Source organism: Phaseolus vulgaris, chromosome 8 (assembly GCF_000499845.2).
Source record: "Phaseolus vulgaris cultivar G19833 chromosome 8, P. vulgaris v2.0, whole genome shotgun sequence".
NCBI lineage: Eukaryota > Viridiplantae > Streptophyta > Magnoliopsida > Fabales > Fabaceae > Phaseolus > Phaseolus vulgaris.
The window spans coordinates 37,120,652-37,192,740 of NC_023752.2; the positions used below are offsets into that span (position 1 = coordinate 37,120,652).

General features: G+C 37.6%; 4 protein-coding genes across 4 annotated transcripts; 3 read left to right on the top strand and 1 right to left on the bottom strand.

Annotated features, from left to right (window-relative positions):
• The first annotated feature begins 19,073 nt into the window (after positions 1-19,073).
• On the top strand, positions 19,074-19,676 carry LOC137825045 (uncharacterized). The gene has a single exon (XM_068630719.1). It carries the CDS (start codon positions 19,074-19,076, stop codon positions 19,674-19,676), a length of 603 nt encoding a protein of 200 aa, XP_068486820.1.
• A 3,045-nt stretch (positions 19,677-22,721) lies between these two features.
• On the bottom strand, positions 22,722-23,413 carry LOC137825046 (uncharacterized). Its single transcript, XM_068630720.1, has 2 exons — positions 22,926-23,413; positions 22,722-22,776 (listed from the first exon to the last, which is right to left on the bottom strand). Exons 1-2 carry the CDS (start codon positions 23,411-23,413, stop codon positions 22,722-22,724), a joined length of 543 nt encoding a protein of 180 aa, XP_068486821.1.
• A 7,778-nt stretch (positions 23,414-31,191) lies between these two features.
• On the top strand, positions 31,192-32,954 carry LOC137825048 (uncharacterized). The gene is made up of 2 exons (XM_068630721.1): positions 31,192-32,827; positions 32,947-32,954. Exons 1-2 carry the CDS (start codon positions 31,192-31,194, stop codon positions 32,952-32,954), a joined length of 1,644 nt encoding a protein of 547 aa, XP_068486822.1.
• A 17,820-nt stretch (positions 32,955-50,774) lies between these two features.
• Positions 50,775-56,230, top strand: LOC137824297 (transcription factor UNE10). The gene is made up of 6 exons (XM_068629871.1): positions 50,775-51,212; positions 51,508-52,132; positions 53,173-53,274; positions 53,375-53,440; positions 54,847-55,227; positions 55,869-56,230. The coding sequence occupies exons 1-6, from the start codon at positions 51,034-51,036 to the stop codon at positions 55,950-55,952; spliced, it is 1,437 nt and encodes a 478-aa protein (XP_068485972.1). The 5' UTR covers positions 50,775-51,033; the 3' UTR covers positions 55,953-56,230.
• The last annotated feature ends 15,859 nt before the right edge of the window (positions 56,231-72,089 follow it).

The window sequence follows — 72,089 nt, forward strand, 5'->3', positions numbered from 1 at the left end:
AAACTGGAAGAAAACAGCAAGATAACCAAAATTAACACAATGGAAATGTGAGAATGGAAATTGTGTATGAACTAAGACACAATTATGAACTCAAACTAAAATAAAAAGCACCAAAGGATCAAAATAACAGCAGATTAAAGCAATATAAAGAGACCCAAAACAAGAAACAATCAAGCCAAAAAAAATAGGACTACTAAGAATTGATGACAATATGGATGAACATGACTTGACAAAACATGTATAGATTCAGAAAATTAAAGACTCAAAGCATAATATGAAGCAAAATAATGAAAGCAATAAAGACTCAAAGCCTAAAACAAAAATAGCAACACAAAGGTGTATGGAATCCTATCACAAATTGCACAAGAACTTGTTCAAGATCAAATGAACAAGAGTGCTTGGGTTGGATCTTCCACAAAGCACACCAAGAACAAATTAAAATATAAAAACAGCAAGACAAGTAAGGAATTGAAATGACAAAGATGAAATAAAGAAGAACTGAAATTAAAAAGACAAGCTACTCATCTTGAAGAACCAAAAGCTCTTGATACCAAATGATGGCATTTCATGTGTTCTTCTTGAATCAAAGTAGTAAAATGGATGCGGAAGCAATGGGTGAGTGAAACAAAGCCCTCCTAGGAGTTGTGATGGCTTTGAAGGTGCATGATGAGTATGAATTAGAGAGGTTCGGCCAGCTCTATGAAGAAAGGTGAAGGGAGTGAAGTTTATAGCCTAGATTTCTAGGAGAAGTATAGCTAGTGCACAAAATGGGCAGCATAACAATACTCAAATAAACTTGTCCAATACAAAGAGATAGCCTTCCTATTTATAGGCTATTTGGGCTTAAATGTTAAGCTACATTTCTAAGGAAAAGAAAACCAAAATGAAATCTAAATTCTAAGCCATGTGCCATGCAATGACCGGCCACACAACCCTAGGTTCTAGAAGGTTTCCTTCACAAAGTTCTTTCTACACTACCTATTTTACTAAGTACCCCTAATGGGCCTTTTATGCAACAAAGCCTCTTCTCTCCCAAACCGTAGCTTTGGCCCTTGTGTGTGTGAAGCTAGACGGTCTAGGACTCTTCATAGATGCTCCTCATGTAGCCTTGGCCTAGACGCTCCCTTGTGAGCTAGACGCTCCATTTGGAAGACTAGACGCTCCTTTGAGAGACTAGACGCTCCTTTGTGAAGCTAGTCTTAGTCTTTTGGCTTTCATAGTGTGGTGAGCTTGGGCCCTCTTCCATCAAGATGACTCAGTCCTTCACACTTTTTTAGATTTCCTGCACAAACATGAGTTCAAGCAACAATGATGTGATTCCGATAGCACAATATGAATGATTCTTGACATTCTTAGGAATCAACATGAGTTGGATATGAGATAGGCACTTTTTGATAGAATTGGATCAAGGTTCTATGTTCAAGAACTCACCAAGACTAGTACCAAAACCCAAACTCACATGGAAGATCCATGTATTGTCAATTGAATCAAAACAACAACTAGAAATGAAGAAGAAGCAAAGGTAAACAGCAAAAATAAAAGGAACCGAAGCAAAACACAAAGGAACTAGAATACCGAAACTGAAAAAGAAAAGAACACAAGCGAAGACATGAACATAAAAAGAGAAGGAAGGAAGGAGAAGAGAAAGCTCATGAAGATGGAAGGATTGGTTGGATGAAAACGCCACTTAGAGGATGGAGACTCCAAGATGAGTGTGCTATGCCGCCACTTGAGGTAACCAAGAACACTCAAGATAAGACTAAGTGAGGAAGGCACAAAGCTCTCCAATTCTCTCTCAAATTGAGTAGAGTTTCTCTAATTCAAAATTCAAATCTGAATTGTACAAGCTAAGCACCTTTATTTATATCCTAGAGGTGTTGAAATGCAAAGCTAATTAAATTCAAAATTTCCCCCCAAATGACATGAAAGTGGCGCCATTCCTAGAACATGAGGAATGTGTGACTTCCTCTCTTACTTTGGCACCTCCCTATTATGTCTACACCTCTCTACTAAACGCACACCCCCCTAAGTTTCCTAAACAAAAGACCTAAAGATGCTTTTACAAAAGAGGTTTCTTATGTTTCCCTCTAAGCACCTTCAAACAAAGAAATTACAAAAAGAGAAAACAAACGTCCATTAGCTCCTAAAGCCTTGAACATGCTCCTTGTAAGCCTTTGAGGTTGGTTATTAACTCCATGAGCGTCCTCCATTTGAGCCTCAACCTCTTCTTGCTCTTGATGATTGGCCTCCATGTCCACTTGAGCTTGATCTCCATCATACTCCCCGAGTTGGAGAGAATTCGACCACGAATTCTGGAGACCTACAGAAAAAGGAGTTAGATCACTGATATTAAAAGTATGACTACCTAAGAATGTATCAGGCATATCTAACTCATAAGCATTGTCATTAATCCTCTTTAGGACTTGGAAAGGTCCATCCCCACGAGGCATTAGTTTGGACTTCCTTTGAGTAGGAAAACGATCCTTCCTCAAATGAAGCCAAACCCAATCACCCTCCTCAAACAACAATGCTTTTCTCCTTTTATTGGCAAGTTTAGCATACTTGCCAACCTTCTTCTCAATTCTCTTCTTGATGTCTTTATGCAAAGTTTTCACAAAAGAAGCCTTTTCATCCCCATCTTTGCACAAGACATCATCAAGAATGGGAATAGGGAGAAGATCAAGAGGTGTTAAGGGATTAAACCCATAGACAACCTCAAAAGGAGAGTGAGAGGTGGTAGAATTTACTACACAATTATAAGCAAACTCAACATGGGGTAGTAAATTCTACCACACTCTAGGATTCCCCGAAATGAAACATCTCAATAGTTGTCCCAAAGTTCTATTCACCACCTCGGTTTGACCATCAATTTGTGGGTGGCAAGTGGTAGAAAATAAAAGTTTAGTTCCAAGCTTGCCCCACAAGGTCTTCCAAAAGTTCCTTAAGAACTTGGGACCTCTATCGGACACAATAGATCTAGGGATCCCATGCAAGCGAACCACTTCTTGAAAGAAGAGGTTTGCAATATGACATGCATCATCCACTTTGTGGCAAGGAATAAAGTGAGCCATCTTTGAAAAACGATCCACTACCACAAAAATGGAGTCCTTTCCCTTTGATGTCTTGGGTAATCCTAAGATGAAATCCATAGATATGTCAACCCAAGGCATTGAAGGGATAGGAAGAGGAGTATATAAACCATGGGGATGCATCTTAGATTTAGCTTTGTGACAAGCTATGCATTTATCACCCAAACTATGAACATGTTGTTGGGTTTAATAGTGCCAAAGTTCAAGAGGGGGGGTGAATTGACCTTTTAAAACTTCTTCGCATAAACAGTGTTTAACCCAGTTTTACAGAAAATAAATCGATTTATGTAAAAATGACCAGATTTATTTCAGCACTGTTTTTGTTTGAAAAGCTTTTAATTCAGCAAGATTAATCACAAGATTATGCAGTGAAAATTTTCAGCAGCACACACACAAATATCATATTTGAAAAACAGTGAAACACAAAACTGCAAGCTTCAATTTCAAGCAAGTGATTAAGGTTCAATTGATAACATGCTAATTAATTGAGTGATCTTTGCACACAAGCTGTTCCAGTGGCTTTTAACAGACTATGAATGTTCTTCTTGATGTTAAGCAATTTTCCAGAAATTAAGAACACTTAATCACAGAACAGCAAGCTTCAATTTTAAGCAATTGTTTAAGGTTCAATTAATGACGTTGACAGTTTTCTTGAGCAACCTATCACAGTCAATCTGTTCCAGTGGCTTTTAGCAGATTTTATATGTTCTTATCAGATTAAAACAGCTTTTTCAGAAATCAAGAACAGTATGCACTGTGCCCAGAAAGAACAGATTTATTTTCAATTGAACAGATTTATTTCTTTGCTGTTTTATCAATTATGCAGAAACGAAATTGCAGAGAGAGAGAGAGAATGAACACAAGCAATTATACTGGTTCACTCAACCTGAGCTACATCCAGTCTTCACCAACAACAGGTGGAATTCACTAACACACAGTACAATCAAGTACACTTCCCACTGTTCTTGAAACCTACAAGAACTTAGGTACTCTTGCTGAAAAAACCTATTTCAGCACTCATACACACACATCCACTCTCCAAGAACACCTATCAAGAAGAGGATTCAACCAAACTATTACAAGATAGAGATGTGAAACGACTACACCTGATGGAGGATACCCAGATCTGCCTTAAACCAGTAGGCAAGATTGCTAGAACAGTAGCTGCACCTCACACCAAGCTTTTGGAACCAAACCAAGAACAAGCACTTTGTGATTTTTGAAATCTTTGAAGAACAAATGCTAATCCTTGAAAACACTTAACTCTCTGCTGTCAAAACTTGTTTTTTGCAAATGTATAAACTGTTTGAATCGTTGTTAAACTCAGAAAACAAGTTTGCATTTTATAGAAAGTAAGCTTATAACCGATTTTTGAAAAACAGTTAAAGCTGTTATAAAATGAATAGATTGAAAATAAAATGAACAGATTTATTTTCAAAAAGCAGTTAGAGAATCTGTTAAGTGAGGAGACTTAGTCAACCATTCTGGTGCAGAGATAAAACTGAAAATGTTTAAGCTTGTCATGGCACCAGAGAGAAAAAGAATCTATTCATTTACAGATGAACAGATTTATTTTTCAAAACGAAAACAGAGAAAGTTTAACTATTTGAAACTCAGTCGTTTTGAAAAGAAGAAGACTTAGTCAAAATACCTGATGCACAAAATCAAATTTTTACAAGACTTTAGCCAAGGCATCAGTGAAGAAAATGAATCTGTTTATTTAGAAAAGAACAGATTTATTTTTATGCAGTAAAATGTGTTTTTGTGTAAAACATGTGCAAAACAGTTTTAGAAAACTTATGCTTGTTCTTAACACATGGCCAGTGGTTATGAGGTGAGATACTCAGCAAAAAGCTACTCTTAGAAAACCTCTAAGCACTAACTAAGACACACTTAAAGCAAAGCACAAAAACATGGAAAGTACATAAATGTCTTCATCAAACACTACATATAAGTCTTCATCAAACACAATCTTGAAGGGGCAGCAACCATCTTCAACACATGTTTATGCATATGAGGCCAAAAGAAATGTTCATGCAACACATCCAAAGTTTTAGCAACCCCAAAGTGACCCATTTAACCCCCCTCATGGGCTTCTCTAACAAGAGATAATCTAATAGAGCTTTGAGGCACACAAAGACATTTTCCTTTAAAAAGAAAGCCATCTTGTATAAAAAAATCTTTGTGTCCTCCCTTAAGACACTCTTGATAGATGAGAGAAAAATCAAGGTCATCATGATAAAGTTCCTTAATGTGATGAAAGCCAAGATATTGAGAACTCAAAAGATTTAGCAAAGCATATCTTCTAGAAAGTGCATCCGCCACAATGTTTACTTTGCCTTGCTTATGTTTGATCACATAAGGAAATTGCTCAATGAATTCCACCCACTTAGCATGCCTCTTGTTAAGCTTGTTTTGGCTTTTCAAATACTTAAGAGATTCATGATCACTATGTATCACAAACTCTTTGGGAAAAAGATAGTGTTGCCAAGTAAACAAAGCCCTAACAAGTGCATATAATTCTTTATCATAAGTGGAATAATTGAGATGACTTTCCTTCAATTTCTCACTAAAATAAGCTATGGGGTGGCCCTCTTGTAGGAGGACAGCCCCAATGCCTATACTTGAAGCATCACACTCAATCTCAAATGTTTTAGTGAAATTAGGAAGGGCTAAGATGGGAGCATTAGTCAATTTTTCTTTTAAAATCTCAAAAGCTTTTTGTTGTGCTTCTCCCCATTGAAAAACCACATCCTTTTTCACTATATCATTGAGAGGTGCAGCAATGGTACCAAAGTTTGGTACAAATCTTCTATAGAAAGAAGCAAGTCCATGGAAACTTCGGACTTCATTCAAAGTTTTCGGTGTAGGCCAATTTTGAATGGCCATCACCTTTGTTTTGTCCACATGGACCCCTTTGCTACTCACAACAAACCCTAGGAATTCTATATGATCAAGTGCAAACATACATTTAGCAAGATTAGCATACAAATGTTCCTTCCTAAGGGTTTATAAAACTTGCCTAACATGCATTCTATGATCATTCAAAGATAAGCTATAAATGAGAATATCATCAAAGTAAACAACAACAAACTTACCAATGAAAGGTCTTAAAACATGATGCATGAGGTGCATGAAAGTACTTGGTGCATTAGTTAAACCAAAGGGCATAACTAACCACTCATACAAACCAAAGTTGGTCTTAAAAGCCGTCTTCCATTCATCACCCGGTTGATACGGATTTGATTGTAGCCGCTTTTAAGATCAATCTTTGTAAAGATTTTTGAACCATGCAATTCATCCAACAAATCATCAAGCCTAGGTATGGGATGCATGTACTTAATTGTAATGTTATTGATGGCCCTACAATCCGAACACATTCACCATGTGCCATCTTTTTTAGGTACTAAGATGATAGGCATAGTACAAGGACTCATGCTATCTTGAACCCACCCTTTCTCAATCAAAGCCTCAACTTGTTGGCGAATTTCCTTGGTTTCACTTGGATTGGTCCTATAGGCTGGACGATTTGGTAAGGAAGAGCGCGGTATCAAATCAATTTGGTGCTCAATCCCTCTCAAAGGTGGAAGTCTTTTGGAGGATCTTGAAACACATCTTGAAACTCTTCTACCAAATTTTCCAAACAATGAGGACTATCAACAAGTGGTTCTAACTTAAGAGTTCTAGGGATGGCTAAGAAAAGAGGATGATGAGCCACTATTTCCCTTTGAATCTCATGCCTAGACACAAGAAGTGTAGGCTTAGAACTCTTATCTTTTTTATCTTTTTCACTCTCCCTCTTTTTTTTCATTATGATTTGGTCCTCATGGACTTCTCTAGGAGAGAGAGATTTTAAAGTAACCTTGTGTCCATGGAAATCAAAAGAAAGTTTGTTGGTAAAGCCATCATGAAAAACTTTTCTATCAAATTGCCAAGGCCTTCCCAAAAGAACATGTGTAGCTTCCATGGGCACAACATCACATAATACCTCATCTTTGTATTTTCCAATAGAGAAATGGATGAGGACTTGTTTATTCACAACAATTTCTCCTACTTCACTAAGTTATTGCAATTTGTAGGGCTTTGTATGAGAGATAGTAGGCAATCCAAGTTTATCTACTACTCTTGTACTAGCCACATTAGCACAACTACCCCCATCCACTATTAAAGAACAAATGTTGTTTTGAATAAAACATCTTGTATGGAAAATATTTTCCCTTTGACTTTCATCAAAAGGTTGTGAAACTTGTCCAAAAAGTCTTCTCACAACTAACAAATCTCCTTCAAGTGGACTCTCACTCTCATTCTCACTAGACGCCCTAGAAGGTGAAGAATGCCTAGGTGAATCTGAATCATGCTCACTCATGACAATGCCATTATGCACAAACATATTCCTTTTAGAAGGACAATTAGCCGCAATGTGACCATAACCCATACACTTAAAGCATTTCTTACTAGACGATTTAATTGGGGATTTAGGCCTAGAAGTAGATGGCTTAGATTCCTTTAGTTTGAAAGAAGAATCTTTGGAAGGAAATTTAGAAAAAGACTTTTTGTTCCTCCAAGAATTGTTGTAGTAACCATCATTGGGAGCATTTTTGAAAGAATTTTTCTTAGCAAGTTGGGCTTCCACCTTCATTGCAAGATGAACTAAAGAACCCAATGATGAATACTCTTGTAACTCAACAACATCTTGAATATCCTTCCTAAGACCACTCAAAAACCTAGCAATCATAGCTTCCTCACTTTCTTCTAATTCAACTTTAAGCAAAAGCATTTCTAATTCTTTGTAATATTCATCCACACTTAGCGTGCCTTGTTGAAACCGTTGGAGTCTCAACATGAGGTCTTTCCTAAAGTGTGGTGGCACAAACCTAAAGCGCATTTGATCCTTTAAAGAGTTCCAAGAGTCCACGGGAGGACCCTTGTGATAGATAATGTCCTTTACAACACCATGCCACCATTTCATGGCATAATCAGTAAACTCTAAGGTGGCTAGCTTAAGCTTGTGCTCATCTTGGATCTCATGGATCTCAAATATTTGTTCACACTTAGCCTCCCAATCTAAATACATATTAGGATCACTAGAACCATTGAAACTAGGAAGCTTGACCGAAGGTAGCCTAGCCTTTTCATCTTGGTTGTATCCATCTCCACGGTGATGTCTCTCCCCTTGGTTGTGATATCTATGTCCATGGAATTGGGGTAGAGTTCGCCTTCTCCTATGGTCTTCTGCACGGCTAAAGTCATTTGAAGAACCTCTTGATGAAGGTCTATGTGAATGATGTCCACCATTGATAGAGTGAGATGGCCTAGCTTGTTGCACCTCCATCTTTTGCAATTTTTCTTCCAAACGCCGAATGGTGCGTTGAGCTTCATGCAATTCACCAAGGACTGAAGCTTTGGAAGGAGAGTGCTGCTTGTAAGATTCACCACTTGAATAGGCAGCCATTTGCAAATGAAAACAGCAAACACAAAAAAACAGCAAACAAGTTAAGAAACAAAGTTAGCAAAAATTAATTTGGCAACCAAATTGCCGAAGTGAAATTGGCCTGAAAAAGTCACTCTCAAAGAAATAATGTCCCTGCACCAAGCTGATCTTGAGGCCTTAGGAATCCTCAAATGAAAGATGTCAAAGCAAGGCACACCAATCTCAAAGCCAAACACCACAAAACCAATGTAGCAATAAAGACAAACAAGAAAAGGTATAAGCAATAAAAGGCTATAATAAAAGGAATACTAGATGTATGACAAACTCAAAGAATAATGAATAAAAGACAAGCAAGAAAATAAGGAACTCAATGAAAAAGTAGGCACACAAAAGAATACTTAAAGAAAAGCACTAGAGTAGATGAAGAAAACAAAAACAGAGCTACTGGAAAATATTTTTTATGCAAACTGTGCTTGATGTTCACTGATTTAACTGGAATGATATAAAGCGAATTGGATTATGAAATTTTAACCACAGAAACTTCAAGATCTTAGCTCAAAAATGGCACTGGAATTACTCAAAAACAGTAAGCCAATTAATTGAAATAAATTTTTCAAAATCGCTGCCAGATTACCGTATTTTTTTTTCGGCAGAATTGTACACTTTTTGTATTTTATTTATCATTTTTTGTGTACTTTGAATTTTTGAGTACTTATTTTTTCCTACTCTTTTCTAACACTTTGAAGAACACAAATCCAGAATTTCAGAATTTTCCAGTGAGTAAATCAATTGCAATAAGGAAAAACAGTAAGCACGTTTTCAGAAAACAGAGGAATCCTAACAGGAATGAAAAACAGAATTAAGAACTAGCAAAGACATAATGGAAAATGATGTATAGGAACTTGTATAGGTCTAAAATACAAGTATGAACTCAATTCTAAAACAGAAAATGCACAGAGGATCAAATATCAAACTCAGAAAAATTATATGACACTAAAGCAAGAAACAAAAAATTCAATAAAAGTACTACAAGAAGTGATGACAATTATGGAAAAACATGACTAAGACAAAACTTGTATGGATTCAAAAAGGAAAATACTCAAACACATGATAGGCAAAATAAAGAAAACAGCAATAAAACTCAAAATAAGCCTAAAAACAGAAAGGTAAATTGCAAGAATTAAAGAGCTCTTGAATTAAAGTGCAACACAACTCAAAAATTAAACAAGAACACACCTAAACTCTAGATACCACATGATGTGATTCCAATAGCACAATATGAATGATTCTTGACATTCTTAGGAATCAACTTGAGTTGGATATGAGATAGGCACTTTTTGATAGAATTGGATCAAGGTTCTATGTTCAAGAACTCACCAAGACTAGTACCAAAACCCAAACTCACATAGAAGATCCATGTATTGTCAATTGAATCAAAACAACAACTAGAAATGAAGAAGAAGCAAAGATGAACAGCAAAAATAAAAGGAACCGAAGCAAAACACAAAGGAACTAGAATACCGAAACTGAAAAAGCAAAGAACACAAGCTAAGACATGAACATAAAAAGAGAATGAAGGAAGGAAAAGAGAAAGCTCATGAAGATGGAAGGATTGGTTGGATGAACACACCACTTAGAGGATGGAGACTCTAAGATGAGTGTGCTATGCCGCCACTTGAGGTAACCAAGAACGCTCAAGATAAGACTAAGTGAGGAAGGCACAAAGCTCTCCAATTCTCTCTCAAATTGAGTAGAGTTTCTCTAATTCAAAATTCAAATCTGAATTGTACAAGCTAAGCACCTTTATTTATAGCCTAGAGGTGCTAAAATGCAAAGCTAATTAAATTCAAAATTCCCCCCCAAATGACATGAAAGTGGCGCCAATCCTAGAACATGAGGAAGGTGTGACTTCCTCTCTTACTTTGGCACCTCCCTATTATGTCTACACCTCTCTACTAAACGCACACCCCCCTAAGTTTCCTAAACAAAAGACCTAAAGATGCTTTTACAAAAGAGGTTTCTTATGTTTCCCTCTAAGCACCTTCAAACAAAGAAATTACAAAAAGAGAAAACAAACGTCCATTAGCTCCTAAAGCCTTGAACATGCTCCTTGTAAGCCTTTGAGGTTGGTTATTAACTCCATGAGCGTCCTCCATTTGAGCCTCAACCTCTTCTTGCTCTTGATGATTGGCCTCCATGTCCACTTGAGCTTGATCTCCATCAAACAAGATTTGGCCCTTTCACAAATGCGGGTCCAATTGATTTCTTTTTCTCATTTGGAACCTCACATCCTTTAGGAATCCATTTCATGTAGCCCCTGGGAACAGAAAAGTTTCTTATTTTGCAGAATCTAACCGAATGGCCCTTTTTCATGCAATAAAAGCATGTAACAACCGGTTGTTTCGACTTAACAATCGGTTGTTTTACTGGCATTCTTAAAAAAAATTGAAAACTTATCTTGTTTGTTTTGTGGATTAAAGCCTAAACCAACCTTTCCAAAAACACAGTTTTGAGATGCCAAGACATTCTCAAAGTTAGATTTTCCTTTTGAAAACTTGTCCACAGTGTTAACAAGATAATGCACCTTTTTCTCAAGATTTTCACAATTTTCACAAATGAGAGTGTCACACTTGCAAGAAGAATTTTTGAAATGTGTTTCCAGATTTTTGAAATCATTTTTTGATTTTTCAATCTCATCTTCAAGTGATTTCACGCACTTTTCCAGCCAGCTGTTAAGTTCTTTCAATCAGTTGTTTGAAAGCACCAATCGATTAGCTTCATCGTGAGTTTCTTGAAAAGCTTCAAGCAATTCACTATAATTTAGTTCATTTAAAGAAGCACAAGAACTTACTTCACTTGAGCTGCAAGATTCATCATCATCTTCAGCAATCAAACAAATGTTTGCTTTCTCATCTTCACTTGATGAAGAGCTTGATGATGATACTTCATTTTCATCCCAAGCTCTGTAGGCTCTCTTTGTCTTGTTCTTCTTTTCCTTGTTGCTAGACTTCTTCTCCTTGTTTTTGTTTGGGCAATCTGCCTTTATGTGACCTTGCTCACCACAACCAAAACAAGTATAGTTATTTGAATTAAAATCATTAGATTTCTTGTTTCCATACCTATCTTTGTTGTTGTCCTTGTTGCGGTTCCTCTTCAAGAATTTGCTAAACTTTTTTGACAGCAAGCTAAGGTTTTCCTCATCACTATCATCGTTGGATTCTTGTTTGCCTTTGTGCTTGGAAGCTTTTAAGGCTATGCTCCTTACGTGCTTGTCTTCGCTTTCTTGAACATTGAGTCGATTCATCTCTAACTCATGTTCCCTAAGCTTGCCAAACAAAGAAGCCATACTCAAGGATGTTAGATCTTTAGATTCAGATATAGCAGTTACCTTAGGTTGCCATGCTCTATCAAGACATTTCAAGATCTTGATGTTTAGCTTTTCCTTTTCAAAGGTCTTGTCAAGGCTCATGAGATGATTGATTATGTGCGTGAATCTTTTCTGCACTTCAGCAATTGTTTCACCTTTGAGCATTCTGAACATCCCATACTCCTGGATTAGAGTATGCTTACTAGCTCTCTTTACCTCATTTGTACCTTCATGAGTTACCTCCAAGGTGTCCCACATTTCTTTTGTTGATTTGCATTGAGAGACCCTGAAAAACTCATCTGAATTTAAAGCAGAGGTTATAATGTTTTTAGCAATGCAATCGAATTTGGCCTTCTTGCTTTCTGAATCATTCCATTTGAATCAGTCCATTGAGACCAAGGTTTTTCAATGGAAGATCCATCTTTTTCAAACTTTGGAACAAAAGGACCATTTTCAATTGCATCCCAAATTCCTTTGTCAAGTGATTCCATAAAGATTTTCATTCTCACTTTCCAAAATTGGTAGTTCAAACCACAAAACAGAGGTGGTCTGTTGATTGAAGCACCTTCCCCAAAAGGTAGTCTATCAGCCATCAAAAAACAGTTTTAGGATCACACTTGAATAAATTTCAAGAACCAAGCTCTTGATGCCAATTGTTAGAATGGATGGCTTTAAACTAGAGGGGGGTGAATTGTTTAAAGAGGGTTTTCGCAAACTTTTAATTCAAGAATGAAATTTCTTCAAGAAACAAATGATAAGAAATTCAGTTTGCCAAAACACAAAGCAAAAAACAACAGCACCAGAAAAACAATCGGTTGTTTCGCAGAAACAATCGGTTGTTTATACCAGTTTGCAAATATTAAAACTGAATTTAAAGAGATTAAGGAGAGAGAGAATGCACACAGATGTTTATACTGATTCACTTTAAACCCAGAGCTACATCCAGTCTTCTCAGAAACCACTGAGGAATTCCACTAAGCAATCAAACCTAGATCACTTACAACACAACCAAGAAAGTGACCTTGATCCCCTCAAGACACACACTACTCTTGGTCAACACACCAACACTAAGAATGCTGATCTTGATCCCCTCAAGAACACACAACACTTCTCAGCAAACACACAAGGTTTCTTTCAAGAGATACAAGGATTACACTTGTTACATAAGCAAATCTGAAATCAATACAAGAGAAAATCCTATCTCACACTCTTTGATCAAACTCAATCTCTAAGCAATCTCAACACTTTCAAAATCTCAAAACTTGTGTTCTTGTAAAACCAAAATCTGTTTTACTGTTTTATATTCAAAGATGTTGTTTGTTATCAAATCTTAACAAACTATTAATTTCCTTTAAAAATTGGTCAAAGCATTAAAAACTGGAGCGTAAACAGTTAGAAAATCATTTAATGCTCAGTCAAAGCACAAAACAGTTTTTCTGTTATGCTACCAAAACAAACAATCGGTTGTTTCCACGAATCAATCGGTTGTTTTGTTTTAACAACTCAACCATTTGAAAAATAGTTTTCAACCTTTTCTAAAAACACCTAAGTATAAAACAATCGGTTGTTTCGACAAAACAATCGGTTGTTTTTCACTTAGTTTGAAAAACACTTTTCTTTTAAAAAGATTGAGAATGTCTGTGCTTTGGATTCAATCAAGAGTGGATTACAATACTCAATCTACCCCAGATCCTATCTAAGACAACTCAGTAACAACAAGCACAGTCTAGCCTTAAACATCCTTCAAAGGGTTTGGATTCTTCAAAGCTTGAACACCACTTGGTTCAACAAGCCCAAGAGTCGAGTTGACTTGTTTATGACAGGTGCTGAGGTCCAACCACCGAGTGCTGAGCTCTGAGCGCTCTGGTCTAGTACAACAGCTCTCGCGAAGAAGCAAAGGAAGCTTGGGTGGTGGTGTTCTAGACGTGTAAGAGGAGGAGAGGCGCAGAGTTAGCTGTAGGGAGCGGAACAATCTTTTCCTATAAATATGTAATGGAGAAAGGGAGTTAGCTGTAGAGGGTTTGGAAGCAATGAAGATGGGCCAATGGAGAAATGGAGAAATGGAGAAAGGGAGCAAAGGAAAGCAATGTACGTACCAACAGAAGCACAAATGAACAAGGAATGGAGAATACTGTAGAGAAAGAAGAGAGAGCTCGAGAGAGATGAACACAAAAGTAAGGCGTGAAAAGGTTTTGGGTTTCTAAAAAGCAATATAGGTGACGGTTTTTAATAAATAATCGTCATCTATCTGAAATACTAACATTTTAGACAACGTTTGAGAAAGGACCGGAGTCTATTGCAACATTTTAGGTGGCAGTTCTCCTAATTAATGATCGTCGCCTATACTTTCTTACATTCCATAGTCAATGTTTTTTCTAATAATTGACGTCTACAAGTTCACATTAATATAAAAAATGTCACTGCACTTAATTAGACAACTCACATTCTTTGATCGTCATTTATTAAGTGTCGTTATTAAGTTATTTTATACTAGTAATTATGAGTTAGGATAGACACTTGGCTGCTTTGTGAAAATGCATGAGAAGTAATGATTTTAATGTTTGTGATTTAAAGTTACATTTATATTAGAAGTTTTAAAAATTGCTAGCTTATTATATTATTTGTGTTGTGTTTTTTTCCTTTATTCATAATGATTGTATATTACATGGAAGCAGGTGATAAAGCTTCACAGAGAACATATATAAATATTAAATTTCATGTGAAAAGGGATGGATTTTAAAATAATGCATGAAAGATATGTATATACTATATATTTTAATTAATTACATAGATAATATAATATTTAAGAGATATAATTAGGATTTTACAAGAAACACGTGTTTTGGAAAAGAATAAAATTGACAATTTGTAGTAATTGATTCTCTTTTTATATAAATTCTTTAGCAACTTTAACATCTAAAGAAAAAAGTTTCAACAAGCAAAAATTAAAAGAGTATTTCGAATAATATATAACGCGGAAAGATTTTGACAAATCACATGCCACACGGTTATATAACTTTGTAAAAGAAAATGAAAGAAATAAAGAATAATCTATTTTTTATATTATTTTTTAAAGAATATGATTTTTACAATAAAAGTTATGTATTTCATTAAAAAATTGTGAACGAACGTCTTGTTCACATAACCTTATGTATTTGTTGATCTACTTTATGTATTTTCATTATTTATATTATATTATATTATATTATATTATATTATATTATATTATATTATATTATATTATATTATATTATATTATATTATATTATATTATATTGTATTATATTATATTATATTATATTATATTATATTATATTATATTATATTATATTATATTATATTATATTATATATATATATATATATAGTAGTGATAAAGTCTAGCCTGCAACATAGAAAGATGACCTAATAATACTTTTAAAATTGATTACTGGCAGTTTTCAAATAATCTTTGATTAACATAAGTTATATTCAAACACATTAATAATTGATTATAAGGATTTGTATAAATAAACTCGTTCATAGTATATGAAATCAAAAGCTGTTACTTTGTTCACTAAATTCCAACTATTTTTTTCATGCTTATTGTTCATGCCGGTTGACCTAGCGTAAAAGCGTTGTCTCGTCACGTTCTCCCTCACCAACTTGACACCACGTGCCTTTCAAGTCCACTCCATAGATGACCTCTCTCAGAACCTGAAAAACACAAGGTGGCGCCTCTGCGGCCGGTGGCGCTCCGACGCTCAAGTCAGTCACAAGAACACCCAAAAACTCAGAGAAATATACTCTGCAGAATCGTACTAAAGTGCACTCAACCCAAAGCAATAAGCTGTAATGAAAAACGTACCTCTGCAAATTATGTTAAGTTTACCTTTATAGCTAGGTTTTTTCTCTCTCCAGGCAGTTACGCTTTGGACGCGTGGCTCGCATCCAACCCTGCACGTGTCACCATCTGGGCTGGGGTAGCAGGTAGTACCCAGCCCTACACGTGTCATCATCTGAGCTAGGATAACTCGAGCGTCATTTCTATATTGCATCCAACCCTACACGTGTCATCATCTGGATTGGGGTAACAGGTAGCATCCAACCCTACACGTGTCGTCATCTGGGTTGGGGTAACTTGAGCGTTATTTCTGTGTAATAACCAGTCGTGCGGCTAAGTCTCCTACTCAAGGAGTAATCTAGCACGTGATATGCTCTAGAGCACCACCTGACAAGGCGAGTCTCGGATGCAGCAAAGTGCACCATCTTTATGATATCGCTTGTCGCAAGTGGCACCTTCCTTATTGCTACGCATGCATGTTCTAGCTGAGGAAACCTTGCCACCAACGAATGTCCACTCTGGGAATCTTGTCGCTGGTGGGCAAGCTGTTCCCTTCAACCCACACGACCTTCACGCCCTATGCTGGCGCAACAATCATCTTACTGAACTTATACGCTTGAACTTACTCTTCTGAGCCTCCACCAGCTCCAACTAAGCTTATTGGGAGATTTGGCGATGTGCTCCTTGTTGCGATGTCAGACCACCTGACCTTCCATTACCTACTACGTCGATCACACAGAAATCCGGTGACAACCGACCATGTTCACTATAGAACGCCAGTTCCACGAATCGGCGACTATGCTCACTTCTGAACTATTCATCTTTCTCTTGTCAACGTGTTCTGCTGAGCACGCCCCACATAGTCACGTGCTAGACACGTCATCATACCCGATGACCTGGTCGGTACACAAGCCCTCGAGTCTTGAGCTGCGACTTGTTCAGCGAAAAGACTAAAGGGTTGAATTTTCGGCGACCTACGTGGTCGTGCGCGCTGGCGCTCATACTGTTCACTGATTTGACATTTCACCAACCCCTTCGATCGCTCGACACGTGGACCTATCAACGACCATAATTCCGTGTCGCTTGCACTTCTCGCAACGTTCGAGACTCTTCAAAACTTTTAAACACTTCGCGCCACTTCACTGTTTCATTATCTTCTTCCTTACTCCAAACTCTCGAAACACCTCAGCAAACGCTTCGACTCCCTCAATCTCCATCTTACTGAACACTTTTCTGATCATCAAAAGGTAACTTTTTTATCACTCCCACTGATATTTGTTGCATTTTAATCGGTTTGCATCATCCATTAACTGTCTGGAGTATACATTGTGGGATGTTTTCTCTGCTTTGCTTTTTCTTTTCTGCGTTTAGGGTTTCTAAACCTTTTCTTTACGAGCCCCCCTTGTTCTTCTATCTCCCTCTATTCTGTTGAGTCTCTCTGCTTACAAACTCTCATCTCTTCCCCTTTTCGTCTTCTTGCAATTTCTCCGATGGCTCGCTCCAAAGTTACATCAAACCCTCCTCCATCTCCTCGCAACCCTCCGACGAACACCCGTAGGGAAAACCCTTCCTCCTCCCGCGACCCCCCAAGGGATCCTAACATCCCTTCGAGCCAGGTCGTGAGACCCGTGCCTTCTCGACCCAGCCAACCGCAGCCAAACCCACCTCACACCAGCGCAGCCGTGAGGTCCCTTCCAAACTACAAGCAACTATACCCTTGGGCCTCTTCAGCCCTGCTGGGTGAGACTTCATCCATCAACACCGACCGCGACATTCTCCGCCTTAAGAAAGGTGACCAAACTCACCTTTCTTTCAGCAAGGAACACGATGACAAGGTATCTGTGCATCCTTGTCCTCCTGGAGAGCCTATTTCCACCGATAACCAGGGGAGCGACGGCGGCCCCTTCTGCTTCATCTACGCCAAAATGTTCAAGAAAGTCAAGCTCTGATTCCCCTTCACCCGCTTCGAGAGGGAGCTCCTGACCGAGCTTGACATAACCCCCGCCCAGCTTCATCCCAACAGCTGGGCCTTCGTCCGGGCCTACCAAATCATTTGTTCACACTTGGGACATCCAGCTTCAGTGGACGTGTTCCTCTACCTGTTCGAGGCCAAGAACCCGGGTGATCGTCTATGGGTTAGCCTCAACGGGGTCGCTGGGAGGTCCATCCTTTCCATCTTGCAGCAGTCTTATAAGGACTAGAAGGGGAAATTTGTGCGCGTTCGCTGCAACGACCGAGACCCTTCCCTCCTCGACGGGTTTCCCTTGTATTGGGTGAACAAGGGAAAGAAGGAGTCGAGCTTCAGGAAGGCCAGGGGGCCAGAAAAAATGGGGGAGCTCGACAAAGACTTATGCAACTTCTGGAAAGGAGTTGCCTCTTCCAACGTGACTCTGCCCACTTCCCGAAGGCCAACTGGATGTTCACATAGGTTTGTCCTTAAGTCTTTGAGTCCCCCTAGTTCAAACTTGCATCACCTTGTCCTTAATTTGATGTTGTTGTTCTGATTTGCGTATGGTTTTAACTTTTTCCACGCATTGACTTACACTGCTTATCTTCATGTGCATTATTAACTGTCGAATCTTTGTGCTGGTTGGTAACTGTTGGCCCCTTCATGCAGATATGATGCTGGGGAAGGATAGGATGGCTGAGTTATGCTCCATAGCCAAGCTCCACAATCTTGCGGCGGGCTCCCAAACTGTCCCAAACTCAGTCGCGGGATCGCCGCTGCCCAAGGTCAGTCTCCGCCAGTTGGCCCGTCCAACGATGTTGCTCTTCCCGCCCCTGAGCGGAAAAAACTACCACCCAAAAGGGCTAAGAGGAAAGCCCCCAGGGTTGTATCAGACGAGGAAGCGGACGAGAGCACCGAGGACGGGCTGATTTGCAAAAGGAGAAGGGGAGTTGCAACTGAGCCACCAGCAGCTGAGGTCGCCCCTCCTGACTACGCCGAGAATCCCCCCAGTGCCTCCACACCCTTTGAGTCCGTTGGGGACATTCTCGCCTCCAACACTTCGGTTGCTGAAGTTGCGCCTGAACAGCTTGCTGATACACAAGCTTCCTCCTAGGCTGCAACGGAACTACCAGCCTCACCACCATGCCTCGAGGCTCCCTTCGTCATCCAACTTTGCGAGGGTGGTGGTGAGCACTAACCCCTACCTCCTCCTCCAACACCGGGCCTTCCAACTCCCCTCCAAGAAGCCTTGAAATCTTTCAACGTGCGCCTACACGCCATGGCCGACGAATGCCTTCCTCAAATCGTCGGCGAAGGGCTAAAAGGCTCCTTGGACAAACTTGAGCTCGATTGCCGCATCCACCAGGAGGTGGCAAGCACCGCGAGAGCCGAAGCCGAGAAGGTCAAATGCGAATGATGATGCAAGGCTTAGAGTTCTCGCGGATTGAAAACGCTCTCAACGAAGAGCTCCGGAGCTTGCGTGAGGACAAGAAAGAACTGCACAAGAAACTGCATGACAAACTTCAGGACGCCGTTGAGCTGGAGAGCAAAATCGTTCCTATGAGGAAGCGGATCGCAGAGCTGGAGGAGGCCCGAAGGACCGACGCAGATCAAATGTCCAAACTGGAGAAAAGGTCGACCGAACGGGAAACTCTTCTGGGCAAAGTTGAACAAGATCAGGATAAGGCAAACAAAGAATTGAGTGAAATGGCTACCGAACTTGCCCGAGTTCGTGAAGAGAACAACGGGTTCAAGCAGAAAGTCGACGAGCTTGAGCTTGAAATCACCCGGGTTCGCGGAGAGAACAACGAGCTTCAACTTGAAATCACCCAGGTTCGTGAAGCGAACAACGGGTTCAAGGCGAAGATCGACGAGCTTCAGCTTGAGGCTGCCCAAGTTCTTACTTCCGGCTTCGGAGCAGCTTTGGAGCAGTTCGCCTGTAAATTTCCCGATCTTGACCTTTCCGAGTTTTCGGTGTACAATGAAGTGGTAGATGGCAAAATCATGGCTCCGACTTAACTGTTGCTCCCATCTGCCGCTTCAACTTTACTGCTTTTGAAACTCTTGTATTTAATTTTGACTTATATGTAATAATTTTCATTCCGCTCAAACTGCTTGGATACACATAAATACGCACATGGTTTCGCCTTTATCTGTTGTGTAATCATCTGATATAACTGACTAACTTTTGTCTTGAAGAAATCAACTTAGCACCAACTGGTGCTTAATTCTGTGAAAATCAACTGAACTGAACAAACTATTAGCTCGTAACAATAACACTTAATGCAAGATCACTTACTGGGCAGTAGGCTTAGGTCAATCTTAATATCTGAAACATCGTTCGCCCGAACTGCCAAGTGTCATGCACATTTCTGTGTCATCACCTAGAACTCTGCTAGCTTAGTTCTCGCCATGTACCTCTTCTTTCAAGCTTCAACCACAAAGCCATAGGCTTCCACGGAATTTATTTTCCTTTTAACTGCCAAGGCATCCTCTGCGGAGCTGCCTCATATCTTGAGCTATCAAGTTTGCTCATTCTGGGGGGAGGGCTACCTTCAACGGATTCCCCTCTACCTTCCCTGAGCCTTTGCTCTGAAACAACTTGACCTTGATCATTGTTCCCACATCTGGGGGCAGAGCTGCCTTTTAGATCCCTCTCTGCCTCCCTGAGTTTTAGAACGATGATCCAGGTAGCGAGGTGTCCTTTACGATCCTACCTCAGCCAGCCTGTAACCTCTTCCACCCTCTACGCCACACCTGAACTCGTTCAAGACTAGAAGGATTTTAACTACCTTCACAACGCCCGCAAGCGTGGAGGCTTTAACTGGCCTTACTAGGTCAATATTGATGTTTCACTCAAGGGAAAAGGCGTCTTCTACCCCTTCCTTTCCTGCACTTAAGGTCATTAACACCCCTGACCTTTCAGTTTCATCTTGCCTGAACTCACTCGAGGGTGAGAAGGACTTTTCCTGATGCCTCAACTTGCCCAGGGGTTACATCTCCTCACCCCCTAGATGCACTGTGGACTTTCAACTTGCCTCAATTTGCTTACGCAAAGAGGTCTTATGATCTGCTCTTGCCTGTACTCGCTTAGGGCGAGAAGGACTTTAATCTTTTCTCGCCTACACTCGCTCGAGGCGAGGAGGTCTTTTCAATCTCTTTCTCGCCTACACTCGCTCGAGGCGAGGAGGACTTTTTAATCTCTTTCTCGCCTACACTCGGTCGAGGCGAGGACGTCTTTTTAATCTCTTTTTCGCCTACACTCGCTCGAGGCGAGGAGGTCTTTTTAATCTCTTTCTCGCCAGATAGCGGTCAGAAAGTTTTATACTTGTGCCTCCGATCGCCGGGTGGCGGTGAGGGCTTAAAAACTTTATTCTTGTGCCTCCGATCGCCATGTGGCGATGAGGGCTTAAAACTTTTAACTTGCACCTCCGATCGCTAGGTGGCGATGAGGGTTTAAAACTTCATACTTTGAAAACTTTGTACTGGATGCATGCGATTTGGATTCACCATTGTTTAAAACTACACAAGGGCGATAAAGTCTCTTTCTGAAAGCTTAAAAAACGATGAGCATGCAAACTTAATAACTGGGAAACTTTGATAAACTTTGAAAACTTCTTTATTTGGTGGCCTCGTTAAAAACCCTCCTTAGGGAAAAAGAGTGCCCCCTTGAAAAACTGTTCAAACTGAAACATTCTTAACTGTTCAAAGTAATCGCTACTTACAATGCTTTCAACTGTAATAAAACTTGAGATGGGTGGCGTTCCAAGTGCGAGGAATCGCCCCTCCTTCCAACGTCTCCAAGCGGTAGGCGCCGTTCCCGAGTGCTTCGGTTATTTTGAACGGTCCTGTCCACTTGGGCGATAATTTGTTCTGCATCTCATACTGGTGGGCCTTCCTCATTACCAGGTCGCCACCTCTGAATTGCCTCGGCCTTATTCTGGAGTTGTATTTACGCTCAACTCTTCTCTTTACTGCCTCAGCCTTCACCCGTGCTTCTTCCCCGACCTCATCCAGCAAATCCAAGTTCATTCTTCTTTCTTCGTTCGAGTCTTCCGCCACGAAGTTCTGGAACCTCAGCGAGCTTTCCTGGGTTTCGATTCGACTGGAATCATCGCATCGCATCCATACACTAAACTAAACGGGGTTTCATGGGTTCCCGATTGCTCAGTGGTGTGATATGCCCACACTATGCGGGGAACTTCTTCAGCCCAAGACCCCTTGGCCTTTTCCAACCTTCTCTTCAGACCTCTCAACAGAACCCGATTGGCCGACTCCACTTGCCCATTCGTTTGTGGGTGCTCCACAGAAGCAAACACCTGTTGTGTTCCGATGTCCTCGCACAACTTCTTCAACAGGTGACTTGCAAACTGAGTCCCATTATCTGATACCAAACGCTTGGGCACACCAAAACGACACACAATATTCTTCCACACGAAACTCTGGATTTTGTGCGCGGTGATCTAGGCTACTGGTTCTGCTTCAATCCACTTCGTGAAGTACTCGATCGCCACAACCAAATACTTCATTTTCCTGATCGCTAACGAGAAGGGTCCCAGAATATCAATTCCCTACGTGTGGAAAGGCCAGGGGCTGTAGATTGACTTTAACTCTTCTGGGGGCGCCTTGTGCCAATCGGCGTGCTGCTGGCACTGCTTGCAACGCTGGGCATATCTCTTGCAATCTTCCCTCATCGTGAGCCAGTAATAACCTGCTCGGGCAGTCCTTGTTGCCAGAGCTCGACCCCCGATGTGGCTCCCGCAAATCCCTTCATGGAGCTCGGCCATAATTCTCGTGCACTTCTCTCCGTGTACGCATACAAGAAGAGGGTGTGTAAACCCAAACCTGTACAACTCACCATCGATGAGGGTAAACTTGCTGGAGCTCTTCTTTATCTTTCTGGCCTCTGTTGAGTCCATTGGGAGCATGCCATCTGCCAAGTAGCGCTGGTATGGCGTTATCCACGTATCTGGTTCGTGGATAGCGCAAACTTGCATCGTTTTTACCTCTTCCGCTGGGCGCGCTCTGACCCTCGGCGTCCTCAAAGTCTCCTGTGTTAGAGATCTATGGCTCCTCGTCGTCCTTTCCATCGATCTGCAAACGTGAAGGACCTGGTGATCTGCGACAAAAGCCCGAGGTGTCTTCAAAGTTTCTTGTATAACGGTCCTCTGTCTGCCCCCCTTGCCCGAACTGGCGAGCTTGGCTAGCAGGTCAGCTCGGGCATTCTGCTCTCTTGGCACGTGCACCACTTCAAACAAAACAAAGGACCTCCTCAACTCTTGCACATACTCCAAGTAAGCTGCCATCTGCAGATCTTTGGCCTGAAACTCGCCGGTTACTTGCCCAGTGACCAACAATGAATCACTCTTGGCCATCAGCACCTTTGCCCCCATTTCCTTTGCCAACAGAATGTCGGTGATCAAAGCTTCATATTCTGCCTGATTGTTGCTGGCTTTGAAAGCGAACCTCAAAGACTGCTCTATCAACACACCGTTGGGTCCCTCCAAGATAACCCCAGCTTCGCTACCCAACTGGTTAGACGACCCATCCACCGAGAGTACCCAACGAAAATCATCCCCGGCATTCTGTACTGTTTCGGAGGATAGCTCGACCACAAAGTCAGCGAAGACTTGGCCCTTGATCGGTCCTCGGGGCTCATACTTGATATCGCATTCCGACAACTCCACTACCCATTTCACCATCCTCCCAGCCACATCCGGTTTCTTCAAAACCTTCTGGATGGGTAAGTCAGTCATCACCAACACTGTAAAACTCTGGAAGTAATGGCGTAGCCTCCTCGCTGAGAACACAACCGCCAGCGCTGCTTTCTCCAAAGCTTGGTATCTTACTTCTGGGCCCTGCAACACCTTGCTAACAAAATAGATGGGTCTCTGGACTTGATCTTGATCCTGGATAAGCACCGCACTTATCGCCTTCTCAGTTATGGCAAAATATAACGTGAGGGGCGTTGCCACTTGAGGTTTACACAAAACCGACGGGCTCGCCAAGTACTCTTTAAGCTTGACAAAAGCTTCTTCGCACTCCTTCGTCCAGACGAACCTGTTGTTCCGCTTCAAACATTGGAAGTACGGGTGGCCCTTCTCTCCACTGGCGGACACGAATCGAGATAGGGTGCCATCCGATCCGTGAGCTGTTGCACCTCCTTTACAATGGCAGGACTCCTCATCGCCAGAATGGCGGCACATTTGTCGGGGTTTGCCTCGATTCCCCTCTCCGATAAGGGGAAACCCAGAAATTTCCCGGCCTCCACGTCAAAAATACACTTATCAGGGTTTAGTTTCAGCTTGTACCTGGCTATTGTGGTGAACAACTCTTCTAGGTCAGTGACGTGCCTGCTCTTTTCCAGGGATGTTACAACCATGTCGGCAACGTACGCTTGCACATTCCTTCTGAGCATTGGGGCGAGTACCTTGTCCATTAGCCTCTGGTACGTGGCCCCCGCATTCTTCAGCCCAAAGGGCATTACTTTGTAGCAGTAGCACGACCTTTCTGTCATGAAAGCGGTCTTTTCCTCGTCCATGGGATGCATCTTAATCTGGTTGTACCCTGAGAAGGCATCCAAGAAGCTGAGCAACTTACACCCTGACGCACTGTCTACCAGGGCATCTATACTTGGCAGAGGATAAGAATCCTTTGGGCAGGCTTTATTCAAATCCGTGAAGTCAACACACATCCACCATTTCCCGCTCCTCTTCTTGACTAGAACGACGTTAGTGAGCCATTCTAGGTATTGGATCTCCGTGATATGGCCTGCTACCAGGAGTTTCTGCATCTCTTCCTTGATCGCCTGCCTCTTCTCTTCATTGAACTTTCTCCTTCTCTGGCGGATTGGCTTGACTTGGGGATCCATAGCTAAACGATGGCACAAGAAATCGGGGTCAATTCCCGGCATGTCAGAGGCAGACCATGCAAAGGCATCCAGATGTCTACTTATAACCCGGGCGATTTGGTCTTGTGTCTCACTGTCTAAGGTTTTCCCAGTTTGAACGTCTTGCCGTTGATTTTCTTCTCAAGCCATTCCTCCATCGGCTGAGGCCTCTTCTCGCTGGCGATCAGCGCCTTCGCGATACCTGACTCCCTGGCGGTCTCCGGGCAACTTCTCTCTTCCTCCGCCCGAGTAGCGCCCTCGGACCTCGCCTCAATATTCTCCATTGGCACATCGGGCACATCGCCCTCGATGACCACCTCCAACGCCATATCCACATATCGCCAGCTTTCTCGCTCAGATTCCACGCCAGGGGGCGGCGTTGTGGATACGTGGCATACAGATCTCTTGTTCTTGAGGCTATTTTCATAGCACTTCTTCGCCTCCTTTTGGTCAGACCGGATGGTGATGATCATCCCTTCCATTGATGGTAGCTTGACCTTCATGTGCCTTGTTGAAGGCATAGCTCCTGTCCTGTTGAGTGTTGGCCTTCCCAACAGGATGTTGTATGCCGACAGAGCGTTCACGACAAGGTACCTGATCTTCTCTAATGACGGCGCGACTGAACTGGACCGCATTGTCCTCATCCTTCCTCAGCAAACTCAGCAACTCAAAGAAACTCCAAACGAACAGTGAGAACTTCGAAAACCGACTGCGATAGCAAGCAGTCGGACAGAAAACACCAAAACTTCAACAAACTCGAACTGTGGTTCAGAATCACCTTTTATACGGCCCCACGGTGGGCGCCAGATGTTCCTGCCGGTTGACCTAGCGCAAAAGCGTTGCCTCGTCACGTTCTTCCTCACCAGCTTGACACCACGTGCCCTTCAAGTCCACTCCACAGATGGCCTCTCTCAGAACCTGAAAAACACAAGGTGGCGCCTCTGCGGCCGGTGGCGCTTCGACGCTCAAGTCAGTCACAAGAACACCCAAAAACTCAGAGAAATATACTCTGCAGAACCGTACTAAAGTGCACTCAACCCAAAGCAATGAGCCGCAATGAAAAACGTACCTCTGCAAATTCTGTTAAGTTTACCTTTATAGCTAGGTTTTTTCTCTCTCCAGGCAGTTACGCTTTGGACGTGTGGCTCGCATCCAACCCTGCACGTGTCACCATCTGGGCTGGGGTAGCAGGTAGTACCCAGCCCTACACGTGTCATCATCTGAGCTAGGATAACTCGAGCATCATTTCTATATTGCATCCAACCCTACACGTGTCATCATTTGGATTGGGGTACCAGGTAGCATCCAACCCTACACGTGTCGTCATTTGGGTTGGGGTAACTTGAGCGTTATTTTTGTGTAATAACCAGTCGCGTGACTAAGTCTCCTACTCAAGGAGTAATCTAGCACGTGATATGCTCTAGAGCACCACCTGACAAGGCGAGTCTCGGATGCAGCAAAGTGCACCATCTCTGTGATATCGCTTGTCGCAAGTGGCACCTTCCTTATTGCTACGCCATGCATGTTCTAGCTGAGGAAACCTTGCCACCAACGAATGTCCACTCTGGGAATCCTGTCGCTGGTGGGCAAGTTGTTCCCTTCAACCCACACGACCTTCACGCCCTATGCTGGCGCAACAATCATCTTACTGAACTTATACGCTTGAACTTACTCTTCTGAGCCTCCACCAGCTCCAACTAAGCTACTACGTCGATCACACAGAAATCCGGCGACAACCGACCATGTTCACTATAGAACGCCAGTTCCACGAATCGGCGACTATGCTCACTTCTGAACTATTCATCTTTCTCTTGTCCACGTGTTCTGCTGAGCATGCCCCACATAGTCACGTGCTAGACACGTCATCATACCCGATGACCTGGTCGGTACACTTATTTTAGAAATGGAACCACAAAATGTTTTTATTTTTTCACATAATACATAATTGTTTTAAGACATGCATCTTTGCCTCTACTAATACAGCCGTATATTTTATACATCACTACAAGAAAAAAAGGTTTTAGTGGAGGTTATTTAGCGGAGGTTAACATAACCTTAGGAATTGATTTAATTAATGGAGGTTTTTTTCTAAAACCTCAACAAAATAACGGAGGTTTTTTAACCTTATTTAAATTCCAAAGGTTTATTCTAAAACCTTGGCAAAATGACAGAGGTTTTTTTAACCTTCATTAATTTCCGAAGGTTTATTTTAAAATCTCCGCAAAATAACTGAGGTTTTTTTAACCTTCATTAATTTCCATCGGTTTATTTCAAAACCTCCGCAAAATAACGGAGGTTTTTTAACCTTAGTTAATTTTCAAAGGTTTACTTTAAAACCTCTGCAAAATAGTTGAGGCTTTTTAACCTTTGTTAAGTTTCATTAATTTATTCTAAAATCTCATTAAAAAAATAATTTTAATATATTTGATAACTAAATTCTTAAAGTTTTTGAAAATGTAACTTTAAACATATAAATTTTTTTAAAAATATTATTGATTTTAAATATTTATTTAATTAAAATTAATTAATTTTTATTTATTTTATATAAATATTTTTAATAAAAAAGAAAAATTATCTTTTTTTTAACTTTTCCAAAGATGTATTTTCAAACCTCAGGAAAATACTCACACTTTTTACAACTTTGGACTAAAATGTTCATTCTCCTCTTCCACTTCCACAGTACTTCTCATCCTCTACCATAGCTTCTCATCCACCGGACCTGTTTCTCCTCCACCGGATCTGTTTCTCCTCCTCCACCGGATCTGTTTCTCCTCCTCCACCACGGACTTGCTTCTGCTGCTTCACCATAGACTTGCTTCTGCTGCTTCACCACGGTAATTTGTTTCTTCTTCTAGGGGAGTGCAGGGTTATGGTTCAGGGTGTTTCTGCTTCTAGGGTTATGGTTCATAGTTAAATCTGCTCCAGCTCAAAAAAGAAAAGAAAAAAGGATCCCAACCATTTGTTTTCATTCACTGTTTCTGATCCAGTTTTTCCAGTTATTATGTTTTCACATTTGTTTTCAATTCTGCTTTCGGTAGGTTGCTTGGGCATATCTATGCTTGCGGTCCATGGATGCATAGATTCCAAGATAAAGACAAAGGCTTATTAGAGAAAGGACTAGTTCAAATCAAACTGGTCCTTGAATCTTGTTTTTTGTTGTTTGGTGATCCTGACGCTGATTGGGACCTATCTTCCTTTGTGTTTTGATAATGCACATGGTTGTCCTGATTCTTGCAGATTATGCACTTTCATTAAAATTGAAAATGTCATGCTTAAATTGTGATACAAATTCCTAAGCGAAAAAATATTTTGTTGAGTTTAATGAACATGCACTAGTATTATTCGTGTGTAATCGTAAATAGTTTTATGCTCTGTCAACTAATCAGAAATAACCATGTACTCTTCTATGAAACACCAACTCCAGCATGGGACACCAACTCCAGCATGGGACACCAGGACACGACTAGTGTCCTAAATAGGACATACTATGTGTCTGTTTAAGGATAGATTAAGCTGCTCAAAGCGTATTCTTCCAAAGCTCTTAATGTTTCAATCACTTGAATTTCTCAATCCATGGAAAATCAAGGTCCATGGACAAATGGACAAGTCACCTCCATTGTCTTATCTATGCTTTTGTTGTTTTGCTGTTGTTATTCTTGTCAAATCCTTGTTGTATATTTGCTGAAAGATATGTTTTGTTTAAAAAAATTGAACTGCTGGCATTATGGAGTATTCTTGTCAAAATTAGTTTAATTTATTTTCAAGCTGTAGATTTAATATTCTTCTGTGTAAGATCTGATTTTATGTCTTGGCTTTCAGGTGCATCACACTTTTGCTACTGCCGGATCTGACGGTGCTTTTAATTTCTGGGACAAGGACAGTAAACAGAGGCTCAAGGTTCCTGCTTTGTTTAATACTCTATTCTTACTTGTCCTCTCATTCTTACAGTAAATTCATCTTTACTAATTTGATTAGAAACCTTATCACGGTTTTTAGATTGCTTACTGTTTCACTCCTTATATGCATTAAATAGAATGGCAGTGAGATAACTGTTATTTCGTTTGCATATCAGCCTTCCCCTAAATGTCTATCAACATGTTGCTGGCTTAAGCGGTTACTTGGCTGTTAAATATTTGAGCTTCTTTAGAGACATTAAAATGCATTTCTTATGAGTTTTTTTTACTAGATTTGGATATTTGCACCACTTCTACTGGCCTAATTTTAATGTGATATAACTATCATTCGTGATTGGCCTCTTCAACTATCTAGACATAAAAAAGGCCTTCTAGCACAGTTAGTTGCAATAAGAGGTTTTACTAGGTCTGGTGACACATGCCTTGTCTACATCTTTCATTTCTCTTTGTATGAGCAGAAACAGTTTCCCTGTGCTTTGAGATTAATCATTTTATCCTCTCCCTCCATTCTCCATTTGGCCTATGCATTTATCTTGTTTATGCTAATGACATTGTCATTGCTGGAGATGACTCTGCGGTATCCACCACTAGCTCAAATCCCTCTGAAATATTTCTTAAGCATTGAGGTCGCTCAATCATGCTCTACCATTGCCATTTCTAACACTAGCGCAGAAATGCTAATCAAATGCGGCTATTTTACATTTACAAATGCGGTTATAGAGCCGCATTTGATCAGCACGCAGTTGTAAATCAGAGAAATACAAATGCGGCTATAGAGCCGCATTTGTAAATGCGATTTACGAATGCGGTTATTTGAAATAACCGCATTTGTATATTCTTTTGAATGAGCTCGCATTTGTATATTCTTCTGAATGAGCTGGGGTTTTAGGGGCACGTTGTTGGTGAAGAGTGGAAGGGGAAAAGAGGAAACACGGCAGCTGCGGCAAGTGCGGCGAGTGCGGCGGCGGAAGCGGCGAGAGCGAAATGCGACAGCGGCGAAAGCAATGGAAGAGTACACCTTCAAAATGCAGAGCGAAACCCATTAAAAACGAAAGCAATATGGAAAGCGAAAGCCATTGAAGTTCAATGCAGTTGTTAGGAGCAATGGAAACAAGAGAATAAGGGGCAATGCAGTTACGTACCTTCGAAAATGAAGAACTTCGCAACCAGAGAAAACGAAGAACAAATATGAGCGCAAACGAAGAATGAACGAAACTGTTCAGCGCCTAAAATTTTTAGGGTAAAAACCATTTACAAATGCGGTTATTTAAATAACCGCATTTGTAAATCAAAATAATTTCAAAAATGCCACCGCGTTTTTTACGAATGCGTTTAAGCGCTGAACTGCATTAAATAAGGAGCATTCTTTTCTTATTTTTGTACTAGTGTAAGTAGTCTATGAATATTTGTGGCCCTACATTCTTAAGAGAGTATCCTTTTCCTGAAATTTCTTACTGTTCTCTCTCTAAACCTTATCTCTTTCTATTAAACCCTTTTACCATTATTTAATTTTTAAAATGTTACTCAGTTTTAATTCTGGTAAGGGAAAGCTATTACAACAAACCAAAATAACAGGGATAAAAACAAAAAGAAAATGCAATAGTATAGAATAATACTACAATTAGAAGATACGTGACCCCAAATGCACCCAGTCTAAGCAACCTTAAACATCTTCAAACATTTTTAAATTTCAAAACCATCAAGTCAAGCATGCTCTAAAGGCACATAAAATAAAAGAAAAGGCTAGTGTCTGTTTGGTTGAGATTATTATTGAACAAATAATCACATTTGTCCTAGGAAGGTGGCCAAAAAGAACTCTAGATATACTTACCATGTAAGCCTCAAATATCCGATCAGAGTGATGGGGCTATATAAAATCATCCTCAATGGCATCTCCAAGTAGCGCTGGAACAAAACAAGATTTTGCCACCTGCAACACAAACAAATAATTAATATGATGGAGACGATAAAATTGTGCAAAACACCTAGTCCATGTTTGGTTTCCCTTTCAGGGGTTTCCAACAGAAACTCAAACACATTCTAATGTTGCCAGTGGCCCCACAGAGTAAGGGACACAAATTAGTAGTGCTTAGCCAATATTCAATCAACTATACTGTGTGCTCCACCAGTTCAGTCATTAGCACTCAAAAATTTTGAGATCATACTTTAAATTGCTTACGATTAGAATTCTACATATCTTGGGTTTAGCAATTAAAAAGTAAGAAGAACAAGAAGATGCAAGACCGCTCCACTTGTTACCAAAATAAATCCTTCAAATAACATTTTCTTAACTAGTTGGAACTACGTAAAATTATGAATAGTACAATACGATACCGTTTTAGAAATAAAAAATATGTAAAATTTAAAAATCGTTATATAATAATCTAAAAATTGCAATAGAAAAGAAACAGAGAGGTTTGAGATGATTTTTGAATCTTTTATACTGGAGAATCTAGTATTCTTATGCATGAAAATAATGAATTCAATAGTTGTGGTCGGACTCTATTATAGATTTATGACCACATTTTCCACTTATTTTGTTATTTTCTTAATGTATCTGAAAAGTATAGTGATTAATTACTCTATCTTATTCACTCTTGTTGCATTTCACTTTATACACTTATTTCACTTCTATTCTTTTACGCATTCTAATACTCTTGTTGACACATGTGTTTTTTTTTAACTTTCATGCTAGGCTTGCTTTATTTTTATCAAACAATTCCATTTAGATATGGATAAGTCTTGGATTAACATGCCTCGAAATACATGTCAGTACATGGATGGATTGAATAAATTTTTGGACTTTGCATTTGCTAATAAGAGCGTTGAGGGTAAGATAATTTGCCCATGTCCGAAATGCAATCTTAAAAAATGGAAAACTCGAGAAGCAACTCATGAGCACTTGATTCTTCATCCTTTTCCAAAAGGTTATACATTCTGGCTTCTACATGGCGAGACAAGTTTTGTACAAAATACGACTGAAACACCTCCAGTTTTCCAATCAAATGAGCATAAAGTTTCTGGTAATGATCCCATACGTGTCATGGTTAATGACGCATTCGGAAATTTTTTCTATGATGATAACGTGGAGGATGATGAGGATATGCGTCCTAGATCAAGAGAAATGATGCCTGATGAAATTGCTGAGTATCTGAAGTTTATGCATGATGGGCAACAAAGTTCGTATGAAGGATGTGGCAAGTATTCTAAACTTTCTTTCTTGCTCAAATTGTACCACATCAAATGTCTATGTAGAATGACTAACAAGGCAATGTCAATGATATTGGAGTTGTTAGCAGATGCCTTTGATTATGCTAAAATTCCATGTTCCTTCTATGAAGCTAAGAAAATCATTAATAAGCTTGGCCTTCATTACACCAAAATTGATGCTTGCCCAAATGATTGCATGTTGTACTATGGAGAAGACAAAGACAAAGAAGTTTGTAAGAAATGTAATGAATCTAGATGGAAAAGAAGAAAGAAGAACAAGACTATTGATGGTACTCTGAAAAAGCAAAAGAAAGTTCCTGCTAAAATTTTAAGATATTTTCCATTGAAGCCACGCTTACAACGAATGTTTATGTCTTCTAAAATAGCCGAGCATATGCAATGGCATGCATCAGAAAATACAAATGAAGGCATATTAAGGCATTCGAGGGATTCTGAAGCATGGAAGAACTTTGATCTAATGAATCCTCAATTTGCTTCAGATGCTCGAAATGTTAGACTTGGTTTGGCAGCTGATGGATTCAATCCATTCGGTGATTTGAGTACAAGTCATAGTACTTGGCCTATTGTACTCATACCCTACAATCTTCCTCCTTGGATGTGTATGAAGCAAAGTTCATTCATTCTTTCCATGATCATTCCCGGTAAAAGAGCACCAGGAAATGATATTGATGTATATTTAAGGCCATTAATTGAAGAATTAAAAGAGCTATGGAACAATGGACTTAAAACTTTTGATTCATATAGCAATGAAGTGTTTAATATGCATGCAGCTATATTGTGGACCATTAGTGATTTTCCTGGTCTTGGAACCTTATCTGGGTGGAATACACATACTGGGTTGGCTTGCCCTAGGTGTAATTTTGACACTACTCCTAAGAAGATTCTGGGTAAATTTTGTTTCATGAATCATCGACGTTGGTTAAATGCAAGACACAAATTCAGATTAGCCCGCATTCATTTTGATGGAAGTGTGGAAAATAGAAATCCTCCTTTGACAATATCAGGAACAGATGTCTTAAGACAAGTTGAGAATGTCAATATCATATTTGGGAAAGAACCAGAAGTTGAGGAACTGGGGAAACGACAACGCAGAGATCACCAAGCTATTGATGGCCCTCTACAATGGCGAAAAAAAAGTATATTTTTTTAACTTCCTTATTGGGTAAACAATTTATTGCAGATTTAAAACAATTTAAATAACTTGTTTTATTTTTCAGATTTACATTTCTAATTGTGATATATGTTTATATTGTAGGTGTCTGATCAAGGAAGTGTGCCAAAAAATTAGGAAGGCAAAACCAAAACCATAACACTAGTACAAAATACCTCATTAACGACAGCCTTTAAAGTCGGTTTAGAAAGAACCATCGTAATAAACGAGGCGGTGGCAGCATCGTAATTTTTTTGAAATTTTTTTACACTTTTAACGACGGTTCCCGCCTTAACCGTCGTTAAAAGTGAGTGCTGTAGGTTTTAACGAAGGTTCTGGGAGAACCGTCGTTAAAGGTGGACATTCCACGACGGTTCACTCTGAACCGTCGTTAAAAGTGGGTCGCCTTTTTGAATTCACTTCTGAACGTTACTTTTCACTCTCTTCTTTCAACCAGCTATTCCTCTTCTTCTCTCTGCCGCGACTCACCCTGTTCCGCGACCATCACCGCGACTCCACCGTGCACCGCGACCACCACCGTTCGACCACCACCGACGCCGCACCTCGACCGACGCTTCCACCACCGCGCGACCAACGTCGCACCTCCACCACCGCGCGACCCACGTCGCAGCTCCACCACCGCGCGACCCACATCGCACCTCCACCACCGCGCGACCGCCGTCCTGCTCCCAGTGACCACCGGTTCGCGCGACTGTGCGATTGCCCAATCCTCTGCGTCCAGTGACCGCTGACCCACGCCTTGCAACCCCCGAGCCGCGACCTGTGACCTCTGAGGCGCGCCACCGTTCCCACATTGCCCTCCAACCGCGACCGCCACCCATTTTGAGGTTAGTATATTTTTATTTATTTTTAACTATATTTTAGAAATTTTCAATGATTATATATTGTTTTGATATATTGAACGCACTGGTTCTGAGTCCGAAGGTGTTCGACCTTCGGCAATTTTGATTTATTTTTTAATTATTATATATTGTTTTGACATATTGATCGCACTGGTTCTGAAACTTGGTTTATTGTTAATTACCTCTTTTAAATTACGTTTTAGACGGTGAGTGTGTCTTCAAGGGCTCAAAGTGTCCAAGAAGCCTCACCTAGGGCCGAATAGCATAGTAATTTTGCTTAGTAATTTGTTGCTTGTTTGAACTTGTTTTTCTTTTGTTTCGATAGAAACGTTTTGCATGCTTAGTATTGTTTAATTTTGTGCTATACCGACTAGCTTTGATTGCATAGTTAGCTTGCATTGTTTTCTTGCATTTATTTCTCAACTTATTTGTGTTCTAAGTGTTTCACTAAGAGAAAGTCTTGTGTGAAGATATTGGGGGATAGTTTTTGGCAAGGAAAAGGCTTGGTACTTAAGTAGTCCTTTGTGACTCACCTCCCTTACCTGGAAAACTACCTTCTCTAACTTTCCTAAACTTTCTCAAAGTAAAACACCTATATACACAAAGTTCTAGCCATGTCTTCTTCTTCTTGATGGCATTTCATGTGTTCTTCTTGAATCAAAGTAGTGAAAGTGATGCGGAAGCAATGGGTGAGTGAAACAAAGCCCTCCTAGGAGTTGTGTTGGCTTTGAAGGTGCATGATGAGTATGGGTTTGAGAGGTTCGGCCAGCTCAAGGGAGAAAGGTGAAAGGATTGAAGTTTATAGCCTAGATTTCTAGGAGAAGTAAAGCTAGTGCACAAAATTGGCAGCATAACAATACTCAATTAAACTTGTCAAATACAATGAGTTAGCCTTCCTATTTATAGGCTAGTTTGGGACGTAAATGATAAGCTACATTACAAGGAAAAGAAAACCAAAATTAAATCTAAATTCTAGGGTGCAATGACCGGCCATACACAACCCTAGTTTCTAGAAGGTTTCCATCCAAAATGCTTCCTACACTATCCTATCTACTAAGTACCCCCAATGGGCCTTTATGCAAACATATACAAAGCCTTCTCTCTTCCATCCGTGGCCTCATTTGCTTGTGTTTGAATATGTTTGGCCATTGATCTTGTAAGGGGACCTAGACGGTCTAGCTCCAAGGGTAGCCTCCCTCCTTCACGTCCTAGACGCTCACCTTCACGTCCTAGACGCTCACCTTTACGTCCTAGACGCTCACCTTGGTCTTCGTCTTGGTCTAGACGCTCTCCTTGGCTTGCTTGGGTAGGTGTGCTTGGCCCTCCTCCATCATCCCCTCCCCCTTGGAAAGGATTTGTCCTCAAATCCAGCTCGTCATCGTCATTGGTACCTACAAATGGAGAAAGATCAATTACATTAAAAGTGTCATGTACTCCATATTCAAGAGGTAGGTCCAACTTATATGCATTGTTGTTGACTCGCTTGAGAACTTGGAAAGGTCCATCACCTCAGGGACTTAGTTTGGACTTCCTTTGATTTGGAAATCTATCTTTTCGAAGATGAAGCCAAACTAAGTCTCCTTCCTCAAAAATTATTTCTCTTTTCCCTTTGTTGTTGTATTTTGTGTACTTCTCATTTTGTCGTTGTATTTGGATTTTAATCTTCTCATGCATTTTCTTGACAAAATCAGCTTTGATTACTCCTTCCTTATGCACAAAATCTTGTGGATTAGGAAGGGGTATTAAATCCATAGGCGTGAGAGGATTAAAACCATATACGACCTCAAAAGGAGAAGCATTAGTAGTTTTGTGAACTACTCTATTGTAAGCAAATTCAATGTGGGGAAGGTACTCATCCCAAGATTTGTGGCTTCCCTTCATGATAGCCCTAAGCATAGTTCCAAGAGATCTATTGACTACTTCGGTTTGACCATCCGTTTGAGGATGACAAGAAGTTGAAAATTGTAGTCTTGTTCCAAGTTTACCCCAAAGAGTTTTCCAAAAGTGGCTTATAAACTTGGGATCTCTATCGGACACTATACTTCTAGGGATACCATGGAGTCTCACCACTTCTCTAAAGAAGAGTTTAGAAATATTTTGAGCATCATCCACTTTGTGGCATGGAATAAAGTGGGACATTTTGCTAAAACGGTCCACTACCACAAAGATAGAGTCATGGCCTCTTGCAGTCCTAGGAAGTCCTAAAATGAAATCCATGTTAATGTCTTCCCAAGGAGCATTTGCAATCGGCAAAGGGGTGTAGAGTCCATGCGGCATTGTTCTAGACTTTGCTTTTAAACATGAGATACATTTAGAACAATGTCGTTGGACATCTTTCCTCATGTGTGGCCAACAAAATTTTGCTTTTAAAAGATCTAGAGTCTTATCAACTCCAAAATGGCCCATGAGTCCCCCTTCATGTGATTCTTTAACAAGGAGTTTTCTATGTGTTCCTTGGGGAATGCAAAGTTTTCCTTCTTTAAAAAGATATCCCTCGGACACATAGTAACCTCCTTGTGCTCTATGTAGACATTGAGCATAGATGGATGAGAGTTCTTGGTCTTCTTGGTAAAGCTCTCTTATGTGGTCAAATCCAAGAATTTGGGCACCTAGTTTTGAAAAGAGTGTGTGCCGTCTTGAAAGAGCATCGGCCACTATATTGGTGCTCCCTTTCTTGTATTTGATTACATAAGGAAATTGTTCAAGAAATTCCATCCATTTAGCATGTCTCTTGTTGAGCTTGTGTTGGCCCTTTAAATATTTTAAAGACTCGTGATCACTATGGATAACAAATTCTTTGGACACAAGGTAGTGGCTCGCACAAGAGCATAGAGCTCTTTGTCATAGGTGGGGTAGTTGAGGGTGGCACCATGGAGTTTTTCACTAAAATAAGCAATGGGGTGTCCACCTTGCAACAAAACCGCACCTATGCCTACCCCCGATGCATCACACTCTATCTCAAAAGTTTTGGAAAAATTTGGAAGAGATAGAATGGGTGCATTGGTGAGTTGAGCTTTGAGCCTTTGAAAGGCTTGCTCATGCTTTTCATTCCAACAAAATGCAACATCTTTTTTCACAAGTTCATTCAAAGGAGAAGCTAGGCTAGAAAAATTAGGTACAAACCTTCTATAGAAGCTAGCTAACCCATGAAAACTTCTTACATCACTTACATTTTGTGGAGTTGGCCACTCGCGGATGGCTTTGATTTTCTCGGGATCTACATGTACCCCCTTTTTGTTAACTATGAAACCTAAGAAAACTACACTATCTACACAAAAGGTACACTTATCCCTATTGGCAAAAAGACTATTTTTCCTAAGAACTAGAAGAACTTCCCTAAGGTGACTTAGATGGTCTTCTAGGCTTTTACTATAGACTAAGATATCATCAAAGTAAACTACTACATATTTACCTATACAATCTCTCAAGGTGTGATTCATAAGCCTCATGAATGTGCTTGGAGCATTAGTAAGCCCAAAGGGCATCACCAACCACTCGTATAATCCAAATTTGGTCTTAAAAGCGGTTTTCCACTCATCACCCTCCTTGATTCGAATTTGGTGATATCCACTTTTAAGGTCAATCTTGGAGAATAGAGTTGACCCATGCAATTCATCAAGCATATCATCAAGCCTCGGGATTGGATGCCTATACTTGATGGTGATGTTGTTGATTGCTCTACAATCACAACACATACGCCATTTTCCATCTTTTTTTGGCACCAACAAGACAGGTACAACACAAGGGCTTAGGCTCTTTTGAACCCAACCCTTCTCCAACAAGTCTTGAACTTGTGATTCTATCTCCTTTGTTTCTTCGGGGTTGGTTCTATAAGCAGGCCTATTTGGTAGGCTTGCCCCCGGTATAAAGTCAATTTGATGTTCTATCCCCCTAAGAGGAGGAAGCCCAATGGGTCCTTCTTGGGAGAATAGATCTTCAAATTCACTCAAAAGGTTTTCTACTTGAGGAGGTAAAACCATGAGTTCACTACTTGTGGCAGTGCATGTAAGTGCTCCTTTACAAAAGATAAGGCTTGGTTGTTCAACAAGAAGCAAGTTTTCAAAAACATTTTCGAGAGGTTTTTCTTGTTGACCAACCTTGTGGGAAGGAACACTCTTCTCCCACGCCTTTCTATCCCTAAGGATTTTCTCTTTTTCTAGCTCTTTTTTTTTTTTGTTTTCCTCATCCCTCTTTTGTTTCATTTGTATTTGGTCTTTCACCACTTGAGAATGTGGTAAAGGACTAAGTACAAACTTCTTATATTTATGGGTGAAGGAAATCTCGTTAGTGAGACCATCATGCAAGGTTTTCTTATCAAATTGCCATGGCCTCCCTAATAAGATATGGCAAGCTTCCATAGGCACTACATCACATAAAACTTTGTCTTTGTAGTTCCCTATGGAAAACTTGATTTCCACTTGCTTGTCTACATGTAGTTCCCCATTTTCATTAAGCCATTGAAGTTTGTAAGGTTTTGGGTGAGGAACTACTTGTAGCTTAAGCTTTTCAACCATCCTAGCACTACAACAATTACAACTAGATCCACTATCCACAATGAGGGAACATATATTTTCTAAAACATTGCATCTTGTATGAAAGATGTTCTCCCTTTGTGTTTCCATGGATGTGCTAGGGTGATTGTTGAGGGTTCTCCTAATCATAAGCAATTCTCCCTCTAGTGGAGCTACCCTCTCATCCTCTCCCCCTTCCTCTTTCTCACTAGGCTCATCCTCGCCACTAGTGTACTCGTCTACACCTTTTAAAAACAAAGTCCTTTGGTTTGGGTATTGTGCTTGCACATGCCCCCTACCATAGCACTTAAAACACTTGACATCTCTAGCTCGGATGGGTGGGGTTGAGGTTTCTTTGGTGAAGGGCTTGGTAGGCTCTTTTGGTTTTTCCTTGGATGTACTACCCTCCCTTCTAAACTCTTTCTTGGGATAAAAGCTAGAATAGGGGCTCACCTTTTGACTTGAGGTTTTGCGCAAGTTTTGTTGCTCAACTTTAATGCAAAGTTGAACCAAATCATTCAAGTCTTGATAAGGTAAGAGCTCTACTCTATCTCTTATCTCAAGTGATAGGCCACTAAGGAACCTAGCTATGGTGGTTTCCTCTTCCTCTCTAATAGAGGCTCTCATCATATAGAGCTCCATCTTTTGTCTATACTCCTCTACGCTCATATTTCTTTGTTGGAGTCTTTGGAGCTTGTCCATCAACTCCCTATGGTAGTAAGAGGGTATATGTCGACGTCTTAGGGCTCCCCTAAGGTCATTCCAATATGTAATGGAAGGTTCCCTATGAAGACGTCTATCTCTTTCGAGAGAGGTCCACCAATACATGGCATTCCCTTGGAAACTAAGGGTGGCTAAGGGTACTTTTCGTTCCTCACTTACCCTATGGCAAGCAAAAAGTTGCTCTACCTTCATCTCCCAATCTAGATATACTTCTACATTTTCCTTTCCATGAAAATGAGGTAGGTCTACTCTTATTTCCCTTGGCACCTCTTGTTCCCTTTGCCTAGTTCTTCTAGGGGGTGGTTGGTAATAATCATTGATTCTACGGCTTCCCTCCCCTAGAGACTCAATACTTTGAGAATGGGATGCATGAGTTTTTTTTTATTTTTGTGATTTTTGTGATTTCTCTTCTTGAGCTTTAGCCAACTCATTGATTTTGTTCTCATTCTCCAATTGTCTAAAAGATATCAATTGTACCGCTTGGGATACTTCTTTTAAAAGAGTTTTCAAAGATTTTACTTCACTTTCTATAGACTTTGGAGAGTCAGAAGAAGAAGACATGGCTAAAACTTTGTGTATATAGGTGTTTTACTTTGAGAAAGTTTAGGAAAGTTAGAGAAGGTAGTTTTCCAGGTAAGGGAGGTGAGTCACAAAGGACTACTTAAGTACCAAGCCTTTTCCTTGCCAAAAACTATCCCCCAATATCTTCACACAAGACTTTCTCTTAGTGAAACACTTAGAACACAAATAAGTTGAGAAATAAATGCAAGAAAACAATGCAAGCTAACTATGCAATCAAAGCTAGTCGGTATAGCACAAAATTAAACAATACTAAGCATGCAAAACGTTTCTACCGAAACAAAAGAAAAACAAGTTCAAACAAGCAACAAATTACTAAGCAAAATTACTATGCTATTCGGCCCTAGGTGAGGCTTCTTGGACACTTTGAGCCCTTGAAGACACACTCACCGTCTAAAACGTAATTTAAAAGAGGTAATTAACAATAAACCAAGTTGTAAAGGAGATAAGAAAACCCCCTTTGTTGTTCCTCTTTTTGGTTAGTGCACTTTCTTTGTTGTCTTGATTGTTGATCTTCTAGGTGTTTGTAGTGTTTGTTTCAAGGAAGCTTGTTTCGGCCTTAGCTTTGACTCCTCCTTAGAAAGTTGGCTTTAATTCTCCAATTTCCAGCACCTATTCACAAGGGTTTAACCTTAAACCAAGTCAATTTCCATGCACATAAGCACCAAGAGAGAATTAAATTCCAGCACCCAAAATGAGAGGTCAAGAAACAAAAGCAAGAAACAAATTTAATTGAAAGAAAACAGTACCACCAAAAGGATTTATAATATGACAACTTAGAAAGAGATTCAAGAAATTAAAGCAAACAATTAAAGGTACTCAATAAAAGTTGGCACACAAAAGGAATTCCTAAAGAAAAGCACTAGATTAGATGACCAAATAAAAAAACAGCACCACTGGAAAATGTTGTGGGCCAGAAAACGTGTTTGTTCCCCGATTTATGCTGAGCTGTAATTGTAAAATTTGTTTCTGAAATTTGGATGCAAGAAAATTCAGGATCTTATCTAAATTTTGGCTTTGGAATCACCTAAAACGCATGCACCATTTTTTTTTAATAATTTTTGCAAATTTGGTGTGCAGTTAGGCCAGCTGGAGCGCTCAAGATTTGCACTCTGATTTTGTAAGATTTATCATTTTTTTTCTGTTGCTTCTTTTGACCTCATTCTTTTTTTGTCTTTTCTATAACACCTTAAACTTGCATTTTCCAGAAAATCAGAATTTTCCTATGGGTGGAAAATTTTTTTTAAACAAAACAGCCCAGAACAGAGAGATGATACAGGGGAAATCTGGAAAACTGGAAGAAAACAGCAAGATAACCAAAATTAACACATTGGAAAAACGTAAGAATGGAAATTGTGTAAGAACTACGACACAATTATGAACTCAAACTAAAAATAAAAAGCACCAAAGGATCAAAATAACAGCAGATTAAAGCAATATAAAGAGACCCAAAAGCAAGAAACAATCAAGCCAATAATAGGACTACTAAGAATTGTTGACAAATATGGATTCACATGACTTGACACAACATTTATAGATTCAGAAAATAAAGACTCAAAGCATAAAATGAAGCAATTATAAGAAAGAAATAAGGACTCAATTTCCTAAAAGAAAAACAGCCACACAATGGTGTAAGGAATCCTATCATAAGCTGCACAGAATTTGTTCAAGATCAATTGAACAATTGTGCTTTGGTTGGATCTTCCATAAGCACACCAAGAACAATTTAAAATATAAAAACAGCAAGACAAGTAAGGAATTGAAATGACAAAGATGAAATAAAGAAGAACTGAAATTAAAAGACCAAGCTACTCATCTTGAAGAACCAAAAGCTCATGATACCAAATGATGGCATTTCATGTGTTCTTCTTGAATCAAAGTAGTGAAAGTGATGCGGAAGCAATGGGTGAGTGAAACAAAGCCCTCCTAGGAGTTGTGTTGGCTTTGAAGGTGCATGATGAGTATGGGTTTGAGAGGTTCGGCCAGCTCAAGGGAGAAAGGTGAAAGGATTGAAGTTTATAGCCTAGATTTCTAGGAGAAGTAAAGCTAGTGCACAAAATTGGCAGCATAACAATACTCAATTAAACTTGTCAAATACAATGAGTTAGCCTTCCTATTTATAGGCTAGTTTGGGACGTAAATGATAAGCTACATTACAAGGAAAAGAAAACCAAAATTAAATCTAAATTCTAGGGTGCAATGACCGGCCATACACAACCCTAGTTTCTAGAAGGTTTCCATCCAAAATGCTTCCTACACTATCCTATCTACTAAGTACCCCCAATGGGCCTTTATGCAAACATATACAAAGCCTTCTCTCTTCCATCCGTGGCCTCATTTGCTTGTGTTTGAATATGTTTGGCCATTGATCTTGTAAGGGGACCTAGACGGTCTAGCTCCAAGGGTAGCCTCCCTCCTTCACGTCCTAGACGCTCACCTTCACGTCCTAGACGCTCACCTTTACGTCCTAGACGCTCACCTTGGTCTTCGTCTTGGTCTAGACGCTCTCCTTGGCTTGCTTGGGTAGGTGTGCTTGGCCCTCCTCCATCACCGGAGGTGTCCGACCTTCGGCAATTTTTATTTATTTTTTTATGATTCTGAGTCCGCACAGGTTTTTAGTTTAGTAGCTCTATGGATCGGAGTTGGATTAATACACCACGGATAAGTGAAACTTACGAAAAAGGGGTGGAAGAATTCATACAATTCGCAGAACATAATGCCGTTAGTTGTAATAATGGAGTAAGGATAAGGTGTCCTTGTGTCAATTGTTTGAATGGAAGGATATTGAGTGTTTCCGAAATTAAAGAACATATTTTGTGTGATGGATTTTTGAAAAGTTATACAACATGGACGTGGCATGGTGAATTGTTAGACTTGCCAAGTGTGCGCGGTGCTTCGGAGGAAGTTCATTTCTCAATGGATGATAGATTAGAAGACATGATTCGTGATGTGGGAGCAGAATCTTTTGCTAATGCAGTTTTCGAAAATATGTCTAATGATGCAGAGACTCCTTTGTATCCTGGTTCAACCAACTTCACACGATTATCAGCAGTGTTAAGGTTGATGAATTTGAAGGCAATGAATGGATGGACCGACAAAAGTTTTACAGAATTGCTTCAATTGCTTAAGGACATGCTTCCAAAAGGAAATACCTTGCCCATTCGAAATTATGAGGCAAAAAAAATACTTTGTCCAATGGGTAAGGAGTATAGAAAAATACATTCATGTCCTAACGATTGTATTTTATACAGAAATGAGTATGAAGATTTAAGAAGATGTCCCAAGTGTGGTTTGTCACGTTATAAGGTTAAAGTTGGTCGGAATGATGAAATTGATGAATTCACCAAGGAAGGTCCTCCTGCTAAGGTTGTTTGGTATCTTCCAATAATTCCAAGGCTTAAGCGTTTGTTTGCAAATGCAGATGACGCTAAAAACCTTAGGTGGCATGCAGATAATAGAAAATGTGATGGACTACTTCGTCATCCTGCTGATTCTTTGCAGTGGAAGAATTTTGATAAAGAATTTCCTGAATTTGGAAAAGAATCAAGAAACTTAAGACTTGGATTGGCAACTGATGGAATGAATCCCTTTGGAAATTTAAGTAGTAATCATAGTTCATGGCCCGTTTTGTTAGTGATTTACAACTTACCTCCTGCTTTGTGTATGAAGCGCAAATACATGATGTTATCTATGATGATCTCTGGTCCAAAACAACCTGGAAATGACATAGATGTTTATCTTAATCCATTGATTGAAGATTTGAAGTTATTGTGGAATGAAGGGGTTGATGTGTTTGACGCGTTTAAGAATGAATCTTTCCGATTGCATGCGATGTTGTTTTGTACTATCAATGACTTCCCTGCATATGGGAACTTGTCAGGTTATAGTGTGAAAGGTCATAGAGCATGTCCAATATGTGAAGAGAAGACATCTTATGAGCAGTTGAAACACGGAAGAAAAACCGTGTATCTTGGGCATCGTAGATTTCTAAAGAAATATCATCCGTATCGTAGATTGAAAAAAGCTTTTAACGGATACCAAGAACATGACATTTGTCCCACTCCCTTAAGTGGTGTTGAAATTTATGAAAAAATAAAAAATGTTAATGTGACTTTTGGAAAAATGAAGAAGAAAACTGTGAGTGAAATATGGAAGAAGAGATCAATCTTTTTTGATCTTCCGTATTGGTGTAAGTTAGATGTCAGACACTGTCTAGATGTAATGCACGTAGAAAAGAATGTGTGTGACAGTCTAATAGGAACACTTCTGAACATTAAAGGCAAAACAAAGGATGGTGTGAATGCACGTCTGGATTTGATTGAGATGAATATACGAGAGGAATTGGCACCGAGAGAAGTTGGTAAACGTACATACTTGCCTGCAGCGTGTTACACTTTGTCAAAGAAAGAGAAAACACGTTTTTGTGAATGTCTTAAAGGTGTTAAGGTACCACAAGGCTACTCTTCAAATGTGAAGAGTCTTGTATCTATGAATGATTTGAAACTAATTGGCTTAAAGTCACATGATTGTCACGTTCTAATGCAACAATTACTACCGGTGGCTATTCGTGGAATCTTGCCCAAAAATGTTAGGCATATAATCACTCGACTATGTTCATTTTTCAATTCCATATGTAGTAAAGAGATTGACTCTCAGAAGTTGGATGAACTTGAAGAAGAAATAATTGTTATCTTGTGTCAACTCGAGATGTTTTTTCCTCCATCTTTTTTTGATATTATGGTACACTTGGTTGTTCATCTTGTAAGAGAAATCAGATTGTGTGGGCCAGTTTATATGCGATGGATGTATCCAGTTGAACGATACATGAAGATTTTGAAGGGATATGTGAAGAATCAATGTCGTCCAGAAGCTTCCATTATTGAAAGATACATTTCAGAAGAATCTATTGAGTTTTGTTCCGAGTACATGTCAAAAGCCAAATGTATAGGAGTTCCTGAAAAAGGTTGGCACTCTCGTAGATTCATAAGTAAATCTTCAAGAGGTGTACATGTCATAAGCAAATCTAGAGAAGAGGTTCTGCAAGCACACTTGTATATCTTGAATAACACTGATGAGGTGTTACCATACTTAGATACACACAAAGACATTGTCAAATATAAAAATCCAAGACAATCAGAAAAATGGGTGTTAATTGAGCATAACAAAACTTTCATGTCATGGTTTAAGCAACAAATAATGAATGATCCATCAGCATCTGAAACATTAACATGGCTTGCAAACGGTCTCAAATTTGATGTTTTATGTTGTTCTGGCTATGAAGTAAATGGTTGTTTGTTTTACACAAAGTCTTGAGATGATAGGAGTACAGTGCAAAATAGCGGAGTCACCTTGGAGGCAGAGTCTATGCAGTTTTCAACTGCAAAGGATCAAAATCCTGTTGTGGGATCAATGCCTTATTATGGTGTCATAGTAGAGATTTGGGAAGTTAATTATACCAAGTTTACTGTACCTGTTTTCAAATGCAAGTGGGTTGACAATAAGACTGGTGTCAAAGTTGATGAATCAGGAATGACTTTGGTTGACTTTCGAAAGATAGGTTATCATGACGAACCATTTATAATGGCACATCAAGCTTCCCAAGTTTTCTATATCCAAGATCCTACGTCTGACCACTAGTCAGTTGTGCTACATGGAAAAAAACAACATAATGACCCAGAAGATACAAACAATGACATTTGTGAGATTGAATCACTTACAAGAACGACCATCAATAAAGAGTACGAGGATGTTGTTGATGTTGTACATGCAACTCGAAATGATCATGATGAAGGAATATATATTTGTATGTACATGTGATTCATGTTTAGTTTTACAATATATTTCATTTTCATTATATTTCATATTCTTGATGCTTATTATATTTTTTTGATAACAGGAACATGGCAGATGATAAAGTTTCCCATTCAAAAACTGGTAGAGGACCTACAAGATTGAAGAATATGTTTAAGAAGATAACTAAAGATGACAAAATACCTTTGTCTATTGATATCCACACTGGTGTGCCCACTGGGCAACATGCAAAGAAATATAGGAGTTATCTCGGAGTACTTTCTCGTGAAAGGATCTCTATCTTAACTCAGTCCTGGGATCACGTGACTGACCACGAGAAAAACATGATTTGGCAAGATATTCTGGTATGTAACTGTTTTTACTTTGCTAAATCTAAAGTTCTTTTATACTTTGTTTTTGTTTATGAACTAATTCTTTCAAACAATGTAGACACATTACAACATCCCGAATGTGGACACCTTGAAAGCGAAGGTTCTTTCAGATGTGGGTGTCAAGTTTCGTCAGTTTAAATCAAAATTGACAACAGATTATATATATGGGAAAAGGAAAGAAGAAAATCCTTGTGCAAAATATGCATCCATTGATGAAGAAACTTGGCAGCAGTTTGTCAATATTCGACAAACTGAAAAATGGCAGGTTAGTATCACTTTTATATTTGAATATAGTTTATATTAACGTATTACTAAATTTTGAGTGTTATGATAGGAGGTTCGAAACAAAGCAAAAGCCAATCAGGCACATAATGATACCCCACACTTATTGTCTCGTGGTGGTTATAAGTTGCTAGAGCAGAGGATGCTTGAAGAAAAGATTAAAGCACGTTCTACTTCCATTGAGGAAATGAATAGTGTAGATTCTTTAAGACCTCCATCCCCACCACTCCGACATGAGATGTGGAAGGGTGCCCGTATAAACACATTAGGGACATGGAGTTCTAAGTCTACAGAACAAACAGTTGAACGCATTGTAAGTTTGACAATTTCTTTTCAATGTGTTATTTTAAATTCTATGTGTTATTTTAAATTCAATGTGTTGAAGTTTGTCAATTTCTTTTCATTTGTTTTAGGATTCTCTTAATGAGCAATCAACACAGGGGACTTTTAAACCATGTGGTCGCAATGATATTCTTAATGTTGCTCTCGGACGACCTGAACACCCTGGACGTGTTCGTGTAGCTGGATATGGGGTTGGGATTCGGTCATACTTTGGACCTCCATCACACAGCAAGGAACAATTGTCCAATGAACCTAGCCAAGAGTATTTACTACAACTACGTGAGCAGTTAAAGGCTGAGGTAACTCAAGAGCTTAAAGAAAGCTTCATGGAGGAGTTTAGTGCGCGAATGGAAATGGAGTTCAAAAAGCGGTTAGAGGGTTTAGGACACTCACAGCAACCACCTACTATGGTAGAAGATGAACCACCTCCGCCTCCTATTAAGAAAGTCAGCACTAAAGGGAGTTGTTCGGCAGTTGATCTATCAGGGGATGACTTTGGCTCAACTAGCCAATGCGAATTATATGTTGAGTGTAATTCTTTGACCCGATTCGTTGCCTTGGGTAAGTGTTATGAAGGGGTCACAATGTTACACAATGTGCCTCTTCCTTCTAATTTCATGAAGGTCACGGTGGAGAAGGTCCTTTATGGTGATCTTGCAGTTCCTGTGCCGACATCAGAGGTGACAATTGTGGCAGAGGCATTACATACTTTCGTTGCCTGGCCTAGACATCTCGTCAGACCTATAGACTCTATGGTATATATTTGCACTAATATTAATAGAATTATATATCAGATATATTACATTCTAACTAATTTAAGTATTTTTTTGTTTTGATAAGTAGCAGGAACCTAAGACAAATCTGTCTCTGGGAAAGAAGAAAATAGTCTCCATTGATGATCCTTTGGCGGCATTGGTAGAAGTTGCTACAGCTTTAGATACAACCGTGTTAGAGGTTCCATGGGATGCCAATATTTTTGGAAGGCATAGTAATCTACCGTTGTACGTTCACATGTCTGATTTGTTGGACCTTGCATCCGGAGATCAAGAGATTAACATAACAGTTCTGCAATTATGGATGATGTAAGTTCAAATTTTAAATTCTTTATACTTTTGATTTATTAAATATATTAGTACTAACTTATTGAAATTTAGGTATCTTTCTGGATTATGCTTTGATGAGGGGAAACATAATATATATGGGTTTTTAGACCCTCAAATCACTCAATCAATTGGAAACAAGAAGTCGGAAACACAAACATACATCACCACTGCCTTAAAGAATGGTGGAAAACACATTTATTTTGCTCCGTACATCCATGAGTAAGTTCTTATTTATTAAATAAGTTTTAATAAATTATTGAAATAAGAGAAACTAATTAACTGATTTGTTATACAGGCGTCATTGGCAACTATTGATCATATCTGTTGAAGATCATACCGCTGCATGGTTTTGCTCCTTGCATAAAAAACCTCCTGCCTATTTTAAAAACATTATAGATAGGTACGACAGTTTCATTTAACATTTATTATTACTTATATATTATATAATGTTATGTATTCTAACATGAAATCTTATTATTTTAGTGCTTACTCTGGATATAATATGTTGTGTGGGAGGAGAACTTCAAACGCACAAAAACTCACTTGGATGTACCTTAAGGTATTTAAAGTATATTTGTTCACTTAATTTAATGTGTTTCACTCATTCATTTAATACATTTATTTTCACATGCAGTCCAACAGGCAACCTCAAAATTATGAGTGCGGTTATTATGTTATGCAGTGGATGTTGACTATTTTGCAAGCTGAAATTAAGAAAGGTTGGGATAAGGTAATACCTCAATACAATAAACACTTTAAAATTTGAGATTTATTATTCATGCACTAATTCAAAATATTTCAAATGTCACAGTTGTTCAACGACCAACACCCGCTAGATTTAGAAGCATTGGAGTATGTGAGAACAACATGGTCAAAGTATTTTGTAACCATGTATAACACTCTAATATAGATAAATCATTACAATGACAAATTTTTTCATATATTACCAAACTTTTTTGTATTATGTTATAATTTGTTGTATGTAATCTTTATATTTAAATTATGATTTGAAATGTTTTTATTTTCTGGAATTGAAAACTTTATGCAGGTTATTTGAGATTTTTTTAAAAATAAAATATTTTATTTTTTTTAATCAAATACTTATAACGACGGTTCCACTTGGAACCGTCTTTAAAAAAGGCATACTTATAACGACGGTTCCTAGAGGAACCGTCTTTGAAAGTCGCGTAATTTTTTTTTAAAAAAAAACAGCAACCACCTTTAACGACGGTTTTCACAACCGTCGTTATAAGTCCATATCCCTTTAACGACGCCTGTAATAAGGACGGTTCTGGAACCGTCTTTAAATGTCGATTTTAACCGTCGTTAATTTACCTTTTTGTACTAGTGTAATAATAATGCACCAAACACACTCATTCAACAAATAAAGAATTCATGTGGGATTAGAACGTGATCAAAATCGATCATGCAGTCATATACTGGTTTTATCTTGTTCATTAATGAGTTTAAACTGGTATTAATGAGTTTAAATTTTGTGGAAAATTTTGCTGGATTACTTCTTATTTTGCTTTAACTTGTTTTTTTTAATTGGTGTCTTGATCCGTTGATGTGTTTGATGTTGATTTATAGTCTTTTTTAGTTTTTTTTGTTGGATTTGAAAGCTTGGTAGTGTTATGTTTAGGTGTTTTCCTTGTTTTTGTGTTGGCTAGTTTTGACAAGGTTGTTGGATCTTTCTTTTGAGTAGTGTATGAAAATGATTAAGACAAATTCCTCCACATGCTCCATCACTCATAGCATATTTGCATGGCTAACCTAGTCATGTGTAGTTCAAGCCTTCATTTGAACATCTTGAAATAGCATTTTTTACACATGTGCTATTTGTTTCTGATCTGTAATGGCATTTGGATTTGTCCACTCATTTTCTTTGTCACCTACAATTACTTTATTTAATGTAAAAAGTGATTTGCCTCGGTCTCCATCAATTGAATTGTGGTTTCTTGGTCATGGTTTTGATGAGCACTTGTAAGATGGTAGTAAAATACCATTAGAAAGAGTTGAATGATGGAAAAAGATTGATTCTTAGCTTTGTGCCTTGTTGTGCCATTATGTGGAACACAATATATTAGGCACTCTTAGAGCTTGTGTCACTCGTTTCAGAAGAAGGCTAAGAGCTTTATGACTCTGCTCATAAATTGACATCTCTTAAACAAACAAATCATGACATGACTTGTTTTATTATTGAAGTCCAATCAACTAGTAAGGAATTGAAAATGGTTTTAGATGTTGATTCTTCAAAAGAGATTAAGATGAAGTTGGATGAGTTCTATATGGTTAAGATTCTTCATGCCGTGCACCTTGATTTTGATTAAGTTTGAGTCCAAATCCTAACCGGTCAAGAAATTTCATCAATTTCAAATGGTTATAGATTTATGACCACATTTTCCATAGGTACTGTCAGATGTGTTGGTTATGTACATGATATGTCATGGTTATAAGTCATTAAATTGATACAAAGTTGAGATTTATTTACTTTGGATGTGCATAAAAGGCTAAGATCTATTGTGCTGAGCCAGCTAGCTAATTTGGGTAGTCCCACCATATGTGTAACCTCTTTTTTTCTTTTTTTTTTTCAGCAAAGCTAGTTTAAATTGTTAAAGATTCTTTGTCCAGGTAAATGAATAAAAAAAAAACAAATTTCATAATTTTGAAACCTATGGTATTTTTTAAGGAGGTTCTAAAACATTTTATGGACGTTTTGAAACCCATGGTATTTTACGGGGGTTTTAAAACCCATGGTATTTTACGGAGGTTTTGAAACCCATGGTATTCTACGGAGGTTTTGAAACCCATGGTATTCTACGGAGGTTTTGAAACCCATGGTATTTTGAAAGGCTTTTCCTGAGGTTTAAAAAAACCCTGGGGAACACATTCCCCAGAGATGGTTTAGCGGGGAAAACTACAACCCTGGGTAAATGACTTAATGGAGGTTTTAACCCTAGATAATGTAAAAATAAACCCTTGTTAAAACCATTTTTTCTTGTAGTGCATGGATGAAAAAAATATATAGACATAATGAAATAGAATAAAGAGAAAATTAAGAAATGGGATAAAAGAAAAGTTTTTATTTGTAATTCAAGATTATGATGTGTTCATAATCTAGATAATTTTATGAGCATTCACAATTTTAAATTTATTAATAATAATAATAATAATAATATTAAATGACACAGTATGTAAAAAAAATAGTGTAAATGGTGATGTTGACTAGAGATGAGGGGTTAATTTGTGATGCATCCTAAAGTTAACCAGGCTAATGATAATTCTGGAAAACAGTGTGTACGGGTTTTTTGGTTATGGATAAGTGATGAGATAAACGAATTTATACTTGTTAAATAGCAAATTGGCAAAACCGAATCGTTGAAACGACAAAGCAGAACTGACTACTCCCTACCTTCTCACTCCAATACATATGGACTAGATTCTCTCTTTCCCATAGTGAAACCAAATCCACAAGCTCCTTTTCCTCATTCCTCTCATATTAGAGGGTCACACCCAGTCTCACACATTACACACCAAAACCAGATCAAATCCTTTCATTAAACAACAATCAATCTTTTCTCCCCTCTCTCATAATCTTTTCTTTCCCATGATATTAAACAACGCAAACAAGCACCAAAAACACACTTCCTCCATCTTCAATTCTTCCCCAAAAATGAGCCAGTGTGTTCCCAGCTGGGATCTCGACGACAACCCACCATCCCCAAGACTCTCTCTTCGCTCCAACTCCAACTCCAACTCCAATTCCACTGCCCCTGATGTCCCCATGTTAGTTCTCTTCCTTTCTTTATATCTCTCAAACAAATATTATTCTTCAAAACTATGTCACACACTCAATCATCTATTATTCAACCCACTCTTTCTTTCTTCCGATGCACCCAGAAAAGGAGTACGTCTTGTTTATAAACGGAGTCAACTTAACTGTGTCCAACATGCTATATTCTCTCATACAAACATTTGTTAATTAAAATAACCAAATAGAAGAGATTCACTGTGACAACCTTTTTTATACTAGTTTAGAAGTGCTAAGGATGTAGTTGTTTGTGTTATTTGATAAGTTCAGGTTAGACTACGAGGTTGCGGAGCTGACATGGGAAAATGGGCAACTTTCTATGCATGGCTTAGGGCTACCGCGTGTGCCGGTGAAGCCCCCCACAAGCGCCGCCAATAAGTACACATGGGAGAAGCCACGCGCCAGTGGCACCTTGGAGTCCATAGTGAACCAAGCCACGAGCTTGCCGCACAGTGGAAAGCCAACGCTGAACGGCGACGGCGGCGTGTACGGGAACTACCTGGTCCCGTGGTTAGACCCTCACGGGAGCGCCGGGACGGCGAACACGGTGACGATGGACGCATTGGTGCCGTGTTCGAAGCGGGAGCAGAGCAAGCAGGGCATGAAGTCCGTCCCCAGCACATGCATGGTAGGGTGCTCCACACGTGTGGGGTCGTGCTGCGGCAACCACGGGGCGAAGGGACAGGAGATGAGTGGGAGGGATCAGAGCGTGAGTGGCAGTGCCACCTTCGGAAGGGATAGCAAGCACGTGACCCTTGACACGTGCGACAGGGAGTTTGGTGTCGCTTTCACTTCCTCCTCTATCAACTCCCTCGATAACACCAGCTCGGCTAAGCACTGCACCAACACCACCACCGTCGACGACCACGATTCTGTTTCCCACAGTAAACCAGTGGTAACCAACCACCCTCTCCCATTTCATCTTATTTCTATTCTACTTGTTTCTTTTCATGTGTTTTATTCTTATTATTAATAGGATAATTATATTCGTAATCTACATTTTTTTATACAATAACATTACAACTAACCATATTATTATTTTTATTATTATTTATATTATTTAAATTTATTTTTTATTATATATTTATTTTTAAAATCATTACATAAAGATTGTATACAAAACTCGACAACTGAGTTATCAAACTCAAACTAACATTTTGCTTATTATTATAATAAAATCTTTAGTAAATTTCTAATGATTTTTCTAAGAAAGAACTGTACAAACTCTAATTTTTATTAGTCATATGCCCACTTATATTTGTCTATTTATCTTTTATATATATATATATATATATATATATATATATATATATATATTGCGTATTACACTCTGTATTTTTTTCTCTATACGTATCCATAAGTTTGTTCATACGATATTTTTTTATTTATAGGTGATTTTTTGTCACTCTTATATCTTTATTTTATTTTAAAATCTCCTCTTCTTGAACAGTATTTCTCTTTGGTTTAAATATATATATATATATATATATATAAATACAAATTTTCTTCGATTTAATTTTTGCCGAAAAATTTATCTTTGATAATATTTTACATTTCAGCCCTTTTGTAGAAATATTACGCTCACAATTCCGATGATTTCAAACTTGTTGCAAGACTATATGATTTTTATTCATTTACTTTTACCAAGTTATGTATTATTGATCTATCCTAAGTATAAGAAAAATGTGTCTATTTTTAACACCGACGAAAAAAAAAAGCAAAACTTACTAGTTCCTTATGAAAATAAATATGATAAAATTAAAATATTTGCAGAGATTAATTTAATGAATTTTTTAGAATATTATCATAACGATATTTTAGGTCTGGAAAGATTTATTTAGTGACTAAAATTATAAAATACCAATATATGCTGCACATATAATTAATTTCAAGCTCTATATTAGTTTTATGACATGTGGTTGTGAATGTGTAAAGGGTGAAAACGGGGACGAGGAGAAGAAACAGAGAGCAAAAGGAAAATCGTCGGTGTCTACTAAAAGGAGTAGAGCTGCGGCTATACACAACCAATCTGAAAGGGTAAACGTTGAATTAAGTTTGCAAATTGCTATAATGTTATTGTAATAACAAAATCAAGAATTTGTTGTTCATTGGTTCATTTTTGCATTGGCTTTTTCAGAAAAGGAGGGATAAGATTAACCAAAGAATGAAGACATTGCAAAAGTTGGTCCCAAATTCCAGCAAGGTATATAGCATATAGTTGCAACTAGTAGGTGGGGTTTGGCTGAGCTAATCATGATATAGTTTGTTTTTTTTTCACATATTATCATCGAAATCATGATATTGTGTATGTGGTATCCGAGCCAATTATATAGTATCTACTGGTCCCAAATCTGTGAGAGAAACAGTTGCTATATACTGACGTAGCATATTTCTTTTCCATTTTCACTTTCGTAGAGTTCAAGTACCTATATATTCTATAGCCAGCATAAATACTATTTCACACTGGATCTCCCTCACGTTTGTTCTTCGATTCTTCCAAGAAATTAAATAAATTATTTTTTGAAAGGAAAATGAATTTCAATATGTTTATTTTCTAAAAGTAGTATATATAAAAGTGTGATGAACTATACTATTATTAATTATTGTTGTTATTAATACTAATTTTTTATTATTTAAACTTGATTTGAGCATTTATTATTATTTGGACTTTTCTGCACGAACTTACATTTTAATATGATATGTTTTTTGTTTGTTCATTCTTGACTTTTCTTATTTATGGTACCGTCCTTGTAGATAAGGTATCTACTTTCATGCCATTTATCATACATTTCATGTAAAATTTAAATGTTGAAGTTCTTTACAAAAGATTCTACCACCTCTGTCCCTTTACAAATGGTCCAGCCATTATTGGTAAATAAACAACTAAAAATGTCTTAATATATTGTCATCAATTTAATTAGTTTTAAATTTATATATAACTACACTTAATACATCTCAAAAATATAATTAATGTAATAGTATTGGATGATTTTTTTTTGTGACAAATAATCATGAAAGCATAAAGATTCTAAGTGGGGATAATTGTGGTCTTGAACTTTTTTCAATCATATATGGCTGAGAGTGGGAATATTAGGGTAGTATGTGCAGTTATAAAGTCCACAAGAAGTCCAATTACTTTTTGTCATGCTCTGACAGGAGGCTGTTTGGTGAAGAGGCACCCAACTGCTCCCACAGGAAATCCTTTCCGGTGGTAGACCCTCATGTCAATTATACAATAAACACTAAAACATAACATTTTCCACCAAAAACGTACCAATCAAAGCCAAAGAAAAAGAACCCACACTTAACCATATCATACATTAATAAAAATAAATGATACATTAACGATTCACATTTTTTTTATAGAATCAAATTATAATTTTTAATATTATTATTTTAATACTATTTCATATTATTTAACTCTAAATTTATTTTTTATTATATATATTTATTTTTAAATTTATCAGATAAAAAATTGTATATACAACTCTAAACTCTAAGAGTTGTGAAGTAGGATTTCATCATATACTTAACTACTTTTGTGTGGTCTTACTTTATGGAATTTCATAAATGTTGGACATTAATTATGTATTATGCTAACCTATGCAGACTGATAAAGCTTCAATGTTGGATGAGGTGATAGAATATTTGAAGCAGTTGCAAGCACAGGTGCAGATGATGAATAGAATCAATATGTCATCGATGATGCTGCCATTGACCATGCAACAGCAGCTTCAGATGTCTATGATGTCTCCAATGGGCATGGGATTGGGGATGGGAATGGGGATGGGGATGGGAATGGGGTTGGACATGAACTCCATGAATCGTGCTAACATCCCTGCCATCCCTCCAGTCCTTCACCCTTCTGCCTTCATGCCGATGGCAGCGTCGTGGGATGCCGCGGCGGCCGGAGCTGCTGACCGATTTCAAGGGAATCCGGCCACCGTGATGCCTGACCCTCTGTCCACACTTTTCGGATGCCAATCACAGGTAACAAATATTTATAAGAATTCTTACTCTTCATTGTTTGATATTGAATGACACCACTCTCATGTTATGAACCTAAAATTATCCAAACCCATCTTGTTTATTTGGTTATTTTTCCTACTATTAGAATGGTATTCTACTTTGATTTTTGTATTTCATGATGAAGTATAATCCAGTCCTGTGCATTTTTGTACTGGTCGTATTTATTGAGGATAAGGTAAAGAATTTAAAATTTCTTATAATGATTGATAGCAACCTGGTTTTGCTGATTTGGCTGGCTACTCAACTTGTGAGGCACGAATGATAAGGTTGTAGAAATCAGTCAAATCGAATTCATTGCAGCATTAATATTGGGCACTGCTTTTCTAGCACTGTGACAAATTAATTAATTTATTTATCTACTCACAAAAAAGTTAATTTATTTATCTAGCTTGGACCTCATATACACATTTTCATTGCCTGCTCTGTATCAATTGATGAGTCGATGCTTGGCATTTGGAAGTTTTCTTTTCCTCAACTTAGATACATATGGTTATAAATTTGTTGGTTCAAGGTGCTTTAAATGTCTGTAGTTATTTTTTTTAATTGATATGTTCTGATAAAAAATGATTGTTTAATTAAGAAAATTGAATAACTATTTGCAGCCCATGACCATGGATGCCTACAGTAGACTTGTTGCGATGTATCAGCAGCTGCACCAACCTCCAGTTTCTGGTTCCAAGAACTGAGCTAGCTTCTGGGTATTATTCTTCTAGTGTGATAGTGTTGAGCTACTAAAGAGAATGTCCATACTTATTCTTTGTGAGAAATATGTATATTAGCTCCAAAGCAAGTGAAGAAAAACAATAGTACAATAGATATACACAATCTTTTCTTATTTGGGGTTAGTAACTTGTTAAGATTAGGTGGCTTTCTTGGTTATTTTACCTTCATATGATGTACCTTCATAGAATTTGCAATGTATAACGTATTTTGCTATTTTATTGAATAATGACTTTTGGTCTGATTCACATCTTATTATTTTCCTTTTCCACACATTTCATTTTTCATTTTTTTTCTCTACAAGAACACTATATAAATTAACTGATTTTTTAGTCAGCAAATATAATGTGTTGACGAAGGATAACATTAGTATTCTAATAAAAGGTTTAATAAAATTGTTAGAGTAAACCCCAACAATCCTAATTTTGAATAAGCGTTTTTCACAAAAAAAAATATTAAAACACTAACATTTGTAAGATGTGTGTTTTACAAAAAAATATCACATAATGTAAGATATAAAGGTTGACAATACAACACCTCATCTTGTAACTCATCTTGTAAATGAGTTTTTCATCCGATGATAAACATATAATCTTAAGTTTTATATTGTACTTAACAAAAATATTCTTTAAGCTTATTTCGTGTCATAGGAAATATTTCCATCTTTTTCCTACCACACGAATTTGCTAGAGTACATGTCTACTTCAAGATCTCATGGGATACGAGCTAAAACTATTTTCCACCAAGCTTATCTCAACTCTGGTCCAACTATCTTCAAGATCTCTACTTTTACTCCAATTCGAGTAAAAAAACTATTTTACCTAGGATTGATAAGTATTATCAACTATCTGGATGTTGCTTAAAGAGGAGATTAACAATTAATGTTGCATAAAGTGCATTTAATGAACATCTACATCCTAGCTCGATCATACACATGAGGATGACCATCTAAGTTTTGATGCTCTCAACGGACCAAAAAGGATTTGCAGTAACTCTTTCTTCTACGCTCTATATAAAGCCACTATTTGAAGAATAAGACAAGAAAACAAATTGCTAAGTGTCGAAACACTACTGAAATCGAAGCTAAAATCCTCCTGTACTTCAAAAAGTTTTGCAAGAACACTTTTGTGTTCATTTAGTAATCTAAAAGAGTGTTTATCCTTTGTATACGTTGAAAGAGCTTGATCCTTTCTTTAGTGAGAAAACCATGTGATCATTTAAATCACACATTTTCTCAAACCTTTTTTGTATAGTTAGACATGGTTGGTGTCATTGGTGCAAAAAAGGTCAAAGACAACGATTTTTTTTAGCAATTAGACAGCAGTTTCGAAACCGCTTACTATGAACACGTAGTCTATTCTATGGAGGCATAAACGATGACTCTAGAACCGTCGTTTATAACTCACATAAATAGTCATTATGACTATAACCGCCCTTTATACCATTCCTTGACACCAGTTATGGTCATAACCACCTTTTATACCCTTCCCTAAATAGTGCACATGGTCGAGGTATAGACCGCGATTATGGTGATAGCCGTCGTTTATTATGGACATTTTTTTTAGTTCATTTTGTTTTATGCGTTTTCCCATCTTACTAAACCTATTCATTTAAACTCAGTCAGATACATAAATTCAGACACATTCATTCAAAAGAAGCAAATTATATATATATATATATATATTGATAAAAATGTATTACAAACACTAATATATGTTCCTATCTAATTCCTATACTATTGATTAGCTATCCTAAAGTTATAGAAATTAAGGAAATATGTGGCCCTAGCATGTCTCACATAAGCGGCCAAAGACAGTGGTTGCTCATCTGTAAAAAACTACATTACAAAATAAAGTTCACATTAGTGTTAAGATACATATACTTTAAAGAATTATAAAGAATAATTTAAATATTATTATCTACTCCCAATCTCTTTGAATGCCTAGTCTTACGATGGTAATAATCCATTGCATAACGTAATAGCCGCACTCATAGCCTCTCGGCTGTCTATTACATTATAATTCAATATAAATTAAAATTTAATATTGATAAACAATGAAAAGAGGAAGACAAAAATTACAAACCTTTAGGTTCAACCATGTCAGCTTCTGATAATTTGCACTTAATCAACCTCTTAGTATGTTATATCCACGACATGCCCTGATTAATACAAAAAACCGTGTTAGTAGATGATAAGTGACAGATTTGAGTAATATTTCATATTAAAATACCGACACTTATGGATATTAATTGATAAAATAACCCCTAATTTACGAATTTATACCTTTTTACATATTTTGTGATTTTAATTTAAATAAGAACGATTTATTTCCAAATTTGTGTTAATTCCAGCATTCTAGGGTAGAATGAAGATGATTGGGCAAAAAGAGAATATACAAAGCTAAAAAGGGAAAGTTGGAATGCACCAACACTCACCAAAGCTCGCCCAAACTCACCTAAGCCAGATGCCCTCAAAGGATCTCGCCCAAGCGAGATTGCTCTAGTGACGTTGGGCCTTTTTATCTTGTATATTCTCCTTTAGCCCTTTCATCTCCATTTTATCCCAGAATCCTGAAATTAACTCAAAATTGGGAATAATTCATTCTTATTCATATTATAATCTCAAAATATATAAAAAGGTTTAAATTCATAAATTATGGGTTAAATTATAGTTATTTAATCAATAAATATTCATAAGTGTCTGTATTTTAATATGAAATATTACAAAAATATGACACTTATCATGTACCTAGAGAGATGGATAATAATTGTGTATATGGAGAGGTGGAAAATACTTGTTTGCTAGACAAGTGAGTAATACTTAAGGCTCGTGAGCGGGGAGCTTAAGGGGATTGGACATAAACTTAGTGTTTGGGGTAAACCAGTATAAGTCTTTGTACATACTATTCTCTATCCCCCATCTTTTATGATTTGTGTTTTATATTTGAGTTGATAAAAAAAATTAATTCAGTTCAGGCTCTATTCAACCCCCCTTTTGGAGCAAATTGTACCTACAAATTTGTTATTGGATGTTCAACTTAAATGAAGTGTGATTTTTACTTTTTTTTTATCATATATGGCCATAACAAAGATTACAACAAAAATAAGAGAGAATGTGCAAACTTCTAAAAATCAATGTCCCTCTCTATTTATCTGGAAGTGGTGTTGGTTGAGATAATGATGAACATCCAAGAACTTTATACTACTCAAAACACCATGAGGCTTAGTACACTCATATAAAGAAAAGAAAATTCATTCCCGAGTGAAGGATTGATCTATAATAGAACGAGTTTGAAACCTTCTCCTTTAGGTTAAAGGTGAAATGATGGAAGAAATTCTTTGAGCTTGACACACATTTCAATGAGAACATAAAAGAGACTTCTATGTTAACACTTACCATGAAAGGGTCATAAAAGAGGATAGAGAGTTTGATCACTACTTTGGACGAGCTTTGTCTATGGAGTCTTCATGCCCTATGATGCATTCACTATCAATGCATACTTGGAGACTAACGAGTACCACAATTTACATATCAAAGTATGATAGATGGATGTGTTATTGTTTTCTGATCCCAGATCTAAAACACACTCTGTATGAGTGGACACAACTTTCAATATAGAGGCTAGGAGACAACAGCGACATTGCATATTGAAAGGCCACATCTAATATGCTTTCAAATATTTGGATGAGCTTTGTACTTACCAACATACCTTCTAGCCTCCACACCCCCAACATCATTAACAACTTTGCAAAGTTCATCTTTACAACACAAGGCTTGATGATAATCAATGTTAAAGACTTCATCTCTCACTGAATAGAAGAGTTTATGTGGGCCTTGTGAGGACTCTTAGGATTTTATCATTGGTTTGTATAAGTCCTCTGGGATTGATGTGGATTCACCAAATGTAGAACCATATGCTTCTCTGCATTTTTTGATCACACACTCTTTATAAGGCATTATTGTCTACCACCTAAGGATGTACATGAACCTTAACCACAACCAGCAAGACACTACCAAAAGAAACATTTCATCCACTACCATAAGTTAGGAAGCTCTAAGAGATAGAGCACCCACTAAGCTAGCCCAACTTTCCAGAAGGATGACAAGGAGCATGACACAAGACCCAAGGCTAGGTCAGAATCACTCCATAGCCAGTGCCTCAGAGCCTAGCATTCCTCAGAGGATCACCAGGAGCAAAGCCCACATGATAGGAGCTGAGCACCAACTACTTTCTTTACTTTTAATTTCAGTAGATTAGGGTGTATGTAGCATAATTTAGGGTGTACTTAGCATAAATTGGGATTGTTCCAAACCCACATTTCATGTCAAGTGTACCTAGTACCTAGGATTAAGGTTTTTAACCTAACTTCTAGAAACTAGGCTTAAGGGGGTGGCATTGACCTAGAGTCAACCTTAGGTCGCTCCTCCCCTCTCCCTTTTCCTCTCATCTTGCCCACCAAGGCATCCCTCTCCTATATATAGGGTTCCTTGCCGCATGTAATTCACACTTGAATTTGAATATAAAAGAGAAACTATGCTTGAGTGATTAGTGAGCTTTGTTTCCTAAATTGTTTTAGGGTCTTATCTTGAAAGTAATGCATCTTAAGTGGCGGCTCCTCATAACTCATCTTGGAATTCCCTCACCTTCCAAGTGGCATGATCATGCCCTTCATTTCACCTAAGCTCTCTTATCTTTTCTCTCTTTTCCTTTTCTTCATTGCGCCATCATCCTTCATCTTTATATCTTGTTATCTTCTTTTTCCTTTCGATCTATATTGTTCTTTATCTTTTGCTTCTTAAATTCCACACCTCATCATCATCATCACCACCATATAATTATGTTTTCTCTTTTGCTCTATAGAAGAGAACCTATACACTTACTTAACCACTTGGTTAAGTTTGTGTCCAGTGGCATTCGTTGTTCCCAACAACCGCTATCTATTTCTTTTTTGATTTAAATATACAATGGTTCCTCTTACAACGGCTATCTATACCTTTATTATTACCCTAATTCGAAGCCCCGTGCCACTTATGCTTTCGTTCTCTATGTTTTCTTTCTTCTTCTTCGCGCTCTCTCTTCAACTCTTTTGAACATTCTTTTCACTCATTGCCTTTGTAAGTTCTTCCTACCCTCATTGCTTATTCTTCCTCCATTCTTCCTATTGGTTCATTGTTCATTCTTCCATTGGTTCATTGTTTAAGGTTCTTGTTCATTGCTCCACCACCGCGCTCTGCTTTCCCTTCACCGCTGTCGTTGCTGCATTTGTAAGTTCTTCCTACCCTTATTGCTTATTCTTCCACTTTTGTTCTCATCTTATTTTTCCTTCATTCTTCCATTGGTTCATTGCTCATTCTTCCATTGGTTCATTGTTTAAGGTTCTTGTTCATTGCTCCACCACTGCACTCCATTTTCCCTCCATCGTTGTCGCTACTGTCACTGCTACCCTCCACAGTCGTTGCTGCCATCACCTTGAGGTTAGTGTTGTTGTTTTTTTTTTTAATATTTTTTTGTCTATATATGACTTATAGATGGCGGTTCTAGAACCGTTGTCTATACCTCAGTAGAAAAACTATGAGCTGATAGACAACAATTTCGAAATTGATGTCTAATTACTAAAAAAATCGTTGTCTTTGACCTTTTCTACACTAGTGATATTTTCAATAGATCCAATGTGATCTCTAACACTTTTCATAAAATAATTTAAATGCTCCTAAAATTGGCTTACACAACAACACTCAATGAAAAACATCAAAAGAATGTTAACTCTATTGTATTCATAAATATTCGTTTAAGCAACAATATTCAACTAGTAATGTTTAAAGAATTTTAACTTTATTGTGGATAATTTCTTAAATATATGCTTTAAGCAACTTCTTTAACATGAAGCGAAAATATATATTTACTTAAATAAGAATAATTTAATTAGAATTTTTTTATCCAATGTACTCTTGCTTATAGCGCCTTTAATCTCATGCTTATAGCGCTTTTAATCTCACTAAAGTGATTTAGACAACATCTTTACCTTAAGCAAATAATTCTTACTTAGTCAATTGAAGTAGAAATGGACATGTTTAAGCAATTATTGCTTTTTTTTTTATGACTTTTATGAATTTTTCATTGTGATGCTTGTTTATGTGATTACGAAAATTATCACTTATTCTATACATTTTTAGTAATGCACATTTAGTTCATTTTGTATACAATTTTGCGATGTGACAAAACTGTTTAAAAACAACATTGTCATAAAATTCATTAGAAAAATATTTACAAAACAAACTCCGCTATAAAAGTTAAATACTGGTCACAAAATTTATCAATATCTATCATAAATAAATATTTTTTAGTTTATAATACTAAAATTAAAAGAACTATTGTAGATATAGGATAGATATGATATGTTGATTCACCCTAAAGTTGTGGGATTTGAGACTGTTAGTGTGGAATTTTGGTATATCCATTGCATCTGTAACAGTGGTCTGGTTAAAATGCTGTAGTTTGGGATAAGAAGACCCAAAGTTGAAGTCCCGTGTAGAATCATGTGTGTTACAAATGAGTAACAGGATGAAGTATGGAACTATGGAGGGTTCCAAATAACATCTATATTTATGGTATTGCGTTGAAGAGACACCTAACATGCGTTGTCTGGTTAAAGATCAACATATAGATGATTGAACACTCATGTGCACACTTGGAAATAAGGTTTGCCACACACATTTGCACTGCTGCTTCTGCATGCTATAATAACATCCAAGTTCCCGTCCCATCCCAATAATTCAATTTCATAATTTTAATATTTCAAAAAGTCACAAATAATTATGTACTGGTACGATTTTTTTAAATGCTTTCATTTTATATATTACTATACAATTTTATAGGCTAACACCTCAAACAATCACAATCATCTTACATAAAAAAAATTAAAAAAATATAAAATATGAGAGGACTAGACCAAAACTCATATGTTAACAAAAATGATACATAGATGGACTACACATATTCATAAAGAATTATAAGAACAAACTAGATGAAAATCTATTATACCAATGAAATGATTCTCTATGAATAAATCATAAATTAGCCAACTTATCAGCACACGCATTCCCTTCACGAAAAGTATGAGTAACCATAAACTTGATTTTCCCACAGTAATTAAGTCAAATATTTCATCGATTACAAAACATCTACGAAACATTAGTCCTAGCAATAAACGCAACACAAACCAAGGTAGAATCACATTCAAGCCATACATTAGTCAACCCCATCTTTTGAGCTTCCTCCATAGCATGTATAACTCCATCAAACTCAATAACAATAGTAGTCTAAACTTCAAGAAACGCAGAGAAAGTACGACTTCAATTTTAATGTATTTTTAATGAAATAATTTATGATATATGTTAATATAAAACAAACTATTTATAAATGTTTTTAAAATTAGGGTTAAATATATTTTTTGTTATTATACTTTTATGTAAAATTGGTTTTTGTCTTTAGTCCAAACTTCAGACCTTCTAGATACTTGTATTAAGAAAAGTATTGAAATGAATTCTTGTCAGTTCCTTTTTACATGCCAAACAAATTTCCAGTGTAGATTAGGATGTTAAAAAATTTCATAGTGACTCATCGTCGACGTGAATGTTATAATATTATAATACAGTCTACACTGAAAATTCGTTTATTAGTACAATAAAAAAACGTTGTTAAAGATCAATTCCAATAATTTTCTTACTACAAGTATCCAGGAAGTTTAAAGTTTGAAGACAAAACAAATCTCACGTTATAGTACAAACATGAAAAACATATTTAACCCTTAAAATCATTGCATAGTAATTCATAATTACATAGTAATTTCAAGTGTAAGTTTGATCCCAGATTTATTGAAAATGAGTCTGAATATATACAAGAAATAAGATTTATATACCTATTGTTTTGATGTTTTGGCTATTGTCTTGATTTTTTTAAAAATTATTGTGTCGTTTAGAGTTTAGGATTTAAGATTTGATCCCAGATTTATTGGAAATGAGTCTAATATGAGTATATAAGAAATAAGATCGACATACCTATTGTCTTGATGTTTTGGTTATTTTCTTGATTTTTTTTAAAAAATTGTTGTCTTGAATTTTTTATATAAAATATTTATAACTTATTGATATCACTATAAAGTTTTCTTACAACAACTAACAAAAATATTGTTATATAAATATGAATTTCAATTAAATATAAAATCGCGTATCTTTTTGGTATATTAAATTAGTAAATTGAAACTAAAAGAGTTGGTGGAGTAAAACAAAACCAGTTTCACATTCACAAGTCAGTTTTACTCCCCATTCATATTGTTTAGATAAATGTAACTCGCCAGGGGGATTCCTTCATCAATTTTCGCCCAAAATAAAAATGTAGAGAGGCTATTTTAGAATGAAAAGATGTGTCGGGTAGGACATGTAACAGTTTAAACTCGTGAATTACTTTAATTTTATCACAATAATTTATTTTACACACACACACACATCATATTGGTTAATTATTTTTAAAAACAAGATACGTATTCTGTAAGGAAAACTTAAAAAGAGTGATTAACAATTCCTTTTATTATTATTGTTTTTAAAACAAATTTTACAAGCTAATTTTAGCAATGACAAGTTAGGAAAAACATGTTTGTATCGTTTTAAAAAGAAAGGTGTTTGACAAATCTGCATGCTCCTTTCAGTGTTTTCTAATTCTTTCTTTCTAACTCTAAGCCTTTTAGCTTTCAAAGGGCCTAAAACACTTTCTCCGACAACTCATCAGCAGCAAGAAGCGTCAGAATCTTCCATCGGTAGCTAACAGTGAGTAAGGTCCCACACTGCAAAGGGAAACATGAGCTTGAACCTAATGAGTCATGAAACATATATGGCACAAAGGACAACTGAATGACGCATAATGTCAAAAGTCTTTGTTGAACTGCTGCCTTCACCAACATAAAAAATTGAGCTTGTTCAAGATAAAATATAACAACAGCACTAGTTTTGGGATTCAAAACTCTATGATCAAAGTGTAGTGTTTGATGGAAGAGGGCCAAGCACATCTAACCATGAAAGTCAAAGCCCAACACTAGACCATGAAGAGCGTCTAGACCATGATGAGCGTCTAGCTAGAAGGATGGAGCGTCTAGGACGTGAAGGGGAAAGGCTACCCATGGAGCGTCTAGGACCTATCACAAGGTCAATGGCTAAGCATATTCAAGCCCAATTGAATGAAGCCACGGATGGAAGAGAGAAGACTTTGTACATGTTGCATAAAGGCCCATTAGGGGTGCTTAGTAATTAGAGAAGTGTAGAAAGCATATTTGAGTGAAACATTCTAGAAACTCTTTAGGTGTGGCCGGTCATGAGCACATGGCACTTGGCTTTGTGAATTGCATTTAATTTGGTTTGCATTTCATTAGGTATTAGCTTAAAACTTACGGCCAAGTAGCTTATAAATAGGAAGGCCTACACCTTATATTTCCAAGTTTATTATGAGTAAAGTTATGCTGCCATTTTGTGCCAAGCTTTGCTTCTCCCTAGAATTCCAGGCTCTAAACTTCATCTCCTTCACCTCTCCTTGGGTTGGCCGAACCTCCCTAGCTTCATACACATCATGCACCTTCAAGATCAACACCACTCTTAGGAGGATCTTGCTCACACACCTTCATAGCTTCCGCACCCCTTTTCCTTACATGATTCAAGAAGACCTTCATGAAATGCCATCAGTGTTGACCGTGAGTTTATATGTGGGTTGCTTTTGATTTGTACCTGTATTAAAATAGTTTCTAAAATAAAATCTTTTTTTCTTAGTTTAGCAAAATATAATTTCTATACATATTAATTTAGTTTGTAATATATAGTGTTAAAAGGTTAGGAATTTCTGCCTGACATTTTAACTATTTGGGCTAACACTACTATAAAAATTATTTAGAAAACAGGTTTTTAAAGTCGTTAGCAATAATTTTAGAAATCATAGTTTGTGCAAACATCGTTTATAATTTTAAAGTATAGATGACGACTTAACTCATTTTCTATACTTTTGCGTATAGACGAAGGTTTCATAAACAATCAGAGTCTATTTGGCCACTATAGACAACAATTCTGTCCATAACCTTCGTTTATAACGCTCGTCAACTCATTCAAAACTATTTATGTATGTATGTTAAATTTCTATCGTCGTAAAAGTTGAACGGAAGAGGAAAATGCAAATACACAAACATAACAATGCCTGTGTTTTCACTAGTATAATAATAATAAATATAAATTGTTCCTGCTATGAAGATGAGACCTAGAGAACTATTGAATAACTGTCTTCTTTCTTCCTTCGGGCAGGTTGCTGGAGCGTCCATCTAGGCCTTTCGCCTGCTATGTGACATCCTATGTCTTCACCCTTCTCCTTCTTCTTTTCTCTCCTACTATACCACCCAACCAATCCTGTTTCATGGCACTAGTTGATCGGTCGGTCAGGGAGCGTTCTTTTCTGTTCTTTTGCCACCTTCTATAAGAGATTCAAAGAGAGGTTTGTTAAAGTTTGTATTCGGTCGGAGGTGACGACCTATTTTTTTTACGAGACCGGTCGGTCGAGGTTTCCCCTCTACTGGACCAGTCAACCTTGTCACTTTAAGGGGTGGCCGAGGCCGACTGGGGGTGCCGATGAGTTGGAGATTCTCTCACTCTTCGATGCGCTCCCGAGGAAGCTTCCCACGAGGAAGTTGATCGATGCATATATCGAGTCGACGCGTTGGACGGTCGTTAAGGGTATGAGAATTTACTTTTGCTATCGGTCGGTCTTGTAATCACCTTCTAACATTTGTTCTTTTTTGCAGAAATTATGGATCATGAGTCTCCCGTGGGTGCTGGTGTGCTGGACGCCTTCAGGAAACGGGCTACCGAGAGAAAGGGGTGCCCCAGCATTGATGCACTGGACAACGCGAAGGGTTCGGGTGCCTGTTCTGGTAAGGGCTTGGCCGACCCTTCTAGTAAATTGAAGAAGAGGCCCAAGGGAGGGGAGCAACATTGCCACTACCACCCGCTCCCTAGGTCGCTACCAACACCTCCTCCTCGTCGGGAAGCGATCGAAGTGGATTCCCCTTCGCCCGACCGAGCTGGGAAGGCGATCGCTCCTCCCGAGGTCGGTCGGTATATGGAGGTTCCAATGTCACCCCTGGCTTGTTCTGGCGACTTACACTTCCCGAGGCCACCCGAGAGGTCATTCGAGTCGTCCCCACATCAGACTTGCTCAAAGGGGTCGGTCGTTGGTCATGATCTAGCTGGGATCTCAGAACCGAGATCGACACGCCGAGGAGATATCTCGGCTGGAACATGAACTGGTAGAGGCGTCGAGCAGTTTGAAGCAGTCTCTTGCTGCTAACTCCGAATTCTCGGAGAGACTTGCTCGGGAGGTGGTCGAGAAGGAAAAGGTTCAGCAAGGGGCTGCCGAGGCTGAGCGATCATTGAAGTTCCACTGTTAGACAAGTGAAAAGGTTTCAACAGAGATCGGTATGATGGATCTACTGACCTTGGTTTGAGCATTAATGGATTAGGTGTGTCGGTCGACCTGCACAACCGTGCAGGTCTCGGTCAGCTCGGTCAAGAAACCCGAATCGTGGTAATGGTCGGTCGGTCCATACAGTACATAAATGAATATATAAAAAAACTAAAACAAAATTTTATTATATTAGTAAAAAAACTGTTAAGGATTGTATTTTGCAAAGGAAGTATAAAAATATATTTTCCTATTTTTATAAGCATATATTAAGTCTTGTATATGAACTCAAATGATATATCCTAATTTAATTATACAAAGATATATGGAGTATAATATGAGAAAAAAATATTACTGGTTATAAAATTATTGAGCTAAAAAATTAAAAAAAAATATCAAATGAGAGTTATAAGAAAATACAAATTTTATAATTCATTACAGTTTTATGTATGCAATACGTACTATTTTATTTTATTAGAATTGTGGGCCTTTTGCAGCTGGACCAAGAAAAGCAGCGATATAGACATGTGAATCTGGATTGGAATTGACATGCAATTATGATGAATACCATGCAGGCTCTGTAGTTGTCCACTGATAAGATTTTGGAATGGGAAAATATTATCACAGAAAATGGGAGAGAAAAGGGTAAATGATTGGAGAAGAAACAAACACTTGGATTATGAATCCATCACATGCGTTACGAAGAAATCCCATGGATGAAATATTCTTCTTCAATCTCTTTCTATTATTGAAGCATATAGAAAAGGATTCACTTATTTAGTGTGTCACCTATCTTTATTTCTTTGTTTTCCTTTTATGATACTCTATTCCCTCTCTTTCTGGCACTTTCATTCCCCATTTTCTCACTGATTCTTTTATGCTATTACTTACTTATTTGTGCATGTATATATCAATTTTGTTATGAGAATAATTATTAGAAGTGGAAGTTGGTAATAGTATCACATAACGCGTGTTCAAAATATTCTTATGTTTATCTTGTGATGGTGTATAATAAAGAATGCTGAAAACATTTTTCATCTTTTTGGGTGTTTTTAAGATTTTTTTACAATCCAATCAAATCAAAAAATTAACTGAAAAATGATAAAAGTTATACAAATCAAAAGTAATTTTTTTTGGATCAATTTATATTTTTTTTCAAAAATCAATTTTGCTTCAGTTTACAATTTAACATTCTGAAACTGATCCAAATCATACTGAAACAAAAATCAATTATTTAGATATTGTTATAGCACTTGTTATTTCACTTATATATAACAAATTTGTAAAGAGAAAATCTAATATGTCTTGGTTCATGTCTATAAATTTGTGTCCTTTAAATTTGTGTCAAAGGAGTAATACAATATCTTTAACATATGAATAAGGTAAGAGTTATCCTGATAGTGCAAGTTAGATTATTAGCCTTGAAATAAAAACATTAATGAAATAAAACAATAAAGAAGGATTTTTTTTTAATTTTCTAATTTTAAATTTCAGGATTTATAGATGTGTGCAAGGGATTTGTTAGAGTTATGAGAAACGTGTAATATTTATAGCACGATGTATAAATATAATAACCATATTATTCTTTATTTTTCTTTTGTTGTAAACCATACATACTCTTTGTCTTTATACTTTATTCTAATTTCTTTTACAAAAACAAACTTGATTTTTTAACCTGTAAGCACATTGTTTAATATTTTAAACAATATTAAAAAAAGAATAAATATTTAATTATAATTAAATTAGAAAAGGAAAGTATTTATCATAATATATAATATTATACAATAAATATAAAACCAATAAATTTATAATAAAACCACAAAACTGATTTGGTTTGGTTTAACTTATATTTTAAAAATTAAAAAAAAATTATTAATATTTTAAATTATTTTTTATTATTTAATAAATAAATTTTAAATTTGTTAGTTATCAAGATTTTAGCTATTAGTTATTTAAATTCTAAAATTTGATAACTAAAATTTTAGAATAGAGAATTAGATATCAATTTAAAAACTATTTATTAATAATAAAACATAATTTAAATATAAATATTTTTTAATTTATAAAATAATATTTAATTTAATTAATATAATAATTAATTATTATTTTTTTCTTTAAAATTGATTTTTTTAATGATTTTCTTGTAAGTTAAATTACATTAAAAACACCCTAGGTTTTTGGTTATAATATATAGTATTCCTATTTTACATGTAGAATTGTTGGCGATTCTTTATGGAGTTGGGATGATTATGTAACGTGAATATTTTCGTGGATGTTGTTAACATCGTCGTAACTTAATTGTTATTATATTGTTTGACTAAATTTTGAGTGTATTGGCAGAGACATGGATTTACAGAGGTGTAATGTTTATCCCTATTGTTTTACTAAATGTCTAATATAATCACAAGAAAAAAAGCGATAGAATTTATAGAGTATTTTTTATTTTTTGATTTGTAAATGACATGATATATATTTTTAATTAACTCTTACCAAAGGGAGAAATATTATTAAAAGTTGATTTTCTAATACAGAATTTGTTTATTTTATTATAATGTTATTCACTTTAAATCACATATCACATTATAAGTTGAATTGATCATATTTCTTATATATAATGAGTATTTATCAACAAAATATTACTTTAAGAAAGAATAAATAAAGAGTATTGAAAAAAAAGATAAACAATGTGCATAGGATAAATATTCTTGCTACAACATTTGCTACGGTGATAGGGTGGTGAGAGAGTCTTATAACATGTACAAAGGACACATGAATACATTATGTTGTTGTGAAGATTGTTGACATGATCAAATAGTCTTTTAAATATGAATTTATTTGGATATTGGAATGAAATACTTACATCAACAGAAATAAAAATTATTATTTAGATATTTTTATAAAATAAAACAAAATATCAATTTCATTTTATTGTAGTGAAGCTTTCACAATAGATGAAGTAAGATATTTTGTTCTTGCGACAAGTGACATGTACTGAAATTGTAATGTGACAAATGACATGTACTGATTTTAATGTATTTTTGTAGATGTTTGGTATGCAAAATGACAAATTTGAATGGTTTGTGGAGTAACATTTAAGTTTGAATTTGTCACTACCATAACGAGGTTAGATACAACAAATGATTAATAAGGAAGGAAGTCATATATATTGTTAGGTTGTGAAAGATTTGGCAAATTCATGTATTACAAAAAAGATTTATAGTCAATTAGTTAGAACGAGAAAATATGATTGTGTGTTTAAATTGCATAGTAAATTCATGAGGTGTCAAATACATTAGTAAGTAATTTATATGATGCTACACTAAAAAATAATAGGCAATCCATGCTTGTTGACATGACCAAGAGTTTAGTGAGATTTATACAAATTTTATTGACTTTGAACAAGAACAACCAAAAGAATATCAAGCAAATGTACAATTTGAGGTATACATAATGAAGATTAAAAAGAGGATCAAGAACTTAAATTCAACAATTAATGACATTGCTAGAGTGTGACATGTATATTCATTAAAATAGGTTTGACAATACTTTAGAAGTTGTGACAAATTTTTCTTTAAGAAACCCTAATTCATTGAAAATAATGAATGCATTTTGCATTGTCATATTGATTGTACCGCCCTGGTAGTCGGGAGTGATGACATGGCATCCCGCTACAGTATAGGCGTGTTGGCAAGGCGCCAAGTTGGCAGAAGGGAAGGAAGTTGGGGGGCTCGTGAAGTCGCCAGTTATTAAGTTGGCGTGTTCCGATCTCCAGCATACCAGAATAGGCGATCACTGGGTTAAAGATGAAGTCGCCAGATGTAAACTCAGGCGACCAAGCGATTGGAGATCGCCAGAGAAAGCACATCGCCGAAGATGAAGGAGAAGCAGATTATGAAGGCGGCCGGCGAGACCACAGGGAAGGTGTATGAGGGCACCCTAACTCGCCAGTTCCAGTAGAGATCGCACTCCCAAGTTGCCTATGTACTGGGTAGTACCACGCATGGGTAACTTAGTAAAACAAGAGTAGAAGCAACGCCCAAGTCAAGGAGGCTCCAGATGATGGCACGTGTACAGTTGGATACGAGCCACGTGTCCAAGTCTGTAACTGCCAGGAGAGAGAAAGTAACCAGGTATATAAGAGTTCTCAACGAACTTTCTAAGGTACGCACGTTCAGATTATACTCTTTACGCTTGCGAGTATAGAGATGACTGTGAGAGAGGATTTGCACGGTTCTTGTTCTCTTAGTATTTGGTGATTCGGTCACTGACTTGGGCGTTGGAGTGCGATCGGCCGCAGCGGCGCCGCTCTGTTTCTTTTGCAGGTTCTTGAGGTGGATCTCGTAGAGGAACGGAGGTTTGAAGCGGTGCACACGTCGATCCTTTGACGAGGCAGTTTCCAGCGTTCTGGTCAACAGGCAGGATCATCAGGCGCCCACCGTGGGGCCGTGTAAAACTTGCTCCCATCCACAGCGTGAGTTCTTGGAGGTTTTCGAAGTTTTCTGCGTGGTTGTGTGCTGGTGCAACCATCGTTCGCTGTTTGCTTGAAATTTGTTCGGTGAATTCGCGTTTTACACCGTTCGCTTGGGTTTTCGATCGGTGAAGTGAGGTTTTCCT

Bases quoted from the DNA above. Each gene is read 5' to 3' on its own strand.
- LOC137825046 (XM_068630720.1), bottom strand. From the start codon at position 23,413: ATGACTGACTTACCCATCCAGAAGGTTTTGAAGAAACCGGATGTGGCT. The intron at 22,777-22,925 runs GTCCTTTGTTTT...CTTTTGTCGCAG, and splicing joins TATGTGCAAGAGTTGAGGAG to ATCACCAGGTCCTTCACGTT.
- LOC137824297 (XM_068629871.1), top strand. From the start codon at position 51,034: ATGATATTAAACAACGCAAACAAGCACCAAAAACACACTTCCTCCATC. The intron at 51,213-51,507 runs GTTAGTTCTCTT...TGATAAGTTCAG, and splicing joins ACTGCCCCTGATGTCCCCAT to GTTAGACTACGAGGTTGCGG. The intron at 53,441-54,846 runs GTATATAGCATA...TAACCTATGCAG, and splicing joins TGGTCCCAAATTCCAGCAAG to ACTGATAAAGCTTCAATGTT.
- LOC137825048 (XM_068630721.1), top strand. From the start codon at position 31,192: ATGGATAAGTCTTGGATTAACATGCCTCGAAATACATGTCAGTACATG.
- LOC137825045 (XM_068630719.1), top strand. From the start codon at position 19,074: ATGATGCAAGGCTTAGAGTTCTCGCGGATTGAAAACGCTCTCAACGAA.